The following is a 72,089-nucleotide window of genomic DNA, read 5'->3' on the forward strand; positions in this document are numbered from 1 at the left end:
CGGCAGTCATTGCACACTTAAGTATGTTTACCAAGGAAAGACCAAGTAGATAAAAAGGCGGGGAGTCCAGGGAATTTGATTCTAAGTGCAGCACTGCCATGGACTAACCTGACTAACCATGGAATCCTTGCTTCCCGTAAATCTCCAGGACCCTATTTTCTATAAGCTGTGACCAGGGACATTCTTTTAGTAGTTTATACGATCACAAAACATTATCAAGAAGGCCACAGATGTCTTCATTTTCTAGATGACGACACTGAGGGCTGGAAACAGTAAGTGACTTGCTCATGACAGTTCAGATAGTTGGTGGCAGAATCAGACCTAGGAAACATGTCTCCTGGCAACTCTACTCCTGGCTGTCACCGTCTGACAGATCAGGGGGAAGCAGAGAGTCACTTTTTAATGCCATTGAAGATAGATAACAATTGATGATCACATATCCCCTCAGGATTTAATCGCAATTCCATAAAAGCTGTATAAACCCTATTGTAATTAGCTTAGCACCATGAGGTAGATTCGCTCCTGGAGCACACATTCCATTAGCTGTGCAGTGTGGCTTCCACATTGTAAACAAATGGGACTGGATGAGTCAGTCTCCAAGGCCCCATTCACCTCTGAATGTCTATAGCTGTATCACTCCTGCACTGAATTTTTTAAAAACTGCAATTAAGTGGCTCAGTTATTTATGGCAGTAGTTGCTACAAACAATTGAAGAGTAAAGATGCATACACGTGCAAACCACATTACCCCTCCTGAAGATGCTGTTGTTCATGCTCCTTATGGGTCTATCCATAGTTGCTATTGGTCTGGGATTTCTAAATAGTATTGCCTGGGTAGGATGACCTTCTCTCTGGACATTAAGACGGAATCTGGTGATGGTATATATTTAGGGTTGTTTAACACATTTCTTCCTTTTTTATCCATCAATTTCTTTTTCTTAACTGCACATTTTAAAATCTCTACTACATGTACAATACCATATTCCGAGGACAAAAGGATGCATAATGGGGAGATACTGGTCCCAGGTATCAATGTTAGAATCACCAAGCTATTTTGCAAGGACCGATGGGTTTGGTGGGGTTATTGAACATTTGTTGACAAACTTGGGAAAAATCAGAGCAAGATGGTCGCCCCACCAGGGTTCCTAATGAAGCTAAGTCTCGGTGCCCTTAGCAGCCATGGCTGAAATGAATTCCAGTGAGGACTGAGAAACACATTTTGACATGTTTCTCCGTTTTATATTTCAAACAAATAAAACTTACCATTGTGAAGATGAGCACAGCAAAACCTGTGAATTTTATATTCTCTCAGGCTTAGAAGAAAAAAAAAAACAGGTGCTGAGGAATGACTGAGTTAGTCAAGGGGAAGAGAATCAGTGTAGCAACCTCCATTTTGAAACCAGTGAGCTGTGAGGCATGGGGAAGACTGTAGTCACAAGAAAAATGAATTATCCCTTGATGGAATCAGCTTACCAGAGAAAAATTACTTGGTCCATTTAAAACTCGTTTGTAGAGAGGCGAATAAATGATATCCAGTTGCCTTAGCTTCTGGTCACAGTGCAGAGGGGGGTGAATGGAAGGATCCTGAGTGAAGTTGACAGAGCCCAAACCAAGATGGCTCACGAGTTGCCTCCCCTCTTTAATTTCTATAATTTTATGTTTGGAGATAATGGTGCTGCTCTTTATTTCTGAAGGGTGAGAAGCTCATTTCTCCATCAAGTAAATTATATACATTCATTAAGATTTTCCACTTAAAACGAGTGATTCTATTTCCCTTTGAATTCTGTTTGTGAGTGTTCCTGCTATTGTGAAGCGGAATGACTTGCAAACCATCCTCTCTTTTATTGAAATGACACAACATTGCGGTTTCCCTTTGTAACGTCTTATTCAGAGCAGCATAGATTTATAAAGTAGCGATTACATTTAAGTCACTCTTCAGAGCATTGTAGGAAATACCCCAAATAAGTAGGCCAGTCTGTGTCCTCAAGAAGCTTAAATTTAAGTGTACTAAGTGTCAGACAGCTGTAGAAACAGACAACATAAAATAGAGGCCACCAGACAGTTAAAACAGAAGGGATAATACAAATATCTGATGGACAGAAGTGATTATTAAGATGAAAATGATATTTGGAATGGGTCTTAATAAGGAGTATATATGCTCATAAGCTGGGTGATGGTGGCGCACGCCTTTAATCCCAGCACTCGGGAGGCAGAGGCAGGCGGATCTCTGTGAGTTCGAGACCAGCCTGGTCTACAAGAGCTAGTTGCAGGACAGGCTCCAAAGCCACAGAGAAACCCTGTCTTGAAAAACCAAAAAAAAAAAAAAAAAGAATGTTAGATTTAAAAGACTGATGCTGAACTCTTCTAAGCAGTTCACAGTGAGACACTAACATAAGTGGGAGTGATTTGGGGCAAATGCAGCAGGAAAGCCGTAATGAAGAAGTAGTGGTTTAATTTCTCAGTCAACGGAGATTAGCAGGAGACTCCAGAGCAGAGACACTTTATGTTCACACCTGTATTGTAAAGTTACCTTGCTACTGGATTCCACTTTGAATTGAAATAAGATTGGAAAAGAGATGATGGTAGGGAGGGTAGAGGAGAAGGGAGGAGAACCTCAACGAAAGCAGTCAGAACCAGAGCTGGAGAGACATCCCAGTCTGAGATAGCTCAGAAAAAGTGCTTGGGACCTGGGCTCCCTGTAAAAAGCTGAGCGGTGTAGCTCATGCTCGTGATTCTAATGTTGAAGGTGGTGGATTCAAGAGGATCCATCCTAATAGGTAAGGCCCAGGTTCTAGAAAGAGACCTTTCTCAAAAAGTAAAGGGACTAGCTCCCAAAGAACCATAGGTAAGAAGTCTGGTCGCCACATAAATGCACACATGCATACTCAGCTGTACTCACGTGTGCCACCAAATGCTCAACCCCGCCCACGGCACACATGGACACACACAAAGCAAATAATAAAAACAAGAGGACATACTATGAGATGAGTGGCTAAATCTTCACAGGATGAAGGGCTTGTGGGAAGGGAGGCCAGGATTGATTATGAAGTTGAAGCTTGATGAGGGGGATAAAGTAGGTGGCAGAAAGCCAAGGAGGTCGTGGGAAGAAAAAAAAAAAAACACAGTTGGATCCTCTCAAAAATGCATTTCTGCTGTGTAATTTGATATTACTATTTTCCTGTGCACTTTTCTACCTGATGTGATTTCATCTCTAGTTAAAATTAAAGAAAAAAGAAATCAACACCTGGAGAAAAGGTGGGGAATGATGATTTGGGGAAAGTACGATCAGGTACTTTAGATACCTGTGTGACACTCCTGGGAGAAGAGTTATGTGGTGCAATATATACTAACAGAAGTTCACAAAAATGAAATCCCTAGCAGTTTCTCAGCCCCTTGAGAGGAGATTTCACCTATAGCGCCTTCTCCAATGCCGTGGCAACTCTCAGGGAAACAAGGCAAGCGGAGCTAATACTTGATTAACACCGTACTTTCTGTACTCATATATATTAATAGAGTCAGTCAGTTTTAATTTTACATTGAGCAAAATGTCAAATAGCCTTGCGGAATGCCGGTCAGGACAGCTCGCACAGATTCTAATACTTTGTCCGTGGGTATTATATTCTCGGTATAGTGTGGATGGGGAGAAAGGCTATCTGAGGGTGCTTTGGGTGAATGAGCATCAGGCTCGTGATGACAGGGCCATCCCAAGCTAATGGTGCTGGAATAAAACAAACAAACAAACAGACAAAATTCTTCTAGTTCAGATCAAATGTGAAGGAGTCTAAGAATCTAAGCCTACAAACACGAAAGCATCGCCCTGCACAAACAGGGACCATTCCCTGCCTAGTGCTGTTATTAAGGTTGAAATCTTATCAGTTACTGCACTGGCAGGAGATCCAACAGCTCCCAATCCAACCTAATCAAATTAGAAGGTGTTTGTCATTCTTCCCCAGCTAGCAGGAAATTAAGTTTCACTGAAGTACTCAGGGCAGGCCCTGACCATCTAAGAAGAACCTCCTTGGGAGATAGGCTTGCAGGAACCGGTTCCTCTGGCTCTTCACATTCGAATTACTTTTCACAGGGAGTAGACATGTTTCAGGTGACTTTAATATTTTACCCACCTGATTCAATCTCGGTGCCACCATCCTTGAGAGTCATGTGGTGACAACAGAGGACTCTCAGCCCATATTGGTGGAAAACCTGAACAAAAATGATATGAACCCTTTTCGTAGTAACCAAAGGTTTTCCGTGTCGTTCTAACTGAAAAGCTCTCTGTCTGTGACAGACTGCAGTCTGATGCTGAGAGACAGGACGACTCTGATTGGCCTCTCAAGCAATGGCTTGTGTTTTCACAATTTCTCTTTGGTTTGCACTCACCGATTCCTTGCCAGCTGTTATCCAGGCCTGGCACAGCTCTGGCCTGCTTTCTCTCTCTCTCTCTCTCTCTCTCTCTCTCTCTCTCTCTCTCTCTCTCTCTCTCTCTCTCTCTCTTTCTCTCTCTCTCTCTCTACTGTTAAGACACCAGGGCTGTGGTGCATTCCTCCAAGTCAGTTTCAACAGGGTAAGTAAAGTGTGCTGCAGTTCCCTCCCTGCAGAAAATGACCAGGTTTCCTTCCAGAGCTTGACTGTCTCTTGTTGGTCAGGAGATGTGATGCTGGAATTTAAACAGGCCAAAATGAGGACGCCATCACCAATAGCTATTCTTCCAGAGGACCCAGGTTTGATTCTCAGAACCCACATGGCAGGTAGCAACTGCCACTAATGCTAGTTCCAGGGGCTCCAGTTCCCTCTTCTGGTCTCTTATTCAGACACCAGGCATAGATGTGGAAACAGACAACACATGCAGAGCCACATACATAAAAAATAAATCTTGAAAAAAACTTAAAAAATGGACATTTTTTCCTAATCCCTCCCCCCAAAGTCCCAAAATAACAGAAAAGAAAACTCAGTAGTTCTCTTCACCATTCAGACATTCTCCGGTTCCCTTTTTGTTTGTTCTATAAGATGTCACATGAGCATTAGCTTTAGTCTTAGAATTAATGTTGAGTCTAATGAAGCCATGTGCCATATTAATATCACATTTTCTATTTGGCAATTGTGATTGATTCCAGAAACCTTAGTACTGAGCATTTCTTTGCTTCTTTCTATACATCCAAGTTCCCCAAAGAGAAGCAATTATTATTATACAGTCCATAGACAAAAAGCTCCTAAGTAGTTACTACCAACCTGAGAAGGACTAGGAAGTCCGAATTTTTTATTTTAACTTTTTTTTTTTTTCACTCTGAGCTCTTCAGTACATACAAAGTTGCCTAGTCAAATGCAATCTTTGTACTTTCAAATACCTTCCAACAGCTTGTTGCTGTGTGTCCCCATTTTCTCCGGGCCCCTTAGAATCTTGCTTTCTTTTTGTAGGAGACACATTTTGCATTCATAAACCATTGCATGTTGCTCATTTAACCCTGTTCCCATACTCCTCTCCAAATGCATTTCTGAGTGACCCCGCATGTCAGCACTAGGGCATTGTACAGTAAATAGACTGTTTTGCTTCGTAAATCAAGCATACAAACTTATAGCCAACTTCAGCATAAAAAAAGTCCCTGAAATAATATGACCCAGCTGCAGGAGATAGGCATTGTATTCATAAAGCTAGCCTTAAATTACTGACATTTAAATCATGACTTGACAAAGCTGAGACCATTTTGGAGGACTCTGAGTAATCCTCATGAAATTCCAAGTTCCTCTTTTGATGTTTTTGAAGGAGATTCACTTTTAAAAGGAAAGAGGCTAAGATTTTGTCTTTGATGGTATCAGAAAGGTGCACAGGGCAGGCAGGTCACTTAATAATGCAAGTCCCTTTGCAAGTCATTTCTGGTTTTCATTGGGAACGTGCTCTCTCGGGCGTAGCTCTCCTATTTTAATGCACCAATCAGCAGTAAAATGAGAAGGGAAGCTGGAAAATTCAGGTTTGGATTTCGTCCCCATCTAAATCAAATTGACCACTATCGCCTTGCTGAGCGTGTCCAAAGTTAGAACCTAATTTCACTTTAAGCAGCAATTTGTATTTCTCTTTCAAAATATTAAAGAAAGAAACCGGAAGTCTTTAGAGCTCACCCATTGGTCAGACTTCTGGCATCTGTCTGCTGTTTTTGCTTCCTCTTCCTTTTTAAGTAGCAATTTTAGCATTCAGACCTTAAAAACACCCCAGAAAAACACATGCTTCCAGGGTTCCCCCCCAAATCACACTTCTAAAGTCACCTTTAAAGATGACCCCTAGCCATGCGACAACTCTCTTTACAAATCTGCTGAGTTCAGAATCTCCCTAGCCCACAGTTTTCTGAAATAAATTTTACCTTTCCATTAAATTAAGAAATCTGTTTTATTTTTTGTGTTGTTGTTTTAGAGCACAAAACTAAGTGTTTAAAAAATGTAATTGCAAACATATAAGAATGAGTATGTGATAGGAAACGCTGGTGTCTTTATTTCATCTTCCATCTAAGTGAACGGAAATATATTGCTATTTTATTAGAAGCATTTACCTGAGAAGTATAACATGAACTCAACTAGATAAAATGCTTTTCTTCTTACTTTTTAAAATTTTAGTGTCCTTACTTGCAGGTAATTTCTTTGTTCACTCAAGATAGAAGAGCCCACGGACATAAATCGCCTTCTGGAGTTCAACTACTTTGAGGGGGGATGTAACTGGATCTTCAAATTAACCTCAGTTAACACGAGTGAACTAAAAAAAAATGTTCAAAAATTTATGTAGTTCAAAATTTGTCAGATTTGTTGAAATGAATAATGTGTTTGGATTTTTGGAAGACCTTTACAAATTTTGAGCCTCCTGCAGCTCCATTTGGTGTAAAGAATTCCACTATAAACAAGGGGCTCCATCTGGGCTTTTGAAATAACTCTCCAGTTTTCCAGTTCAGCGCTCAGACAAAGTGACACGAGAAACTGAAAAGCAAAAGTCAGTGTTCGGAGAAGCTCAAGTGTAAACATTTAGCCAATTCATCTGCTCAGAGTGAGACGGACAGGGTGCACAGGAGCCCACAACTCTAAATGAAGGATTGGGATCTGCAGTAGCTAGCTAAGGGTGAGGGGAGGAGAGGTAGAAGGGGCGCTTTCTGATCACCTCCAAAATCTCATCCGGGACGTCAGTCCTCTCAGAATTCCAGGCGACGTGGAGCACTTTGCTACACATCCTAGCGAGGCAAATATCTGTATTCAGTATTTCATTTACTAGTATTAGATTTTTCTGCCGAACCTTCCTTTCTCCCCCTGCCCCTCAGAACTTCCGGTCACTTACTGAGTTCCATATTTGGCAAAGAGGATAAGAAAACACATTTCCAGACAGCTGTTGGAAACCCCTTTGATAAGACTCAGCAAGGCACGCTATAGAATGCGGGTTGAGTCATATTATTTTCCAATTCAGCTCGACAGGAAATTACAGATCACCAATGCACGCGGTTTTACGATCAGGGTTCTGTGATCGGCATGGAGCAGAAGCTGTCACTGTAAGGTGAAATTTAGGTATAAATGAATGGGGACGACAGGGAGCTAATAAATCCAAGCTCCCCCATAGCATTTGGTCCATGTTTTTCTCTTAGTGTCCAAATGGGTTTTTACTAATACTTTCTAGTTGGGACCTGCGGGAGGGCTGTGGCCCGATCCCTGTCCCCTTCATACTGCCCAGGGTATAAAGCATGCCCCAGTTAGGGGTGCAGTCGCATCTTTTCTGCATGATGTCTTACAATCCTTATGCAAGACACTATCCCAGGCTGTAACCTTTGCAACCATGCGTTGTTTCTTTTTCATTCTTTCCACACTCTCTCACTTCCATCACAATACAAAAGTCTTCCCGAGGCATCTGTGCCTTCCAGTGGGTCTGTGCTCTCCCTGACTTTCTGTAGTACATGTGACCTTTGCCATGAATGTGGATCACACCACACACATAGCCCAGCATCCTTGACTAGCCTGATGGTTGTGTTTTTTTCTCTTCAATAAGGACATGTGTTCTCAGAAACTTTAAAGCCTTTTTTGTCCCCTTTAGCCTGTCTGAAGGCATAGTAGGCGGTCAAGGATATCTGACTTAGTGATTTATTGAACAGATATCTATGAAAATGGGTGAGCTGACACACTATATTCTCATGGCATCAACCTTAGGGAAGATCATTTCAATGGCTGTCTGATAACTGTTTTTATTTTATTTAAAGATGAAAACACAGTTATCATCAAGCCTCTAAGATGTGGATTGCAATAAAAACCCTTAAATTTAATAAAGTTTATTTGTTACAGATATGCTATTAACATCCTCTCAGATTGTGCTTCTCATGGGGACATTAAAGTTCTGACGGCAGTGTGTCTTTTTCTGGCTATTTTCAGAAACTCATAATTTTAATAAACCCTTCAGTAAACTCATAATTTTAATAAACCCTTTAGCAGTTGGATTATCTTTATTCAATGGAGAGAGAGAGAGAGAGCGAGAGAGAGAGAGAGATCGAGAAAAACTCAGGTTGACGGCAAAGGAACAGAAGCCAGACTCTTTAATGCTTGCATTTCTGTGACAGGCCGAAAGTATAGACACAATTGCCTTCACTGTATGCAAGAGAAGCCAGGAATTCAGGGGTGCTATATTAATTGTTCAAGGTCCCTCAGAGAGCGCTTAAGCCTTGCTGTTTCTTCTTTCTACTTTCTTGTCTGTAGTCTTCCACCATCCTTGTAGTGAGAGAGCATCAACTTTTCTGGTAGCTGGGTCAACATTTTGCAAATTCCTGTTACAGTAGGAAGACGACCAGCCTTTCTTTGCTGTGTAATGGGTTGCTATTACAGCAGACCTTGGGAGACTGGAGTGGTTCTAATGCTGGACACCTGGTTGTAGTTGTCTGATGGACAAGCACTTAGGCCAGTAGCCCTAGCAAACTTTTCCAGGTATGTTTTCTTCTTGGCTGGATTTGTAGCTCATGTTGAAGAAGTCACTAGGTCCCTTGAATCAGTTTCAGGGATTTTTAAGTGTAAAAGCATGGCTAATTAGTATCCGAAGCCTCATGACATTTATTGATGAAAAGCATGCCTGCAAAGAGTGAGCAGTTAGACCAGAGGTCCAGCTTGGTCTCTGTCTAATGTTGACTTTTCAGTATTCCTCCATGAGACCTCTGTGGACAACGGACTCAGCTTTGGTGGGTGGTCATTTCTGATTTCTTGTATGTTTGATGGTTTTTTTTTCATGGGTGCTAGTTTTGACTCAACTTCTCCTTCCCCGTCTTTTCTCCTTCATTCTGATGTTTACAAAGCCAGCCTAGTATTTTGAGTTACCTACTGGTCATTTACCATCTCTTTCGACAGACTCTCAGCTCTGCTGGAGCTCCTGGAGTCTAAGATGCTCATCAAAGGTTTTTCTCCTTTTTTGTGCCACTCTGACCTTAATGGAATGAGGCCTAATCTCCTGTCCAGAATACGGCCTGGTCTTCTGATTTTAGTTAGTTCTATATGAAAGAAGTGATACGGTATTAGCCTCGAGCCTGGAAGTCTGGAGCTCTAAGAGGCTTGGAAGCTTTCCGCTCCTCTATTTGAAGCCATCTCTATGTAAAAGCCCAACCATATCTGTGTAAGGAAACCCAAGCAGGCTACTTGAAGAGAATTTGTAGGAAGAGACACTCAGCCAGCCTACAACTACTTTAGCCATCACAGCTGAGGTAACAGATGGGTGAATGAAGGAGCCATCTTGGATCTCTCAACAGAAAACGCCTCGTTGAGCAAAATAAACATTTAGCATAGCTTCACCTAGTAAAAAAAATTAATAAAAAGTAATTTCTTCTTTCTGACTTAAACCGCTGACTTACCAAGTATTTTGTTATGTAGGTAACCGAAAGAGCTGCTTAAAACTTAAATTCTAGTGTGATCCATTGTGGTACTAGATAAATGTCATTCTTTAGATGCAATTAAAATTTAAAAATATGGACACAGTGCCTCCGTGCCACTGGCAATAAATATATGAGGTGCTCCATATCTATTGTGTGGGACAGATCGGAACAGGAAGTCTGAGTGTTGGATCTTAGTCATCTTCCCATTTTCTGGAGCCATATGTTAGTTATTTGTCAAAAATGTCAGTTCTAGCAAATAGATCCAGGAGTGTAAAAGGTTCCTGTAGGAATGGTAGAGAGAGCTGTCCCTAGGACGAACTGGGGCCAATCTGCTTGGTCAGATGCCAGGTCATGATGATTGCCATCATCTTACAGGCACTGAAGAGTCTTGGAGACCTTTTAAAAATAAGGGAAATGGGCAAATGGGCTCTTTGGGGACGTCACTCCCCTGCAACATGAGTACAGCCAGACGCTACACTAAAGCCCTCTCTCAACCTTGCCAGTCACTTATGATGCCGAGAATCATGGATTCTCAAATGTTTTCTGCTTCTTCCATTGGAGTTTTGACTCAACTTTCCGGAGGTGAAGCAAATTAGAACCAAGTCCATGCATTTCATGCTAAGGAGTGATTTAGCCTTGACTGTGGTAATTTATTGTATCTTAATTTAAAAAGAATTGGCATCCATCATAACCCAAAGCATAGTTCCATTTAAAAGATATGTTCGGAAGATCACTGTCAAGGGGGCAGTATTTACATGTTTACTCCCTAGGCCACGAATAATACAATTTTACACATTTTAATAAATAAATTTTTGTGATTTTGACTACTGAACAAAAGTTCTTGTGACTCAAAACATTATCAAACCACCCAAACACATTGCCACTCTTTTATCCCTCCTGTTAGTAACCGACTTCTTGATCCTCAATTTAAAAAGAAACCTTTAAGAACTACTTTATGCTAATATATGTCCCATATGGCTAGTTTGGGGGTTCTTAAAAGGAAGGAAAAATAGAAAATATTTGACTTGAAAAATATCACCCATCTTTGGCAACTTGCTCTGACAGCAAAAAATATTGCTATCATTCTCTCTCTCTCTCTCTCTCTCTCTCTCTCTCTCTCTCTCTCTCTCTCTCTGTCTTCATTTATGGTTATATGTATTTTTATCTGCAGTGAATTATCTTCTCAACAGTTAGGAACAAGGCCTGTTTCCAGAACACCCTAGAAGTTTCCATGTGGGCACTTCTCTGCCTGTCACCCTGGTCTTGGTGCTTTGTCTTCTGTGCAGTATCCTCAATGCCTTCATTCCTTCCACCTACCCATCCATTAGTCTATAAGAAACGCATAAACTTATTATACACTTATTATTCCAGGACACTGTCAAATCAAAGCGAAATGAGAAGATGACCCAGGCTTGACCTCATCTGAAGAGCCTTGTTAGATGAACAGAGATGATCTTACTGCAGGAAAAGATGGTCCCGAGAGCAGTACCCTGGGAGTTTCCCCAGTTCAGTGGACTGCTGCTAGATGAACATGACCATGATGAGGGCAGAAAGCCTCTTATTTGATCCTTGGCTCACTGAACCTTATCCTTATTTCTTTATCAATGCCTTCTACTTTTCCTCCATATGGTTTTCTACATCTCTGCTCTCAGATATCTGCCATCTTTTTGTTTATTCACCTAGCACCTATATCTAAATCTCTTAGGGGCATCGCATAGTATGAAAAAGAAAGTCTGTGTTGAAAGTGGGCTGCATATAGATTTACAGACAAAATACTCCTTTTTCAGTACTGCTTTACATTATTAGAACAAAGATTCAGAGCTAGGCTACTGGCAGAGATTTAATTTGGCTCACATTTCTGAAGGATCAGGTTTGAAAATCAGGCAGAGCCATTGCTTAGAAGAGCTGATGAGGGAGACGCCTCCTGGTAAGAGTGTGTATAAAAGTAAGTGCTTATATTTTGAAGCCGTTAAAGGAGAAAAGAAATACAGAGCAGCTTCCTGCTCTCCCATTCAAAGGCACACACCCAACGGTCTGGCGAGGTCCTATATGGCTGCATTTCTTAAATGTTTCACCCCTTCCCAGAAGTGTCAACCTGAGGACCAAGCCTTTCGTATCACATCACTGGGGACGCTCTTTCAAATGATAGTAACCACATTGCAACTCACATTGACCTTGAATAGTCTGCAGGAAATCAATAAATGTGAGCCATTTGAATGTGGAAATAAAGCTGTCTTATAGGCAAAAGATGCTTGATGAGCTAGCTGCATGCCAGCTACCATGCTAAGAGCATCATAAGTCCTACCATCTCATTTAATCCTCTTATCAAACGCATAGGGTGGAAGTCATTGTCATCTATATGGTTCAAACATGGAAATTGCTATTTGCTAATAAAATTAAATTTATTTGACTAAAAGAGGACTCAATTGAAACTCAACCCTGTGCTGTGTGGTTCAGGGTTTCTCTTTTAGATAGTCTGTCTCCTAGATACAAACATACACACACACACCCCAAGAAATTCCAACACAGTTCTGTTGGTTTCTGTCCTTTACAATACTTACTAAGATTCGGGTGTATCAGAAATAAATACAGTAACTACCCCTGGATTTTATGATCTTTTTGTCCCCTCTTCTGAGATGAACTATGATCTTGGGGGACGGGGTGTGTAATATAAGTGTCCTACATAGTCCTAAGTATTTCAGGATCTCCTATTATTTGCACATCATGCAATTGTGGGTCTCGTAATAGGTATCATCTACTGTATAAAGCAGTTTTTTTGATGAGGGCTGAAAGACACTGATCTATGGACATGAAGATAAAAAACCACAGGGAACAATTTAATATTTGTCCATTTAGCAGAATAGTAGTATTAGGGCCTATAACCTAAGTCAGTCATGGAAACTTTGACCTAGTTAACACTAGCAGGCATGAGTTCTGTAGATTTCTGCTTCCCGTGACTAAGTTTCTTTGTGCAGGAACTTCATACTGATTGATCTGTAAAATTACTTAGTATTTAGGTGGCTAGATTGGAACTAAATTACCTTAAGATAGGTATTGTCTCTTATTTTAGTCCACAATGCTTCTTGGGAGCACATCTCCCTTTTAAATAAAGAAAAAAAATGAATAAGATAATGAAGCAAAATTAATCAAGTTAGTGAAGCAAATCTAAAAGTTAAATCAAAGTGCCAGGAAAGACAGCCCAGGACCTATAGCCAAAGGAGACCCATGAGGCTGGACAGATCCGCACAGCTCAGAGAGATGGGGTACATGAATAGGGGAGGGTGAAATGTTACCCTAGAAATAGATACACAGAGATGGGTATGCATACGTTTACTTAAAATTTATTTTCAAATTACGTGTGTCAAATACTGTGTTATAAAAGTAAGTTAAACCTTACTTGCTAAGGGCTTATTCTGCACGGAGCTCGGGGAGGATATTTGAACAGAAGGCAGCAACGTAAGTACAGGTTTGTGTTTTACCCTGGAGACTCAAGGGAGTGGCTAGATGTTTGGAGAGAGCCAGGAAATCATCCGTGAGCCATCGGGGGCAATCATCTGGCTATGGAAAGGGACAGCAGATAGATAGCAAGCAGACAGGCTTGTCCACTCAGGTTCCCTAGTATGATGTTCTGTGGACACGGAGATCCCAGAGGATAAGTCTTTAGGGGCAGAGCTATTTGTGAAAGGTGCAGGAAGCACGGAGGGGAGTTCTGAGAGTTCACACCCTGATCCACAGACCAAGAAGAATAAGCAGAGCTCATTCTACCCAAATGATACACATTGATTTTTCTTGCATCAGAAACGTATGAATTTTTTTCTTTCTTAATTTTGACAAACATATATAGGACATTAACTGTACATTGGGCATTGTACTCAGCAGTTCACCTGAAGGAAGGAATGTGCCTGGAAGCCAAGGAAAATTTTTTAAAAAAATGGCATGACTTGGAAATCTCCATTGGAAGATTAGCTCACATACAAGACACAACTAAACAGGGATGTGAGAAAGATAGCTACTTCTCCGTTTCTGTAGAATTCACAGCCATGGAGAAGACCCACCATGGATAAGAGCGTTTGCAAAAAGGCCATCGCTACTGCGTATGTTCCTGCTTTTCCTCATTGTCATTAATTACTTCAAGAATTCTGTTTGATAACCCTTCACATAGAGCACACGGCATGCGAGAGGACCAGACCTACAGGCAGCCTTAGAGAAATCTGGATGGGGCTGGAGTTGCGGCTCAGCTCCTAGCAGTGAGCAAAAACGCTTACAAAGGCCTGGAGTTCAGTTCCCAGCCTCCGTGTCAGGTGGCTCAGAACCACCTGCAACATCAGTTCCCACGGATCCGTCACCTTCTCCTAACTCTACGGGTTTCTGCCACTGCCACACGTGCACATAACCGTTCACACTCCCACACACTGAATTAAACTAAATGAAATGAATCTTCTAAGCGTGCAGGAGGTTGTTCATAGGAAACGCACAGCTGCCTGGTGTTTTGTATACGGGACTCGAGGAGCCACAGGTTTTTGTATTTTCCAGGGTTCCGGAGACAAATGGACACCACCGAGTGAATGTATCGAGTTAATTGATGTACTATCCTAAAAGTACCAAGGTGGGCAGAAGTTCTTTTTTCGCCTGTGAGAAGAAGTTTTTGCGACATAAACTAGAGTTACTCATTAACACGGGCCTGCTGGATGGGGCCTGGAGCAGCATGGAGATCTATTTAATGAACATACTGCAGACACGGGCGGGGAGCGGGGGTAAAGTCTTTACATTTAGTCATGTCTCCTGTATAAGTCATCACACTCTAACGCTGGAGGGTTTGAGCGTGGCGGGTGAGTCTAGAGACGTAAAGGTCATAAATAGTTAACAGTCAGAGCTTGGACCCTCTTTGAGCCGTTCGAGGCAGTCAGTAAATTGAACAGAGCCCCCTCTGCGCACCCATGGAAGCAGTCAAGCTGCCGCAATTTGCGCAGAGTGCAAGTAACAGATCAGCCTTTCAGAGGACCCTGCACACGCTGCACATTGCGGCGCTCTCACCTCGGTCACACAGCCTCTGCCTCACAGCTGGGCTGGAGGAATTAGCTCGCACACCAGAATATTAATGTCAGCATCTTTTATCACACGGGTTGGAGATTTGCAACCATTTGGGGGAAAAAATACCACGGCACCAACTCTGTTTGTGATTATCTGTGATTTAGAGGAAAGGGGCAAAGTTCTCGTTGAAAAGCAAGTCTGTTGTCGAATGTGTTGATGATGACAGTCTCCGTGTAAGGATGCAAGCTAAGATGTCGTAGGGTGGGGGTGGGGGCTTTCTTATTCCCAAGCCATCGTGGCCATGCGAAAATCAAAACAACAATGGAACCAAGAACTTTTAGGAACAGTTTTGAAAAGAGACTTAAATAATGCAAAGGGTTTAGGGAGAGGGTTCAGGGGATAAAGCCTTTGCCGTGCAAGCATTTAGATCTAAGTTCAGATCACCTGCTCCTGTTTAAAATCCTTGTGAGGCAGCCTGCATCTGTAAACCCTGTGGTGTGTGTGTGTGGGGGGGTGCAGGGAGCTGAAGACACGAGAATTCTCAGAGCTTGCTGATCAATAGGTGAGCCAGTTATCTGATAGGTGAGCTTTGGCGTAAGGGAGAGACCTTGTCTCAAAAAATAAGGCGGAGAGCAATAGAGGAAGATTCCTGAAGGAAATGCTGACATCTTCTCACACATATGAACATGCACTCTCTACAGACATGTATGCAAACATATATAACACACACATACACACACAAATAAGAGATAGAGAGAGAGAGAGAGAGAGAGAGAGAGAGAGAGAAAGAGAATAAATATGAAAAGAATGCTTCCCTCTTGAACCCATCCCTCACCTCTACTTTTCTGTATCAATACACACCAAGAAGCTCTGGATTATATGTTGTTAATTTGGGGACACTCAGCGGAAAGATGAGTATACAGGAAAAGGAATAAACTGAGGTAAGTTAGGACCACAGTTCAACCTGGAATAAAATTTTGTTTCAAGCCAAAGTCAAGACTCATAGCAAGAGAAGCCAATAGAATACAACAGAAAAAGGCTGACCTAACATTGAGAACAAGGTCTTCAGTCAGAAATGTCACATACATGTAGGTCAGAGACTACCAAGAACCCAGTCGCAAGACATGTAGATTCTTACTGTCCCCAGGTCCCAGAGTCAAAGCAATTTCTCCCCATGTGTGACAGATTCTGTCAGAAGCACCATCAGAATTATCTAGAAGCGTGCTGTCTGTCAAAGAAGTTGGTTTATACTAAATGTTACTGAGCACTCAATTGTGGTGATAAAACACAAATTTCATGTATTTTTTTTCCAAAGTGGAAGACCTGAAAATGAAATCCGGTTATGAGTTGTCTTACATGAATAATTTCTTTCTCAAGATCTTAACCTCATCAGTTATTCCTTGAACATTTCTTCAAGTGCAGTGCTTAGAGTTTTTATAAGTTAGGTCATGATTGCTCCATTCTCCAGTACCCACCAACTGTGCCTTTGTCTCTTTAGAAATTCCTTTCTCTTTTCCTACATTGTTGCCTTTGTGTCAACCAATTGGTGAGTATGCTAACCTTTGCTGGACTCCTCACTGGCGTGTGAAAACCCTGGCATCAGTAAATCTCAAACTGCTTTCATCCATGAAAAATTGTCACAAAAGACAACAATCACATCTGTGATTCCCCTGATGTACCCAGACTAGGAAATGGGATGTTTTAGGGGATGGAGTTTCTCCAGGCTCGTATTGACACATCACTGTGTGATGACGTTGTAGATGAGACCTTTCTTTTTCAAGATCTTCCCCAATTCCAGGGAAGGTTCATTAGCGAGACATCCACTGAGTGTCTACTACTTACTGGGTACTGAAGATGCTGAATTGAGCATCTGCTAGTGTCTCAGTGCAAAGAGTGTTAGGCAAAGACACGTGCAGACCAGATGTCCATATCCTGTCCTGGTAGTGATGAGCCCAGAGAGGTGACTGTGATCAGGGTGGATTTCTGTCTGTGGCAAAGATTGGCTTTGCATGACTAATAGGGTTCTGATGGTCTGACCGCTAAGATGCCGCTGAGACTTCATTCCTGTTCTTCATCCTTCCCTTTCTCCTTCTCCAACCTAATCCAAGAATTTACTGAGCTGAGTGGGCTTCCTCCAGACACTCCAAATTCTACTGATCCCTAGACACTTGACCCAACTATTTCTTTTCCAGACAACCCAGGCTACTCCTACAAAGTCCTCCAATCCATTCACTTCCTTCCACACCCAAGAATGTCTTGAATTTCTGCCATTTTCACATCCTCCAAGTCTCAGAGGTAGGATCAGCCCCTTCCAAGGGTGACTGCCTCTCAATTCTACTGTGTACTGGCTTCCCCTGTAAGAGCTTGCCTGCCAGCTTAACTCCATCTCTCTTAGGTTCTCAATCCATCTCTTTACTGCCATTTTTTTTTTCTGTCTGAAACACAACTCTCTTAACTTAAATCTGTTTACTCACGGGTTCAATCACTTTGCAGTGATTTACCTTCTTCTCATCTCATTGCATCAGGCAAGTAACTCCTAAGAAACCCCAGTGTTGTGTCCAAAGATCCAAATAATGAAAAGTTGAATGGTTCAATTTCCTAGGATACCACGAGTTACACAACCATTGGATAGTTGTTACATAATAAATATGATGTTAATTGTGCAACAGTGATATAAAAAATACAATATAACAAGTGTGGGGTTCAGTGTGAGATTCTGAGAAGAAATAGATCCACTTGGGATGGTTCTCATGATTTCTCTCCTCCAGTTTTCTCATCTGTACAATCAGGGTAACGACATTAGCACTTGGTGAGGACGCACCAAAATGATAGATCGAAATCCCCCATATGGTCACTGCCACAGAATGAGTCACTGGTACACAAAAGCTACTTCCTGCCATTTTGATTTCAAGAAATAATGGGTGGCAAGACTAAGTGAAACATTTGCTGGCTGAAGTTTCACTTCTGCTTATGAAAATGTCTTCAGACAACAGCAATGGCAGAAAGGAACCACTTTTCACACAGATTTGCAATTTGGGTATGTATTTAGATTTAATGTTAGAAATATTTATTACGTTAGGTTACACATGTCATTATCTATATTTATATATGCATACATGTATCCTTAGTCTAATTAGATATATACATATATATACTTAAATCTGTATCAGATGTATTTTACAATAAAGAGACTATTTTATATTAAATTGTTGAAGTATATTTTATAGGAGATTCTCTTGTCTCTGGGAGGCTTTTTTACAGACTAAGGTCCATTATTCTCTGCTTGAAAACACTGCTTTCCCTTCACACAGCACTGTGGCTTGTCCAATCAACAGGTTCAAAACCTCTAACTCCCAGGTTTCTGTCATTCAGGGACAACAGTGGCCGTGTTAGTCGGGATGAAAAAGACATGTCTCCTCCTACCTCCAGGGATCATAGCCATATTTCTAAAGGACTACCTTATGCTATCAATTGCAAAGTCTCACACCTCTGAGACTTCAATATTGCCATGGAAGTGGAGCCTTGTCTCCTTTGTCCATACACTAAGTAAGAGAACAGCAGGTCCACAGGAAGAGGTAGCATAAGAACATCTTTAAAAAGCACCCAGGCTGCAGGGATAGCTCAGCAATTGAAAGCACTGCCTGCTCTTCTAAGTGACCGGTTCAATTCCCAGCACCCATGTGGCAGCTTACATCTCTCCTTTAACTTCAGTTCTAGGGGCTTCGGGCTTCTGCGGGCACTAGGCACAAAAGTGGTGGATATCAAAACACCAAAACACATTTAAAAACATTTTTTAAAAGTGCCCCATTATTTTAAGAGAGGCGAGTTGTCCATATTTGTATAAAACACACTTGTAGTGCCAGTTCAACCTGCATTCGCCAGTTGGATCTCAATTTCCTTTCATGGCATCCTTGAGCCCCTTAGGGCGGTTTACGCTCATTCAAGTTGCTGAAGGACTGTGAAACTTCAGAATGAAACTGAAGACAAGGGGGAAAGTGTAGAAATGCAACAGGCAAGTCAGGATCCTTTTTATTTTAAAGCATCTTTCCAAACCAGCCACCTAAAATATAGGGAATTCATTCAACCTTGGAGATTAACGTTTAGTGACTTCTCTTTTTACATTGAGAAGTATCTTGTAATGTAACTGTACTGAGAGTCAGGGCAACTTTCATTCTCTAGTTAGATTCATAGGTAGTTAGAATCATGGAAACCATCTCTGGGCTCATTTCTGGAAAGCCCACTTCTTTACTGCATAGGACATGCTATTAGTACAACTACCAAATATTTCCAGTGATGTAAAGGCAACAAGTTGTTCATTCATAGCTGTGGAAATATTCATTAAAAAAGTAAAGAGTTGGGGTTCGGTGTTAGAATGTTAGCCTAAAATGCAGGAGCTATTGAGCTTAATCTCCAGTACTGAGAGCAAACATCTTACAGTTTCCTATGGATTTCACAGAAGGATGCTCACAACCAGTGAGGCTAAGGAGCTATCCACCTAAGACCTTGCTCATAATAACATCTGTGAAGGTCAAAGGAGTCAGATGTATAACACAGGAATTTTGAGACAGACAACTAATTCCTTTGAAAAAACTTTGGGCCAATCCAAAGCACCATTAATAATTTTTGAAAGCATCTTTTCCTTCTAGTTCCTATCAATGGGCAACCTTTGAAAATATGAATCCAAAAGGCCTGACAATAAAACAAACAACATATAGTTTAAAAAGGGAGACGTCTTTTGTAGGGATATCGATGACTGCTTGTAGAGTCTTGTAGACTGCTTGTAGTTGAGAATGGCAGACATGGAAGGTTTCTGTGATGCCCGCCTCCCAAAAGAAACAGTCTAGAAGGCAGCCATCGAAGAGAGAGCCCTTAAAAGTTGTGATAGGGATGCTAAGATGTAACTCTTCATAGCTGACGGCTCTTGACAGGGGCACGGGGTGGAGAAGGGTTCAGTTGTCATTAAGCACTGGGAGTTTGACTGAGGTCTGAAGACTATAATATGGGCAACACAAATTGGACTTGGTGCTCTTTTTTTTCCTTCTTATTTTTGGGAGGATGGCACAAGGGTGAGGGGGTGGACCTGGGAGGACTGGGAAGCAAGTGTGATTGGGGTGCATTGTGTGAAATTCCCGAACAATCAATAAAAAATTATGTTGAGAGTCACTTTTATTTCTAGTGAGAAGGGATCTATTGAGACAGGGTCACATGTAGCTCAGAGGAACCTCAAACTTGATGTGTCACTAAGGATGACCTGGAGCTCTTGGTGCTCCACCTCCCAAATGCTGGAGTTATAGGTGTGATGATGGGTGGTTCCTCAATCCCTTCCAAAAAGTAGTGCCAGTATGGTGTCTAATGCCTTGCTCATGCTAAATGTGCCTTAGACCACTAAGTTCCTCATTCTTTACATTTTTCTATTCTCTGCAAATTCTCATTGACCTATTAACTATGCATGCTAAGAATTCAAAATTATTGGCTTCCAATTTTTAAATAACCCAAAACACATAATTGTCTTTATATTCTTATACTTTTTTTAAAAGAAGACCTTGCCTCTAACATTGTCCCTAGTCTCAGCTTAGCTTAATTCATGCTACTATCCTTCTTGTGAAGACAGTGCTGATTTCCTGCCGTGTTTTTGGGAAGCTTAACTTGGTTCTTGCTTTTGCTTTAGTGATGTGTTCTTATGTAGTGATTATGGCTTTTGACATTGTTCTCCAGGAACCTGACCTCCAACAGACTCTCTGTAATTCCCATCCCTGGGACTGGGCCTGCTCTAGTCTAAACTTCCTTTTAATTTAGTGAGCCCCGCCAATCTAGAAGGATCTGTCATCTTGGTTACTAACCCCGGACATTAATGGAAAGGCCTGTAATGCTCCAGCGAATGAAAGAATCTTTTCGTGTGGCAGATTTTCTCTTCATCGCCTAGCACACCGCACTGACAGGAAGAGCACAATGATGGCGGTTGTGATTTTGTTTTCTTTGCCACAGACTTTTCATTCCCCAGGTACAGCACTCATGCCTGTTAGCTACGCCAGGGAAAGAAATAATAAGAAACAGGTGACGGCCTTGAAAACATCATGGAGTCGGTTCCCAGAGCAATTGAGAGCTCTCCAACACCATGCCCTGAGCATGCGCAAGGGAAATTTGGAGGCTCATAAATGTAGCAAGTGGATGCAAGTCATGTCTGGAGAGATGGGAGCATTATTGTGAGCTTGAGAATAGCCATTGTGGGGCAGAGGAGAGGGTCCACAGCCTGAAGCTTCAAGATATGCTACATTGACACAAGAGCAAGCCACTTCCTTTGGCCCTCTTAGTAAACTCTTCCTGTTTTCTCCTATTCATAGTAAATGTACAAAAAGCAATAGAGTTGAAGGCAGAGAACAGACTTTGTGAGCAAGCGGCTCTTGCTGTGTCTTTAAGAGCAAATGATTTAATCTCTTCAAGCTCATCAGCTATAAAATAGAAACAGCAGACATCTACCTAAACAGGTTGTGAATAAGAAAGGAAGGGTTTAAACATCTGGCTTAGATCTTGCCAAGGAGTGGCCTTCAGCAAATGGGATCCAGGTTGCTAGGGCTGTGTTACTGAAGCACATGGCTAACCCTTGAGCGACAGGCTTCTGATGCAACAGGAATTACCGTTTAGAGAACAGATCCTGGATTCAAGCATGCCGACATTGAGAATTCATTGGAGGAGGGGGAAATGATGTTCCATACTGGCTTCTGTTCATCACAGAAAAAGGACTTTCTGTTAATTTATAGTCTTGTTGTTTTGTATTTCTCTAGAATAATCTATGCTGTTTATATTAGAAAGGAGAAGGAGAAATGGCTGTTTGAAGTCTAAAAAGACACAGTGATGGTGTCAATGGGCTCTTGAAACCAAGGCAAAAAAAAAAAAGTCCAAAAAGTGATGCAGAGTCATTTAGCTAAGCGCCCATGGACTTAGCTGCGACCCTTTATGCCTTAGCAATCAGAGCTGTAGTCGGGGGGAGGATAGGCTTAAAGCAGCACATCAATCCATTATCAAGTTGCTCCCTCTATTACTTGGCTAATTTTTAAAACAGACAGAATGCACCCTAGGAAGAAAGAAAAGACAGATCTGTTTAGGGTGACACTATAGATTCTACCAAAACTGTGTGTTGAAAAGTCACTCATGGTTGCCGTTCAAAATCAAGAGCAGACAAGAAATTCTAGCTGACAACGAAAGAAAACAAGTTCAAAATCATAAATTAAAATTAAGGAACTTAAATATGATATAAAATCATTTAATCTTGCTGATTTATACTGGCTTTCAGAGGCAATTCTTTACTAACGCTTATGTTTATTGCTCTTTTGACTTTTTTAATTACAGTAAACCCCAAATTCAATTATCCACTCTACTATATATTTCAGGCAGTAGTATTGTAAATAAAAGTAGAACCGATTAATAATGTGCTTAGCCTAGCAAAGCTAAATCAAGTAGAATACGGAAAAGGGGGGGTGTGTAATTTGATCAAGGTTTAAAAGGTCTGGGAAAAAATTCCACCTGGTTAAGCTGGAAAATTTGGAGGCTGAAAATGACATTCTTCTGTTGTTGTTCAAAAAAAATCTTTAATAAATTACTCCTCGCATGTAAGCTGCAATTTCCTAAGTTTAGGGATGATTTAAAAATATATGTATATTTGAAAACTGCAGCTTTCCTATCAGCAATCAGATTCATGGTTTTTTGTTTGTTTTGTTTTGTTACCAAAAAAAAAAAAAAATCCTTGTGTTTTGAGGGCTTATCTCCTTTACTCCTTTATCGTCCTCCACTGGCATGTGCTTTCGGAATGATATAGGCCGCTCCAGCTGTGTTTTGGGTTCCTTAAACATCTCACACTATTCCTCAAATGTTTGGGGTTTGACAAAACCCCAAGTGCATTTGACCATGCACGTTTTCCCTTGATTTTTAAACACATGTGGGTTTTATGGGAAATTTCATCCATGTGTTTTTGATTCCTTTACACTTAACTCATCAAAATGTTGTTGTGTAAGGTCTCTTTGATGTCCAAGTAACTTTGGGAGATCCCCCTCCTCCTTCTTTTTTATGGGACACTTTAATCCTTTTTTCTTAGAAACAGGATGTTGCACAATGCCAAGAAGAAATGAAGTTCTACTTCAGCACGGTGGTGTTTGATGGAACACTTAAAACACTGTGGTTCAATCTGGCTCAGGATTTGACTGAAATAATTCACTTGGTCATTAATTTCTTGTTAAATTTGTTGCTTTTGGGGGGGGGATTTTGAGGTAATAAAAGGCTATCTTTTTCTTCAGGAGGAAATACAAAGAGGTAGAAAATGATGAAGTGTTTGAAAATTAATAATGCTGTCTGATAAATGAGCTTGCCAATTTAACCTGTTTACACATGCTAAATGGAGTTCTGTAAATTGGGGCTAATTATGTCCTTATCCGTTTGTCACCAAGAGGCCTGGGAAAGGGTCAGAGTGAAAAAACCTATTTGAGAGATACAGTTGAGTTTAGTTTTACCAAAAAGTCGGAGATAAGTGTGTAGAGGTTCCATTTCAATGCTTTAGACAGAGATAAGGAAATGTCATGTATGTCCATACTTACGTACACCTACAAATGTTGTGTAATGAAGAGTGTGTTGCTAGGGAAACACATAGTGGAGTTTAATTCTTTTGTTTTTTTTTGTTTTTGTTTTTGTTTTTGTTTTTTGAGACAGGGTTTCTCTGTGGTTTTGGAGCCTGTCCTGCAACTAGCTCTTGTAGACCAGGCTGGTCTCGAACTCACAGAGATCCGCCTGCCTCTGCCTCCCAAGTGCTGGGATTAAAGGCGTGCACCATGGAGTTTAATTCTTGTGGAATAGGGACAATAGTTGTGCCCGCCTCTTGGAAGGGGGCGTACCACTGTGAAGTTGAAATCGGCTAATACAGTGACAGTCCCCAAGATGTTGACTGGCCCATTGGAGGTTCTCAGCAAGTGCAGCCAAATGTGGGTTGGAAATCAACTCCAGCTATTACCATGACCTTGCCCAAGGGCTCTTCCATGTTCACCCTCAGTTCCTTCCATACACTCCCATTATAATCACTGTACACCGTGTACACGGTAATGTCATGCAAGTGTCTAATCCGCATTAATGTGAGAAATGCCACCTGTATTACAGATGAAGCAGTGACTTGCCTAAAGTCACCAAAGCATGAAGAGGAGTTGAAAGAGGTGAGCTGAGCTATCTCAACTGCACAGTCTGTGCCCTCTCTACTACATTTCAAGATGACACTCAGTGTCCATTACAAGTGCGCAATCCACATGCCACTTTCTACCACTTTTCAAGACAATAGTCAGTGAATGTTAATAATAAAGTCCCAAAACCAGAATACAGCTTTGCCAACAGCTGTGTGACGATTGTCAGGGGCCAATGCTTTAATACAAAACAACCATTCCTTTGAGAGTCATTCATATGCAGCATGACAATCTTTTCACAATTATAAAGTTATAGCAAACAATGAAGAGTTACTGTTACAGATGACAATTTTCTGGAGTCATCTCGTTTATCAGTCTGAACCTAGCCTATTCAGTACCACCAGCCCTTCAGAGTTTCTTCTTCTTCCTTGTCTCCTCCTCCTCCTCCTCCTCCTCCTCCTCCTCCTCCTCCTCCTCCTTCTTCTTCTTCTTCTTCTTCTCAATCTTCTTCCTTCCTCTTCCTCCTTTCTCATCATCTTCTTTTTCCTCCTTCCTCTTCTTCACATTCTTATTCTTTTATTTTTATTCTTATTCTTTTTTCTTTTTCCCCATGCCTGCATTCCTCGTTGTGGCCTATATTTGAGATTAGGTGTTAAAATGTAAGGTCAGGGCCTGAGGAATTGGAGAGATACTATCACTGGAGAGATTTGGCTATCTTTCTATTTGTATTGTGAAGTTGAAGAATTCCATCTTATAAAATCTTTTGCTGTACACCATTCTGTCATCAACATCATTAGATTTAGCCCACTAATCTTCAGTAGCAATGGCTTGTCTTCTACTAGAGATGATCACACATTGCTAGAGCCTTTGTTTCAGTAGCTCATGAAGTAGGAAAGGAGCGAGAGTTGGGGGGCACATCACGTAGAATCATGTATTCCATTAGCTACTTGAAAGAGAAATGAAACAGAACAGGAAATAAAGAAATTTCATATTTCAAGAGCCACAGCTGAACTGAGATCAATCAGATATGAAGTTACTCATCTAAGCCACTGCAAATGATTTTCTTCAGCCATAAAGTGATTATTTTTGTTTTGTGCTTGGAGAAACAGCCTTTGGGCAAAGGTGGGGGGACCTGTAACCTGTATTGTGTTCTATTGAGAAAGAGCATGTTCTTATATTGCTTTGGGGGATATTCTTTGCACAAATCACTACACGAATGATAGTCTTATCTTAATTGTAGATTTCATGGACTAAAATGGAGAAGAATAATTTACCATAAATTATTGATGACTAATATAGTAGATGGTAGGTTTTCAACCTAATTTTCACCCTGGCAACATTATTTGCTATTTATATACTTATTTAAATGACAATGATAAATAACATTTTCTGAGCCTTCATGTACAGTATCAGATACTATTCTTGGTGATTTACAGATATCAAATTGTTAACCCTGTACATGTATGTGTAGCACTATTATTGTGACTTTACAAATGGACAACCATAATACAGAGGTTAGCAATTTGCCCAAGTACTTAGCTGGTGAGTGACAAAGGACATTCTTGCTTGGGGGTCATGCTTTTGGATTTCTACAGGATAAAACCAGTTTTTCCCTTTCAGACAGGCTAACCTCCACTGAAAAATCATGATCTCTGATGTAAACCCTTTAGAGGTGACTTATTGTCACACAGTTTTTTACCTTCCAGTAGTTTTAGAACTTCTGGAAAACTTCGAAGGTAGAACGGATAGTTTCTTTGTACATTTTACTTACATTTGACCCATTCGTCAAAAATAAGACTTCATATTAGTACAACTCTGTGAACTATATCCTTCAGACTTTGGATTCTACCAATGTCTCCATATCATGAAACTCTTTTTGCTGTTCCATGAGATTTTGTAGAAGACCAGATTACATACTGTCTGGAGAGAGAGAGAGAGAGAGAGAGAGAGAGAGAGAGAGAGAATTATATCTACACATGAAGAAACCATTTTGTGCGTGTGGGAAAGAAAAAAAAGAGAAAAAGGAAAAAGTTCCCTATGCATGGAACTCAATGGTCTGAACAAGGTCTCTGGAGGTGATACTGAAGCGGAAACCTAGACTGAAATAATAAGAAGCATCGAGGGACAGAAAACTATCAGCCGAAAGAGCTGCAGGCAGAGGGAATCGCCAGCACTGAGGACCCGAGGCAAAGAGGCCAAAAATAGTGTGATATGGTCAAGGAGCCACGGAGAGCCAATACGTCTACAGTAGACAGGGAGAAGGCACGTGGTCCTGGGGGCACTGAAGAAGAGCCACAGGCAGACAAGGAGCAGACCGCGCATGGTTTGGAGAATGCTCGTCAATGTGACCGATCTTTCTTACAAGATTTCCTCTAGGGTTTTTAGAACTCAAAATACAATTTTCCAAAAAGGAATTCCTAGGCAAAGTCAAACTGGGAATACTCATATTCAGACAGACAGACAGACACACACACACACACACATACACACACACACGTTTATCTATCTATCTATCTATCTATCTATCTATCTATCTATCTATCTATCTATCATCATCTTTTTATCTATCTATCTATATATATATTAGTGATCACTGGTATCTTTTCACATTTGCTCTTGAGAGTGTGAACAAATACCAGTCTAGGAATTACATGGCCACTTTCTGAGACAACTCCAAACCTGCTTTTCCAGCTGAGATCCCTTCTGAATAATATTTTATTTTATGGTTGTCTCATTACTGATGGTCTCTTAGCTTATCCTTTATAAACCTCACCTCCTTACCTTCATCTACCCTTTCATCCGCTGCTCTGTCAATCCCCTCTATCAAGGTCACTCAACACACTAGCATGAGGGATGCAACTTTCTTGTGGTCTAAGGGAATTTGTAACTTTGGGGTGAGAAGGACTCCAAAACAGATATCCTCAGACCGTTTGCCCTGTATGCTCCTCCCTTAAAGGGGCATGTGTGATGCTGGGTGTCTGCAAGCTGCGCAGCTCATGATCGGCAGTGGCTGGATTGCTGTGTCGTATATAATAGCTAGCAGCAAAGGGAGTGGGATGTGAGCTACTCATGTTGCTGCCTCTGTAGGAGCTGTCAACCATATCAAGTCAGAGAATTGGGAAAGCAATAAACAGAACCCTGGCTACTTTCCTCAACAGAGATTTTCAAATCTTCCACCATCCACAAAACTAAAGCAGATGAATTGTAATTGATTTTTATAAAGGCTTCATAAAATATATCTAAACATTTGGAAACATCTGTGAGATGGCCCAGGAATCTTATTTTCATTAGTTTTGAATGAGTCCAACTTGGGAGATTTGTGATGAATTCAATCTGGCAGTGAACAGAGTCAATGCAAGGTGTAGCTGGATACACTAAGAAAGGACTACCCTGGGGGAGTTTTCCTCTTGGGCCTATGTACCCATCTCCAACCTCCAGTGGTACAGCCCCATTGGTTGACCATGGTCAGTAGGTGGACAGTGCTGGATTTGAGTTCTGGGTCTTCCATTTATTAGCTCTATAACTTTGGATGGGTCACCAAAACATTTTCAACTTTCCATTTGTAGATCTTTAAAGTGGAGGTGATATTGTTACTATTTAGGATAACTGTGAGTATTAAAAGAGCATTTGATCAAGGCTTAGCAAAATGAGTCTTCTATTTTAAGTGATCAATTAAAAGTTAATGATTAATAAAATTATTTTTGTTAATAAGATCAAATATTTATTGCTCTTGTTATGTGTAATGCAATGTTTCAAGTGTAGAACTGGGGACTGTTCATGTGAAGCTTAGTTATCAGCAGAATATCTAAGAACAAAAGTGAAAATAATTTAAATAGAAAGTAAATGATTGTCAAAGAGCCAAACAGTCAAAACAGAATCCAAGAAAGTAAAAATCTGTATGGTTTGAAAAGGCTTGCAGAGGCCTGGAGAGAGAGTGAGCTCACAATGAAGAGGAGGAGCTGCTTTTCCAGAGGATTCAGTTTCTGGCCCAGCAACAATGCTGAGAGACGCACAACCTCCAGATCTCTAATTCCAGATTGGAACACATCTGGATCTTCTGGCTTCCCACCACCTGAACATACATATATACATACACACACACACACACACAGACATACACACATTCATATACATGCACACACACTTGCACATACAAGAACATACATGTACAAGTGCATATGTACACATGTCTTAAAATAAAATATTTTTTAAAATGCTGGGGGAAATAGGGCAGATTCTATCATAGTGCTTTAAGACTACATAGGTTTAAAGACAATATTAATAGAAAATTTAGTGAATTGTTAAAGAATAGGTACAGTTAAGAAGTGTGGGGTTTTACTAAGAAATAGTTTGGGGCTAGCTCACAATAGCTAACTAGATTAATTAGTGTCAATTAAACGCACTGGTTTCACTGAAGCCTTTCTATAAATCAGAATATTTCCCCCCTCAGGAAGAGGCTTGTAGTGGGTAGGAATATTTTTGCTAGCCTTTGATTGCAACTTTCATTCAACTGCTCAGATCTTGCAAAGTGGTTGTGATAAGGCTTGCTCATCGGAAATGAGCATGTATCAGGATTGTAACACCTTTAGGCCCGGCACCCCTACAAAAACCCTTGTCACTTTAGTTTAATTGCAAATTCCCTAGAGAACCTCCTCTAATGACCCATTTACATTAAAGCTTTTAAATTAGATTTCAATCTTAATTTCACTTGAAATGCTACCCTGGAGTAATCATTCCATTATAAATCATTTTATTTGATTTTATGGAATTGCTCAATTACAAGAGAAGTATTGAAATAAAGTGGAGCGATATTGAGAGACGTGGAGAGACAAAAGCAGGGTCTGTTTGACTTTGGGAAAATGTTATCAGTCAGAGCAAATCTCAGTCATTTGTAAGCTGCACGGTGTCTTACAGTACTGAGCTGCGGGATATTCTGTATGAGAGATAATTGGAGCGCTGTGACACTTTGAATGAATATTGAGGCTTTCGACTTGGGCAGGAAGCACAGCAGAACACCAAGATCATTCTAGATTGAGGTAGGATGCTCTTTTCTACTGGGCAAATTGCTGATCGTATGAGGCCATCATTAATGGCAGAGAATGCATTTCAGGGACTGCCTTGCCCTGCACACCTTTGTCGCATGTATACATGTGTGCTATGAGTCTCCTTATGGCCCTCCTCACCCTCGCATAAATTTTATTTGTATGTCACTCTGAACACTGTGACTTTCCTATACACCCAGTGTGAGAACTTCCTCATAAAAGTCTTTTGAACTCATTTTATATGGGACACAGTGTTTTTGTATTATTTACAATATGCCACCTGAGAGCTGTGTGCTCAGATCTCACTTACACTTTGAATTTCAGCATTTGAGTCTTAATGGAGTTAGAGGCCAGCCTGACTTTCACAAATGAGTTCCAAACTAGTGGGAAACTAAACAGTTTTTGTAATTGTTAGTACACTGCTTGAAACCCGGGACCACAAAACCATAGTCTAAGACCCAAATGTTACGATAGGGACCTGTGAAACATGCAAGCAAGTGACTTGCTTCCTTGGGTAGGAATTCTAGCTCTGTGCAGAGTAATTATATTAATCATCGTTTGTTACTATAATAAAATACCATGACCAAGAGCTGGGCAGTGGTGGTGCACAACTTTAATCCCAGCTCTCAGAAGGCAGAGGCAGGCTGATCTCTGTGAGTTCGAGGCCAGCCTGGTCTACAAGAGCTAGCTCCAGGACAGCTCCCAAAGCTAGAGAAACCCTGTCTCGAAACAAAAACACAAAAACAAACAAACAAAAATACCATGACCAAAAGTAAGTGAGGGAAGATGTTATTTTCTGTGTGGTTTCAGAGGGATAGAATCCATCATGAGGCAGGTAGAGAAAGCAAGAGCAACAGGCAAGTAAGGTGGTGTTATAAGAGTTCAAGGCTACCCCCAGAAAGACTGCATTTCCTCCTCAAAGTGCCACCAACCCTGGAGCAACTGTTCATACACATGAGCCTATGTGGGAAATTTATCTTTCAAACCCCAACATTTGGCATCTGGCCACTATAGTTTTATGGCCATCTCAAAATGTAAAATCCATTTCATCTAACTTCAAAAGTCCTCACAGTCTTTAAAAGTCTCTGTACTGTCTAAAAGTCTTCTGTTTATGTCTCTTCTAAGACTGAGGCCATCTCTTATCTGTGCCCTATGTAAAATAAATACATAAAAGAAAACCAAACAGATTACATACTCTAACGTACATACAATGGCACAGAATTCCCACTCCAAAAGGAACGCATAGGGGGATGGTGAAGAAGTACTGGCCCAAAGCAAGATCAGAACTAGTCAGGGAGACACGAACTCCTCTAGCTCTGTGCCCTGCATCTAGAGCTTCAGTTTCAAAGGTTTTAGGTCACCTTGTCCCTCCAGCTTTGCAACATACATTAGTTTTTCACTTGGCATGATTCCATGCCCCATGGGCAGCTCTCCTTGGTAGATGTCTTATGATTCTGGCATCTCCAACATCTCCATGGCAACCCAGATTCAGCATCGCAGCCCCATCTAGCAGCATCTCAGATCTTCCTTGCAGGAATCTCTGTCCTCAGAGGCTCTCAAAAACTATGGAGAAAGAATCCATAGTACCTTTACTCTTATATTGTTCTCAGCAGCTCCAAAGCCAGTACCATGTGGATGACAGTGCCAACTTCAGCTGATAGTGAGGGACGGAACTTCAGCCCCTTGGGCCACAGTTGCATCAGAATTTTCACACTGTTGCTTTCTAGAAGAGAAAACACTCTAGGCCAGTTGTTCTTAGCCTTTCTAATGCTGTGACCCTTTAATATAGTTCCTCGTGCTGTGGTCAACTCCAACCGCAAAATTAGTTTCCTTGCTGTTTCATAACTGTAATTTTGCTACTGGTATGAGTTGTAATGTAAATATCTGATATGCAGGGTATCTGATATGTGACCCCGGCGAAAGGGCTGTTGGATCCCCGATGGGATCTCAACCCACAAGCTGAGAACTGCTGCTCTAGGCTTTTCTTTCCCTTCAAAGATTGGCGCTTTGGCCGGGCAGAGTCTTACCCCGAGGAGCCGCCTATCAATTCTAATGCACCTCAAGAGGCTTCTCATAGGGAAACAGTCTCCTAAAAAAGACTGCCTCACTTTCAGCGCATGATTTGGCTATGACATCCTGCTTCCTAGAGTTCTGTCCTTCTCTAAGCTACTCGTTTGATTTTCTCTGCCCCGTGTGCTGCTATTTTCTTTCAGACTCATTCAGAAGAGTATTAAGTAATACGTATATCTCTATGGCAGTTGTTTATAAAGTCCCTGTTCTACTTTGAAAGGAACCCCAGGAGCCGGGCCTCCCCTCTCTGCAGTACTCTCAGCAGCAAAGCCTTCCCAGGCTTTTTTCTGTTGGACTGTCCTGTCAGCTCTGCTTACAATGTTCACAAGCCTTTCCAAATTCTTTCACATTTCTCTAGAACGCTCTGCAGAGCAATAACCCCACTTTTATGTGAATAGCATTCTATATCCATTACTTCTCTATTGCTATGATAAAATGCCACAACCAAAACCAATTCATGGAAGAGTTTATTTTGGTTTATGGTATCAGAGCGATAGAGCTTATCATGACAAGGGATACAAGGCATGGCGGCAAATCACATTTTTATCACACACAAAAAGTAGAGATGAGATAGAGATAGAGGCGGGAGGGATCAGGGATTGAGGCAAGGCTATAAGTTCTCAAACTAACCATCAGTGATACATTTTTCCACCTCCTAAAAACAAGCCACCATCTGAGGACTAAGATTTCAGATACATAAGCCTGTGAAAGATGTTTCTCATCCAAACCACCACAGCAAAAATAACTAACTAGAAACTTCTATTTCCTCTCTACAATGCCATTATTTCACTTTCAAAAGTTAGACTTCCTTAAAATATCTACCAAGGAGTTGTTTAAATTCAATATAAAGAAATGAGACCATGATTTTATGAATATATTATTGTCAACCTTGTCAAGAGATGAAGACATTTTATTTTGTAATTATTTTACTCAAGGTCTGGAACCTGGTCAATTTTCTTATGCATATTGCATACACTTAAAATGTATATTTTCTATTTATCAGGTGTGGTCCTCTTTCCTCTCCCTTCTGTAAATGTTTATACTGCATTTCCAGCATTCCAGGTAATGAGGCTATGGCAGTAAGAAAGAAAACAAACAAAGCAAAGCAAAAATTCACCATTTCTACCACTGTCAACTGTTATTAAAATATTCTCTAGTCAAATTCATTCTTCTCACTGAAAACGCCAATCCAACCATCTGTACCCAGCAAAACTCCCTACTGGGGAAGTAGAATGGCCACACCGGCTGCGAGTCAGCCAGGAATGAGAAACAGCTTAGATGCCCATCAACAGATGAATGGATCACGAAAATATGGCATATTTACACAATGGAATATTACTCAACTATTAAAAATAAATGAAATCCTGAAATTCACGTAAAAAGGATGGAGGTAGAAAAAAAATCATCCTGATAGATAACCCAGACACAGAAAGACGAATATGATAAATATCTCAGACATCATCAGAGAGGCTTCCATTTAAGGGAGATGGGAACCAAAACAGAGACCCCAAACTGGACAATGTGCACAGAGTGAGAGACATTGGAACACTCTCCTAAGTGGGATGTTTTCATCAAATCCACCCCGTTGAGGCTTAGGAGCTCAGGGAACTAATGTGGAAGAGGAGGTGGGGAGACTGGACAAAGCACCGGAGATGGAAGAAAGAAATGCCTTCCAGTCCCAGCAGTTCCGACATGGGTATGGATGCACAGAGATGTGGAAGCATGAACAGGTCCAAACCAGATGGGGTCCTAGCACAGAGATGGGAATGGGGCACACACTCCCATCCTAACCCCCAAGCTACCTCCAAGTGACAGCCACCTGGAAAGAAAACTTACTTATATCTCGTGGAGTCTCTCTGGGTAAAGAGTTAAGGGTGGGTGCCAGGCCCAGCAGTAAATGTCCAAGACAAAAGAAATTCAATAATATTTTTGAATTTTTGTCTCATAATAGTTTATTTATGCATGCTTTACCTTACTTGTCTCCTGCTTATCTATTATGGTTTCTGATTTTGTGTTTTTATGGATTGCATGTGTGTATGAGCATATGTGTGACTCTCTGTGTATATTCTTCTTGTGTTATTTCTTTTTTCCTTTGGATGTCTATTTGCTTTGTGTTATTTTGGTTGGTTTGTTTTATTAGCCTATTTGTTTTCTAAATACCGAAAGAAAAAAAGGGTAGAGTTGGATGGATAAGGAGGTAGGAAGTACCTTTTAGTAGACAAGGGGAAACATGATCAGAATATATTGTATGAAAAAATTATATTCAGCTAAAAAGAGTGTCTTTTATTTGAATGACCTTTCAAGATTACTTTGAAGTAATTAGAAAATAAAACTTTATTCCATATAAATGTTTGAAAATTGATATTTTCTCCTTTTTTCCTTCATAATAAATACTATTCCACTTCTTTTTTTTAAAAAAAAAGTCCAGTTCTGAGAGGAATTTATTAAAATGGCCTAGTAAGATTATGGTATAATTTTTCAAACATTTCTGGATACTTTTTGTTTAATTATTTGCTCTAAGTTTTGTGAGGACAATAGAGTTCCTGCAACTCATGAATGAGCCACACCTTTTATTTTTAAAGTTGTCCCTATCTTGATGGCTTGTCATACTTCTATTTGTGTGATATAATTATAAAATGAATAACTAGGGTTTTTTGTTTGCTTGTTTTTTAAAGGCAGAGCTTCTCTGTGTAGCCCTGGCTACCCTGGATCTCACACTGCAGACCAGGCTGGCCTCAGACTCACAGAGATCCACTTGCCTCTACTTCCTGAATGCTGAGATTCAAGGCATGTGCCACCACCACCCAGCAAAACATCTATCTTTTGACTTGTACAAAATCTTTTAATGATCCTTGATTTTTCAAAATTTGCATTTATATAAAAGTATTTCTTTTGAACAACAAACTGGAATTTCTACTTTCTTGTTTCTGTGGCTTTAATTCAGACTCTTGAACATAGCTATTCAACAATTTAATACTCAGCTCCATAATCTACTTACATTATGAATCCATTTTCTTTTCTAATCTGTATTGTGTTTCTTTAAGTTCAATGTATAAACTTCACCCCCCAGATTTTTTTATCCTGCTACTTACTATTGGGTATTATATTTACATTTAAATGTATTCCCTTGTTCTGTGGATTTATATCTTCTGACAGGTTTGGTTTTTTTTGTTGTTGTTGTTGTTTTTGTTTTGTTTTTTTTTTGAGACAGGTTCTCACTGTGTGACTCTGACTGGTCTGAAACTTTTTATGTAGCCATGGAACTCAGAGATTCAACTTGTTCTGCCTTCCAAGAGCTAGGATTAAAAGTATGGTCCTGGAGGGATGGCTCAGCTATTAAAGGCTAGACTCACAACCAAAAATATAAAAGTGTGAGCCACTATACCTTCCTTTTCTAATAGTTTCTTACATGCACATAGGTGGTAAGTATCTGACCCTTTATACATTTGGTTTCACAGCAGATTGATAGTTTGGTTGAGTCTAGAAATCTTTTATTTCTCCTCTTTCGGTTTTGAATTCTTTCCCCCTTGTCTTCCAGCTCTCAATGCTGCACTGAAAATTGATTGTCTCTTAGTTTCTTGTGTTCAATTTTCTCTTTGTGTCTTAGCAGAAGTTAGCATGTAAAATTCCATATGAAAACATGAACTGTGTATGGAATGTAGAAGATTTTCTGAGTATACAAATAATCCCTCTGTTTTTAATTTTTTCTTGTTCCCTTTCTACCACATTACAAAAAAAAATCAAATATTTACATTTCCTCTTCCTGCTGCGTTTCCCCACAGCAAATTAGACTGTGGTATATGATACCACACTCCTAACTATACTGTAATTTCTTCTGTTCTGAGTCCATTGTTGTGGCTGTGTTTGCTTCCCATCTTTTCAACTTTTTTTTAGTACTATTTACTCCCTTTGAGTCTTCTTTTGCTCAAATTGGCTTTAACCATTTATGTCATTTTGTTCCTTCATTTTGTTGGGATGTGGGAAACAAGGATACTAAATGTGTGTGCTTATTATACATTTAACTAGAAGTTTTTTGGCTGTATTTTAATGTTTTGTTTTGATTGTTGCTAAAGTATTGGGAAGCATTGTTATGTGTGATGCAAGGCAGTGTATATGAGTATGTGTGCAGAATGGAGTTCTTAGGGTCAATTCTTCCACATCAGCCCAGTTTAGTATTCTTCTATCTTTATTATTGTGAAGTCTTCCACATTACATACCATATACTCTATTTTACAGATCAGTGAATTTAATTGCAGGGTTATTAGGTCACTAAACTAAAACAATATCACGACAAATTGCAGAGCTAACATTGATGCCAAAGCAAATGTAAGCCCTACTTACAAATAGTGATTAATTACATTGAAAGATAACAAGTATGGCTCTCAATAATCAATCAGTTTTACCCACCAACAATCTGATTTGTGAAGTGTTGCTCTTTATGAGTAAACATGCATGCACACATGGTATAACACTACACGAGTACACATCCATGTACCTCCCCAAGAAAGAATAAAAACAGCAAGTAACTGAAGGATTACATACTTACAATAAAATTTTCATCATCTCGTGTTCAGATCATATTTTACACTTTGGGATCATTATAACAGTAAGTTCTGCCTTTTTGAATTTAGACATAAACACACATATAAAGATTTATATAAAGTCAGTAAAATGTAATCTAACAAGCTGACTGTGACATGGTTTTACAACTAATTCACATAGTTAAGAACTAGATATGTCTGATGGGGTGACATGGTAGTATAATAGAGAAGCATTGTCACATCCAGTTCATACTTCTTCACAGATGCAAATAGCCTTCATTTGTTTGCTTTTTTAAATTCTTGCTTTTGGGGGGTACATGTATGTGTACATATGTGATGTTATAGCATTTGTGAATACATGTTTGCGTGTCCATGGACACACATGTACAGGTGTGTGTGTGTATGTATGTGTGTGTGCTCACTTGTGCATACAATCATTTGAACACTGACGTTTCTGATTGCTCTCTGCTTTATGATGAGACAGGGTTCTTTCTGAACTCCTAGCTCACCAATTTTGATAATCTAGGTAGCCAGCTCTTCTCACAGATCCTCTCTCTCTAACTTCCTGTACTGAAGACATAAGCAGTCATTGAGTCTACTGACATTGTGTATGTGGGTTCTGGGGATCTGAACTCTGGTCTCAAGGGTTGTCATGTGTTACCCTCTTAATGTGCTGAGCCATCTTGCCAGTCCATAGAAACCACTGCAACAGGAGTTGAATTAGTTCTTTTAGTTTCAAATGTTGAAAAATGTATTGGTTGGATTGATTGCTTAGCTGTAAACAATAGACACTCCTCTAGAAAAAAAAAATAAAACCTATTATGCTGTATCAGTAGACTCAGCATCCCAGAGAGTCAGTCACAGATATTATGTTGCCAATAACCCAAAATGTATTTCAGAACCAGCTTACTGCACCTGTACCCCACTACTGCTACCAATACAGTAGAGACTCACACCACCCATGTTGGGTATTAAGCCGGAACTTCTGCCACTGCTATTGTCACCTGAATCAGACAGGATGCCCCACAGTACCTATTTCTGAACAGACTTTTCACTCCAGTATTAATGATATGGTAGGCCATGTTCTTGCATAGAGGCATCACAGAACAATGTATAGGCTTTGTGTCTTTGAGAGTTAAGTTACTAGAACCTGTGCCTAGCTTAGAGGATCAGAGGATGGGATTTTCACCTGTTGGCCATTGACTGCAGTGTATTTAAGCCTACATGGTGCTAATAAAGAGGGACTTTGGTATCAGTGTTTAAAGGTCTGTGTGTCAGTCAGTCTCTGCGTGTGTATTCTCAACCGCTAGCCCCTTGCCCGAAGCTCGCCGCGAACTGGGGTCTAGTACATAGAGTGCAGACTGGGGCCGCAGTGCGCAGCAATGGTCCACACACAGAAGAAAAACAATGCTATTAACTAATAAAAATAATTGAGACAGCTAGTCCTTCAAAACAAAGAGAAGTTGGAATCCTGCAGTCACCCCAATAATACAAGTAATTTCCCATCTACTCAATCTTCCAGTAACAGAACAGCCACAATGAACTGCCATATTTTCTGCTTTATGTGTATATAATAGAGATAAACTGGGAGAAGTATAAAATAAGAACTCTCTGCTTGCCATATTCCTAAAAGATGTTGCTGTCAGCTTACAAAAGTTTTATATGAGCAGAAAGTAAATATGGAATTCATAAACTCCAATAATAGATTCAAAGTACCCTCTCACCCCCCACAACATAGCCCAGCCTTCTTCCATCTTGCCTAGACTTTCCAGCAGTTGAAGTCAGAGCCACACCCTTGTGGCATGGCAATCCTGAAAGCATTTCTAGAAATCAAGTCTTTTTTAGATCTCCTCTTTTGAAGTTGTTGCCCAGCTAATATAAGTCATCTTCCACACTATAAAATTAGTACCAGGGAGTCCATGTGTAGTCATCTTGTAAGTATTTACTGTACAGTATGTTACAGAGACATCCTTAGACTATGATTTCATTATTTTGGCATCAGAAGTTGAACTTTACCATCTTGTGGCTGAGCTACTCCTGGCATCCTAGGGGAGACGTAGGCCTTTATGTTGCTCAAAATTCAGGGTTTCATTTTGTCTTAGTTAGGGGTTGTATTTCTATAAAGAGACACCATGACCACTGCAACTCTCCTAAAGGAAAATATTTAATTGAAGTGGCAGTTTACAGTTTCAGAGGTTTAGTTCATTACTGTCGTGGTGATCATGGTGGTGTGTAAGCAGATGTGGTGCTGGAGTGGAGAGTTCTACATCTTAATTGATAGGCAACAGGACATGAACTGAGATACTGGGTGTGGCTTGAGCATATATGAGACATCAAAGCCCACCTCCACAGTGACACATTTCCTCCAACAAGGCCATGCTTATTCCTACAAAACTACATCCCCTGATAGTGTCACTCCATTGGGGGCCATTTTCTTTCAAACCACCACCTTGCATTCGTTGGTCCCCAAGGGTTTGTGGCCATATCATAATGCACAAATGCATTCAGCACAATTTCAGAAGTCCCCACTTAAAAGTCTAGAGTTCAAAGTCTCTTCTGAGGTTCATACAATCTCTTAACTGTAATCCCCTGTAAAGTCAAAATAAAAAAGCAGATCGTATACTTTCAACATATAATTGCACAGGATATGCATAACCATTCCAAAATGCAGGGAAGGGGCATAGTGAGGAAATGCTGGACCAAAGCAGGACCGAAAACCAGCTGGGCCAACTCCAAACTCTGCATCTTCATGTCTGAGGTGAAAGCATTTTTCAGATCTCCAACTCCTTTCCTCTTTGCTGCTGACAACACACTTCTCTCTCTTGGATTGATTCCACTCGCTGTTAGCAGCTCTCCTTGGCAGGTATCCCACAGCTCTGACATCTCTAACATCTTAGGGTCTCGATGGCAATCCAGGTTTCCATTCCACCTCTTCACGCAGTGGCCTTTCTACTAGGCCTCCATTCAGGGACACTGCTGACATATGCCTGGCCTCAGAAGCTTTCCTTAGTTGTGGAGGCAAATTCTATAAGCCTTGTGGGCCACAGAACACAACTGCCACATGGGTCCTAGGCTACCTATATCGTTATATACATGAAGTATACTTTATCATTTTTATATAATCTATTATGACTTTAGTTTGTGTCCAAGACACTAATGCTTCCACCAAAGTCACACAGATTTCTATGTTTTTCTTTTAAGTTTTGTACTTTTGGATTTTGTCAGATTTGATTTGCTAACGTTTCAAAGGAAGTATTTTATATATGTTTATGAGGGACATTTTGTGGATGTTTTTATTGTAACATTTTCAGTTAACTTGATACTGATCTCAGGATGGGATGACAAGAATGTCTTCCTGTAAGCCTTTCTGAGACTGGGGTTTCAGTTCAGTGGGTAGAATGTTTGCCTGACACACACAAGGAACTCATCTGTTTCATTGAGGCTGTTACACTTGTTGATATCAAGAGCATCATGTTCTTCTCTTGTCCTCTCCAGTTCTATAAATGAGGGACGGATGCCACCTCTTTCCAGAACCTGGGTTTTGGTTACAGTATGTCCCCTAAGAACTTTGAATATCCTGTGTATGGAACAGGCCAAGTGTTGCTCTCAGACGGAGAGTTTGTTCTGAGCTGGGACCCAAAACACAGTGGAATCTGGTCCTCCTGGTTGTCTGGGAACAATACCCACAAAGTCAGAAGGAAATGGAGGAGAAAGTATCTGGAGATGTGTAAGCAAAACTCTATGCTCCCTGGAGAGAAAAACCCTCCTGAAAGGAAAAATTACATCTATACTGAGCACACACATTATTTTGTCATTCTCCCTGAGAAATAGAATATGACAACTCTTTATGTGGTGCCCAGTTGTCTCCCTGTCATCACTGTGGTGGTCAGAATTTCAGCACATGAATTGGGGGACACAGCACTCATAGCATGAACTTATAAGCATGGATCTAGTTGATTTCAAATACAAAAGTTCCCGTAATTTTCTCATCCGGGGTTCTTTTGGGTGATTCAACATGCTAGAAGTATAGTTTGGGAAGTAAGCTTCCAAATACTACTGATCAATTACATATATGTTATATATTTACATTTTAGTGTCATTGGAACTTAAGGAAAAGTAGAGTTTGAAATGAATAATAATTCACTGAATTCTTTTCCCTAAGATCTTTCGGTACCTTCATAGTAATCTAGCCAGTGTTGAACTATGAATGACACATGACTGGCTATTTTCCCAGGATTCTACAGCTTGTCAAAGGACAGCCTGGGATGGAACCACAGGCAGGGCCTTTGCTGTATAGCTTACATTCTTTACATAACAATTCCTCTTTGCAATGTTGAAAGAAGAGAACTCCCAGTCCATGGGCTTGTTTAGAAGCTGCCCTGCAGCATGGAGTTGTTGAGTATAATCCCTTGGCACCTGTTGAAGAGAATTCAAAACTATCCTGCGGTCAGTCAGAACACTCCTCAGGCTTGTCTCCTGCAATAGTGCACTATAGAGTTTCATTCTTAGCACACCCAGAGGAATAGCATAGGATTTGTGCAATAAGAGATTTTTGTTGACAGAGGTTTCTGCCTGCCTGGTCCTGCAGCTGTTTGTCCCAAAGAAATACACAGAGGTCTACTACATTAATTATAAACTGGTTGGCCTATTAGCTCAGGCTTCTTATTAACTCTTACATCTTAAACTAGCTCATAATTCTTGTCTGTGTTAGTCATGTGGCTTGATAACTTTTATCAGTGAGGCATTCTCATCTTGTATCCTCTGCCTCTGGGTGATGACTGCAGACTGAGTCTTTCTTCTTCCCAGAATTCTCCTGTTCTGGTCACCCTGCTTATACTTCCTTCCTGGCTACTGGCCAATCAGTGTTTTATCAAAATACAAGTGACAGGATACATACCATTGTCCCACAGCACCCCCCCCCTTTCAACACAAGAACTCTGAACCGAATCTCTTTTGGTTAGCTTTTCTCCTGACCATTATCCATAACAACTTGTAATCAACACCCTGAACAACAACAACAACAAAAACATTATCCATAATCCATCTTTTTGGAAGTGCGGGCATAATTTTCTAGGCTACTTCCTGTTGATTGAGGGCATTGATAATCTTATTGAAACCTAAAGAAAATTTTGAATTATGGTCAAGTCCTGACTGGAATATTCTGAGAGGCTTGATAATCTCATCCAGCAGTCTTGAAATTTTCTGGATGTAGAACTCAGAAGAAACTCCAACAGAGGTCCTCTGAAATGTTGGATCATCTTGGCCATCTGTTCCTATTGGAGATTCTTCAGGGGAATCTCCTTTGATCAAACCAGATTTTTCTTAGCCAGAATGAATACACGGCCTCTCATTTCCTGTGTAAACAAAAGCAAAATCTCTTCTCCAAAGTAACATATCTTTTGACTTATATTTTAAAGTCAAGGCATTTTTAAATTATATATGTTAGATTAATCTGGCAGCATTTATAATCAAATGTCTTTTAGCAGCTGTTGCCCCTTCTTCAGCATTCAAACAATACAAAGACAACACAGTAACATACAGTATCCAGACTCTGTGTATTTCTCATCTTTACATGGCTTTACCTTAAACTCTATTTTTAAAAAACTTTTTGAGGCTAGGTTTCTTTTGTATATCTTTGGCTGTCTTGGCACTCACTCTGTAGACCAAGTTGTCCTTGAACGCACAGAGATCTGCCTGCTTCTGCCTCCCAGGTGTTGGGATTAAAGGTGTGTTCCACCACATCTAACTACTCTTTTTCTTTCTTCTTTATTTTAAGGACTTTATCCTTTTTCTTTTCTCTCTCAAGCCTACATGTATTTTTAAACACACTGTAAACCATTTAAAGGTTTTTTTTTCATCTTTGAATCTATCTTTTTTGTATATCTCTCTTTTTGTGATCTCATGGGTCTTTAATATGTACGCTAAGCAATATGGCTAGGATTAAAGCTGTGACTTTGACAGCTGGATCTACTTCATTCCTTAGCTTTCTGAGAGTCTAGCCTCATGGCTGAGGTACTGGCTGGAGCCATGTGTATTGCCACAACTCTATGAAATTTCAAGGTCCCTGCCATCACCAAGAAGCATGCTGTCAGCTACTCATAAACATCATTTAAGTGCTTAGTGGCAGAATCTCTTAAAAGAGCTGCAAGGTTTATTGCAGCTAAAGCTGGTAGGAAGCCGCTCTTAAATGAGATGCACTTGCCTCTAGCAAACAGAGTGCACCTGAGGAACTGCTGCTATCAAGAAGCAGTGCTTAACTCTGCTCTTTTTTTTCTTTTATCTAGAATTACTTCCCAAGCTCTCTCAGGTTTCATGTAGATGCAGTTGTCCACATTGCTGTCATTTGTTGACAAAGGCTTCTGTCCTGCCCAATCCCTCTATGTATTCCAAACAAATACATAGATGTCTATTATGTTAATTATAAACTGGTTGGCCTACTAGCTCAGGCTTCTTATTAATTAATTCTTACATCTTAAATTAGTCCATTATTCTTGTTTGTGTTAGCCACGTGGCTTGGTACCTTTATCAGTGAAGCATTCTCATCTTATTTCCTTTTGGTCTGGGTGATGACTGCAGACTGACCTTTCCTCTTCCCAGAATTCTCTTCTTCTGGTCGCCCAGTCTCTACTTCCTGCCTGGTGGTCCTGCCTATACTTTCTGCCTATACTTCCTGCCTGACTACTGGCCAATTGGCATTTTATTAAAATATAAATGACAGAATAAAAGACCATTGTCCCACAGATTTTTACTAGAGTGCTTAATACATTGGTACATTCATGGGAGGAAGCACAATTTCACTCCTTTCATTGGGGAAACAAAGCTCAAATTGACTTTCACAAAGCAAATTTTTCCCTTTTAACTTTTAAACCCATGTGTACTTTAAAGGAAATTCAAACCACATGCCTCTAAGTTATTTGCACTTAATTTATCAAATATTGTTTGGTAAAAGCTATTTAGTTTCCCAGAAGCCCTAAAATACTTGTTTATAGGATTTTAAGACCCGTCTTTCCTTGAAATAGAAAGTCTCATTCTGTTAGGTCCTCCCTTTAGTATAAGCCATAAATGACTCAGATGCAGGACCCTGGGGTTTTCAGGGAACTACACATCTCAATAATAGTCTTTTCCATTACCTTGCCTGTCATTAACTTCATTTTGGCTGTGGATACAGGAAAACTCAGACTCGTTCAACCATACAGATTTACCCACAGAATACCGGCTCCTTGAAATCGTTCTCTGTTTCTACGGCATTCTTTCCTGTTCTGTTAGCTAAGTTTCCTGGAAAGGGTTAATCATTCCAACAGTCAACTTGACTGACTACTGCAGCATAAGTTCCTTCTAAGATTCTCATTCTTGCTTTAGATCCTAAAATGGAATGAAATAAAAAGGGTACTGGGGAATGTTGCTCTCAGGTGTGTTACTTTTGTTTATGCTGCATTGGAGATTAACTGTGAAACTGTGATTCGTTGCCTGTCTAAAACACCTGATGGTCCAAATAAAGAGCTGAATGGTCAATAGTGAGGCAGCAGCAAGGATAGGAAGGGGCTGGCAGGTAGAGAGGATAAATAGAAAAAGAACTAAGAATGAGGAGCAAGGGAGACCAAGGAGAGGAGGACATCAGGGGCCACCCAGCTACACAGCAAACCGCAGAGAAAGAAGTAAAGAAAGGTATAGAGAGCAGAGAAAGATAAAAGCCCAGAGGCAAAAGGTAGTTGGGATAATCTCAGAAAAGCTGGCAAGAAACAAGCCAAGCTAAGGCTGGGCATTTATAACTAAGAATAAGCCTCTGTGTGTGATTTATTTGGCAGCTGGGTGATGGGTCCCTCAAGTCAAAAGAGTAAACATCACACTACAAAAGGAGGAAAAGAAAGCCATGTGATTTTACTACTTATCAAAAGAAGGCTATTGAATTCCTCATTGAAAAATAGAGAGATCAGTGGATTTCATCATCAAACGTGTTCAGAACGTCTGAGGAAAGATGCACCAGCATTGTAATTAGACTGAAATGGCTATGAATTGAAGTTGAATAGCTTCTGTGCTATGCTAATCATTAATAAAAATCCATTCTATGGTTCTTCATGAAGTCATTTACCAACATTCTTTAGACAAACCTTCAAGATTATCGGTCTTAGAATTGATTGATCATTTTATACTTAATTAGTATTATCATTAGACAGCTATATTTATCAGTTGTTTGCCATGTTCTAAAAGCTGCAGCATCTCACTTTGTCCTCATAGTTACTTTAGGATTGTGTTGTTGGAAGCCAGCCACACAGACTCCCAAAAATAATCATAGAGGAACTATATTATTTAAATCACTGCTTGGCCAATCACGTAAGTGTATTACTAGCTAGCTCTTATATCTTCGGTTAACTCATTTCTATTATTTTATATTATACCACAAGGCTCATGGCCTACCATCAAGGTTCCAGCTGGTAGCTTGTGTCTTTCTCCTCTGGCGGCTACATGGCATCTCACTGACTCTGCCTACTCTCTTTCTATATATATATCTTCCAGCCTGGCTATATTTTGCTAAGCCATTGGCCAAAAACAGCTTCTTTATTAACCAATAAAAGCAAAACATATACAGAAAAACTTCCCACACCAGAACTGGGTGGTTTTGTGTAGGTATTCATTATTTACTGTATCTATATCCAGACTTTCACAGGCCACGCCCACTGGAGGTCTCTTACAGAAAGGTGTGCTAAGGTTGGGGATGGAGATTAGTGGCAGAGCACTTGTGGAACACGCACAAGGTTCAAGTTTCTCTCCTCAGTACCAAGAAAAGAGCATCTTCTTGTATTTACTAAATACAAAAGGCCTTTTCATTAATTCAACTTGGTTACTGATAATGTCATTGCACTCACACACAAACACAAACTGCATTCTGCTTATTCTCACTGCAGTCCAGTCATATCTTTCTTCTCTCCAACTGCTTTAGAACAAAAGATTTTTGATAAGAATTCATCACCCAAAGCGTAGGAGAGATGGCATAGCCAGTCAAGTGACTGCTTTGTAAGCATGAGAGCCTGTGTTCAAACCCTTGAACTCCTATTAAAGAGCCAGCACAGGAGTATGTGCCTGTAATCCTAGCACTGAAAGGAATATATTCAATTTAAAATGCATACTTGTATAAAGTATTCTTATACAACACAGGATCATATACAATGAACGCTCACAAGAAACATTTTAAGACAACGAGAAAAAAAAAAGGAGTCAAAGAAGTAGACTTTTCGGGGTTGGCTATTTTAGGACAGAAGTCTAACCCTAAAAAAATAATTTGTTTTCCCCATTTTTTCCCAGAAGGGACTGAGGGGATTTTTGGTTACTATATACCCAACTTGAAGAAGAGCCCTGGGCCAGCCCTGCAATCCCAGGTACTCAGGAGGATGAGGCCGGAGAATTACAAGTAGAAAAACTGGACTATACTGTAAGGAAAGGTATTTTAGAATGCTTCTGGAGACCCTGCTACAGAGGGTGGCTAGAGCTGGGGGTGTCATTAAATGCCTAGAATAGGCAAGGTCCCAGGAGTTCAATCCTTAGTAGCAAACAGGAAACAACTCTTGACGCCATTCACCACCATTCAACCCTTCTCAGGTCTGTATCCCAACACAAGCGCAATGTAACGTGACTGAACACTGACTGGGGGCATGTAGCTCCTCATGGTCCCGCCAAGGATTTCTATCCCTCCTTGACCTTGATGTTGCTTATGAATGAGGTCACCATAGGGAGCTGACATGAAGCATTTGGCAAGTGTGTGCTTTCAAGCCAGAAGCGTAACTGTTTTATTTCTGTATTTGAAAATGTTCATATTCTTTCTCTTGTGATTGCTGTTAGATGCTTTGTACGAAATCAATCACTGTACAACACCTTAAATGAGTCCCCAGAGGGCCTGCGAATCAGCGGCCATCAGCACAGAGTTGTCTCCAAGTCCCCAAAGTCTGAAAATGACAAAACACCATGCAAATGGAGTTTGCTTTGAATTCATCTGATTTTATTTTTTATTCAATTTTTTTCAAGCAATTTATTAATTACACTTTCCATTCCCCCAATTCTCTCCACCTCTCCCACCCTCCCAACACCGTGCCCTTTCTGTCCTCTTTTTAAAACAAACTAAGACAAGCAAAAAGAAGCAGATAGACCCCCCCCCCAAAAAAAAACCAAGAAAGCAGAAACAAAAATATACAAGCAAAAGAAAAATTTTTAATTAAGTAGTAATGGGCCATGAGGTTCCATAGCATATGGTGATTATGGACAGTTAATGCTGCGATCTTTGTGATCTAAATTGTACATCCATTAAGAAGCACAGAAGCACTAACAACAATTTTTACTGCCAAGTTTTTCCCCTTCTCTAACCCTTGCCCCAGTTTGCCTTATGACACATAAAAGCTCTTCAATCACGTCCATATTATGTCACAGATTTAGACAGATTCATTTGCTTTTATGATTTAGGGGCATGCAACCAGATATCCTGGTAAGTTAGATTTTAAAACCCTTTTCAAGTGTGGTGCACTTTCTTTTTATTGCCATCATAAAAATCAATAAAAATAATCATCCGGATGGCTTTATCCCAAATATGTCAGCCATGTGTGCAGTATAAGAGCCTATCACCCCTGAATAAACCAGGTACAGATATCCTCAGGCTCTTCTGTGGAAACTTCGGAGCAGTGTCTACAAAGGGGGCTGAACTTGAGAGACACAAAATGCGGAGTGAGAAGCTGCAAAGTATAAAACTCCTGACTTCAAACTCTACTTTGGTGTTTTCCCCATTATATTAAGAGAAGCTCAGGGAAAAAAGTTGTTTTAAAGACATTCTCAAAACCAGTTTTTCTATTGGCTTCTATTCAACTCCTGTGCTCAGGGACAGAAGTGTGTCCAGTTTACCTTAGTGAAAGCCTTGCAATCTTCCAGGCTTAAGCCATTATGATACCCTCTCCAAAAAGGATTCCCTGGGTAACCCAAGAGACAGACTGCTAAATTTCCAAGCCTCCTGAAAGCCGTGTGGCTTTTTTATCTCTAGTTTTCCTGCCGTCATGGAGGGGATGAAACAGTTGGTACACTTTCTTCTATCCCCACACTATCAAGAGTGTTATTTTGAGCCCAGAAGGCATGGGTTAACACTGGTTAAATCAGTCAAGGACTGACAAAATTGATATTATAAATTAATTATGGGGTTTATCAGATTCTGTATAGTCTCTGTTCTTTTGTTTTCATGAACTAATCTAACTCTGACCCTTCCTTTGAGACTTAAAGTTGGTGCTCTGATAGATCACAATTGCTCACACGAGTGTGAGAGGACACACTCTGTAGGATTTGGGGCAGAAACAAGGACTCTACAGCTTCAGCCACACTAAGTAGGAATTGGTATTTGGAAGAATCTACCTAAAACATTTTGGTAATATTTAAAATCTTATCTTCATGGATCAAAGACTATAAGTAGGAACATCTTAAGTATATTTTGTGTGTAATAGAAAATGAAATATTCTGGGCAGTAGTGTGTATTTGGTAGGATATTCATTCTAGGGTGGATTTGTGGCTATGGACATTCCAGAGAACATTTGTTGACTTGAATGATGGGGTAAATCTTCAATCAGTAGGAATGCGGGTACGTGCTACTCCCCAGAAAAGTTGCCTAGCCAGAAGTCAGATTTAGCCAACTTTCTGTTTAAGACCAGGGAAACCCTTAAACTGAAAGAAAGATTTAAAGAGTAAATGCACCAAGAAAATAAAAACCGTGAGTCTGCCTACAGTCAAACCCAGAGAGTTTATATGCTGAAAATAAGATTTAATGGATTCTAAAGCAGTTTCATGCAAGTTCTTCTATGCTCCAGCCAACTGCTTTGAAGGGCGACTCCTACCTGAGTGTGCGCTGTTGGACATGTGCAAGCCGTCTTCCTTTCCCAGCACCATTGCTAGGCTTTGCTTTAGATTGACTATTTCTCTCTGGTCATGAACCCTCTGAGAAACCCAGGCATGAAAGGCTGCCTTCCACAGTGCGTGGCCGGTTGGCACCTGGTTACTGATGAGGCCTGGCACTAGATTGCCATTCCTTGAGATTCCTCGGTGGTCAGGCAGAGCGGGCGCCGCCATAGCAAGGCACCTTGGATCACCCACTCCTATGTGACGGTGTATTTGGATGCGATCCCCTAGGCTCAGGGTCGGTGGCTCTGCTCCTCAAGACTTGAAAGTTCAGGTTCAAACAGGTGAAGCAGATTTCTTTAACTCATGCCAGACTTCGCAAGAGTGCCAGGAAAGAGGGCTTTATCGCCGCACAGGGCACTAGAAGTTAATGCTGTAGCTCTCGATGGCACTGAATTCCATTAATTAGGTGTTAATATTTCCAGTGTGAATCAGTCCAATGAAGTGTTTATTCAATGAGAGGAGGAGCAGGGCGGAGCCGCAATGCTTTAGCAGTAACTCCAACAGGCAAAGAATTTCTTCTGCCTAATTACTGGGAGGGGTGTCCTGTGTGCCTCCTGTAGACAGATGTTCCTATACAAGAGGAGGTAGTTCCAGGAGGTAAACATGTCCACTCTAGAAGTCATTATTTGAAAAGGATTCTTTAACTGACTTGCTTTCTATAGCCTTTCACTAACGAATGCGTTGCTAACTTTCCTCAGTGCGCTGACCTGACAAGAAGCTAAGTCAGGGAGGAGAGGTCTGTCTGGGATCAGAATGTGAGAAGATACTGCCCACTGTGGAAGGCAAGGCATGGCTACAAGTACCTGTGGCTCCAAGATAATTGAAGTGTCCAGTAGCTTGGTCAGTGACCCAGGAACCATAGTGGAGACAGGAAGCTGGGCGGGGCTTCTAACCTAAAGGCCTATTCAGCCAGTGATGCACTTCCTCCAGCTAGTCCAACCTCCAAAGGCCCCACACCTTTCCAAGATAGCTCTGCCAGCTGGAAGCTATGTGTTCAAACATGTTTGAGGGACATTTTATATCTAAGCAGTAACAATGAACTATATAAATGTTTATGATGTAATTTATGTACAAAAATTTGATTGCTACAATTTCCAAGTTGACCGGTTACAGACTGTTACGATAAGACATGCACATGTGTAGACAATACATAGTTGTCTTTATACACGGAAGGTTAAACAGAAGCAAAATGAAAGACTAAGTACTAAAAAGAAAATTTTCAGATTTTGAGACTTCTTTAGAGTTAGTTCCCTCTCTTGCATGGGCCCCAACTTAGAGACCAGCTCTGTTGGACAAATCACATCATGGGAGAATTTCGTGTCTCCGATTTTCAAATACACCCACTTGACTGACAAAATGTGACATTCTGATCCCCTCTCTTCCTCGCTCTACTCTACCTGCACTGCTGTAGCCTGTGGCGAGAAATCTCAGTCTTCCACCTGCTCCTTGCAGATTGGAACTAAGCTCACAATGCCCAGCTCTCACCTGCCAGTGCTGATTTCAGTGAGCAACTGTTATGAAACATTTCATTTTAAAGCATATATATTTTTACATTTGATATTAGTTCAAAGGAAAACAAGCAACCCAGCAAATCAGTTCTGTTAATGTTCACGTGTATATCACAATGAAGCCATACGTGTTTCACATATATGGCCCCTTAATTCATTGAGGAGAACAAGTTTGAGGACACTTGCCCAAGGAAAGACCTTCAGCTAAAACAGACTCCTCTGGATGTTTCAACACTGACACCTAACGTGGAAACTCTGCTGATGAGAGACTTTTGTTCATGGTGAGCTTGACCTGTATAAAACATGATTTCAAGATGGCTTTTTGGTGGAAACCACTGCTTCCAGGTACTAACTTATTAATCTTATTTGAAAACACACTGCCGGCTAGTGCAAGATGGAAGTGTGTCTAATCACATGGATCTGAGAACCATTATGCTCGCTTTTTTCTTTAAAATGCTTCAGTAACCAGTTAGAAGTACACAAAATTTAAGAGATGAAAACAAAAAAAAAATCTGGATAATAATGTGTTCAAAATTCCAGTTTGTACCAAAAAACTTTTTGTTCAAGTCAATAAGAAGATGCTGACTCTGCGTGAAGGGACCAACAAGGAAGTGGTTGGAGTCAGCCAGTATATGTGCAGCTTCTGAAAGTCACAGGGAGTCACAGCACCAGCTCTTGATCGGCATTTATTACAGAGAAGAGTTTTCACACTAACCCCTTCTTACAAGTCATCTACAAGGAAGAACTTTAAGAAAAATAGGTTTCTACCACGCCACTTCTCATACTTCATTTACTATTTCTGCCCTCGTACATTGGTCTGCTTTATAATTCAAGATGGGCTACTCAGTTAGATCTGAGGATGACATAAACATGCAATTTTTATAATTGGGATAACATTAGCTCCTAACAACCCATCTACACTAGACCTTATTTCACCCGAGTAAAGATAAAAGCTAACACTCTTAACACAACCCATGGGAAACAGAAATGATCAGTGGTTTGCTCCTCTCTATCAGTCCATTTCAAAGACTCTGTCTTCCTGCTCAATCATAATAGTCTTTGGGCAGATAATTCCAGAGTATCTGAATTTATCCTAGACTATGACATTTGGGTCAACTCTCATCCACAGTCATGAAGACCAGAAAAACTAGAGTAAAGAGTGAAACGCAAAGAAATAATGACAAGCCTGGGAGTGGAGCAGGCACGAAGAGGCCTTCAGTAGTCTCTTTTATAGCATTTTATGTCTCAATAACAAAGGGTTTTATTATTGTGGAGTTTGCTCAAGAAAGCAAACAGAACAGGAAGCCCTATTCACTTTGATTGAAAGACTGTTTTGTGCCTTGGTGGACTGAAAAACACTAACGCCTGGGTTCCTCGCAGAAATTTAACCATCAAGTGTCAGTCTCAAAGATGCTGTGGGACTTGCTTGAGAAAGAAAGGATGCCAGCTGGTCTTCTTCTTTCTATTCCTTTTCATGGGACATCATCTTTGAAGTTCCGTCATTTTTGCAATCCTTCCTTCTTTCCTTTCTTTTTTCTTTTCTTCATTTCTTTCTTTTCCAGTTTACTTCAGAGTTTTCTTCCACTTGTGAACATCTGGGAAAAGTTAAATCAATTCGGAGTTGGCACTTCATTAAAACTTTACCTAGTAAAACAAAAGGATGTCCCATCCCTTTTAAGGTTGTCTGAATTAGAACTCAACAGACAAACCCAGGTGGGAGGTGCCATTCATTCAGTAGAACTTGCTACACTCTAATGCGTATCTCAATGCATCTCAGTCATTGTTTTCTACACTGATGAAAGTCCTGGGCCCAGCTTAATTGCTGTTTAAATTACCATCATCCTAATAGTGACTGACAGGCCCATGATGCACAGTGCATCACTTAATCACCAGGAAACCATGAGGCAGAAGCTTATCAAATGCCTATTGCAGTGACAGAGACACTGTGGTTAGGAATTTTATTGCAGGGTAATAAGTGGTATAAAAAACAAGTGTTCTGATTCAGGACTTATGTTCCTCTGTTAATGCACTTTTAGCGGCTCCTTAGAGATTGTATTAGAAAGACTTTCTCTTATCCATCTATCATAAGCAAGTTTTCACTCACAAGGTTCTGAGTGCTACCTTTAAGAAATGAAGTACATAATGTCATGCGTAAGTTAGCTCAACTACACTCATTTGAATCTAAATTGAAAAGTGCAAAATATCTTTGATAAACTTGCAGCTAACCACCCACATTTCCTGGGAAATTTGAAGCAAGTTACAACCTATCTTAAATCTCTGGTATGTGGGATGATAATTTCCCAATAAACTAAATCCAGCTACTTTGGAACATTCAAAAAATTCTAACGATTATTACTAGCGCCTCCAAACAAGACGGGCTGAAGACAGCCAATCAGAAGCCTCAGCTGGGTTATGCTTGGGTTTTATTTCAGAAAGGTAACTTAGCAGAAATGGAGTAACTATTCATTATTTCCTGTCATTTTTATATCAGTCTTTTTGCCATGCATATTGTGCTGTCATTGCAGGAAATTAAATTTGAGTTTTGTGGCACAAGCATGTTGTGAATACCATAAAACACACATATGTTCATAAATAGCAGGAAAGAAAAAGGTGATAAAAATTACATTTAGAAAACTCTTAGAAGCTTTTAGGAGAATGGAGAGGGAGCATTTCTAAGGTTCTTTGTTCAGACTAAACTTTGAGCACACCCATGTTCTCACATGGCAGTATTTTGGTTCGGTTGAGAGGTTTTACAGTTTCTCTTCTCTGAGGGCATTTTCAGTGGTTTCCCATGAGCAAAAGTAAATTTTAAATCACACAGGAAGTGACTTGAGAGTAGTTCTTACCTGTGGCCAATGATGACGAAGCCAACTGATGAAACCATTATTCATGAGTACTTGGGAGTGACTCAACAGGATGTCAACCTGCCACCTTCTTCTTCTGCTGCTGCATTCTCCCTTTTTCTTGTGACACTTGCTGTCCCCCTTCCCCCGTTTGCTGGTGGTCTTTTTTAGCAGTGTTGAATGTATCCACAAAGCCGAAAGCTTGCACTCTGCAGAATGGGCGGATTCGTCCGTTGGCATGGTGGAAAACCACACTGTGAACTGAATGTGGGCTTGGTATCACGATCACCATCCCAAGCCCAGCTTTCAGTGTCTGAGTTTTGCACGTTAACCATGTTCTCTTCAGACTGGGGAAAATTCCCCTTCCATATTCTTAGGTGAATCGCAGGAAGTAAGTTCACCCAAACACATCTGGAAAATAATAGACCACCGTCTTTTACCAAGTGGATGCCACCCAGAACTGACACCATTTAGAAGTGCAAAACTCTCTCATATATCAACAATTCTTCACAATCATCCAAGTGGCGTGACCAGCTCTGTTCAGAGAGTTCCTCTTTTTGAAAGACTTCCTGGTGCAGTCACTGATTTCAGCCTCACTGTTGAAAACTGTAATTTCTGGAAAGGCTTATGAAAGTCTTAACTCTTTGTAAGTAAAACTACACCGCAATCACCCTCCACATCTCTCAGGATGCTTAAAAAGTCTCATTATCTTTATTCCAAGCCAAGCTTGTCATGTGGGCCTTCTCGAAACAAGTCCTTGACTGTGCTTGATCTGCTATTGTACCCAAGCTCAGAGTTTTAGAGGTTAATCTCGATTCTCCTCTATCATTATCTAAAGTTAATTGCCAACTTGTGGGCTGATTGTTTTATTTTATTTTTTATTTGACTTGTTTACCCATGGAAAGTTTATGTTACAGAAAACCTTACACTGGCCCTGTTAACTGGGCTAAAACTCATGGCTGGCCAGGGAGAATCTAATATGATCGTTCTGCTAATCGGACATAGTGGTAAACTGTCCCATGAGTTCTTATCTCTATACCCATAAAAGAGTGCACTTTTCATCTCTCATCAGAGCAATCTCTTTTTATAGGAGATGATAATGAATATAGAGACCCACAATTGCTTATAGTGTAGAGCCTACGGGACTGCAGAGTGTCAGGTTCTAAATGGGGGCAGTTATATCACACACACCCAGAGCTCAAAGATCATTTCAGAAGAGTAAAGAGAAAGATTATAAGAGCTAGAGATTATAGACACGTGCACAGAAGAAACAGCCTTTGCCAGGCATGAGGACACTGTTGCACATAGACGCACAGCAGCTGTGATTGCTTGCATAAGACCTGTACAGTTCAAACCAGCCCAGTCTCTGCATGGACAATCATGATGTCCCACCCGTATCTGAGGAACAGTTGGCAACCGATGGCTACTATAGGAGGGAGGGTCAATTTTCCTCACGCCTGTGGGCTCTCAGAGGCCACAAATGCTTGGTAGATGATCCTTTAGAGGAGGCAGTGTTTTGTTTTTTTGAGAGCATATGGAGTGGAGAAGGAAAAGAGGTGGGGGATAGAGTTGAAGGGGAGGGAGACAGAATGGATCTGATAAAAATGCATTATAAGCATATAGGAAATTCTCAAACAATAAAAAGAGAACACAGGCTGAATAAGAGAATTTTTTTTTTTAACAGAAAACAGAAACTTCCTTTCAAGTACAAATGAGAAAGGGGCAATCTCCCTTATAGCAGAGCTTATCTGTGTTTAATGTGGTGGCTAAAGGAATCTGCAGAAAATTCACCATGAGGCAGAATCACCCAGGTAGGCTTTGAAAATCCCCATTCATTACATTCTTTGCCGAGACATTAAACAACCTGTTTCAATAAGAAGATAATGGTGGTTTTCAATGATCAAAGCTCTCTGGGAATAATTACCTGCCTATGTTAAAAGCAGTTTTTCTTTCAAGTGTCTTCTACTCTTTCTTGCTGATGTCTCTTATACTCTATACGTATCTTTTTATGAGGCTAGAATCACGTGAATAAAAATTAATTTAGTGTACCATCAGTGGAATGGTTTCTCGCCATTTATCGACTTTTTGGTCAGTAATGTTATATTGGAGTATGTCTTAGAAATATGATATTGCAAGGATACTCCCCTGAAACTTTATATTTTATATGTATGTGTGTATGTATGGAGAGAGAGAGAGAGAGAGAGAGAGAGAGAGAGAGAGAGAGAGAGAGAGAGAATGATCATTTACACAGGTAAGTTAGAATATCCAACCTATTATCATGGTGATGGGCTAGGCAGAAGAACCTGTTACATCACAGAAAACTCATTTCAAATGTTTGGAGAAAAAAGGCATACTCAGGCATAAAGGGCACAATTATTCTTGGCTAAAATGGAACAATAGGAACAATAAGGTTTAGATTTAACCCTGGAATGGACTGACAAGTGTAACAACTTCCCAGAGCACATGCAGACAGCAGGCAATTGAAAACAGTTTGAGAGGAATCACTGTGCTCCCAACTTTCCCTTAGGCATCTGCCTTGGGAGGTGTTCAAGGTTACAGCACTGGTAGGGACAAACCTGAAAATTCTAGGAGATTCTCTACGCTGAAGAGGCAGAGCTGACAGAATTATGAGAGCAAGAGCGTTATAAAAGTTGGAGTGTGTGGAAAAAAAAAAAGACCTATCTGTTATAGGATATTTGATCCCACTGTGGAACTCCAAGACTGTGTTAATACAAATTAACCTTAGATCAGGAGCAGAGCCAGCAACTACTTGACAGGAATTAGCCATAAAGAGGAGAGAGGATCCAGGAATATGATAGAGATGCACAGGAAGGAGTAGGGAGGGACCCAGAGACTCGGTCTTTTTCTGGTTTAGGAGGAGTGGAGAGACACCTCTCTTGCCTGATCTCCTACCAAAAAGGCAGGCCAGCTGGTTGATTCTCTGCTTCTCTGATCTAGCAGGTTTTCACCCCAACAACTGACTCCTGAGTCATTATTGGTAAACACAACTATAGAGACTTGGTTAAAACCTACATATGGAGGTTGCAACAAAGTCAGTGCCATGGGACAGAAATCCCACCAGGCTCAGGTCTGTGGGGTGCTGACTGACTGGCTCTGGGGCACAGACGGTAGCTAAAATATCAGTAGAAACAAGTATGGCTACTAAGCCGACAGAAAAATAATGCCTACCTAGCAGTGAACATAGAGAAGGAATGCCGAAGGCTTGTACAGGGTCCCCTTGGAATAGTAGATGAATGCTGATCACACTTGACTGTCAGGAAGTTATTGAAGGCCTCGCAGAGCCACCTGACAGAATTTCAGATAAAAAACATCCCAATCAAGTATTGTGTGTCTGTCATCTAGGCTTCTATGCAGTCATCTGGTTATGTTATAAACATTTTTTTCTTTTAAGTGCTTTAAACATCTGAGTGTTACAACTTATAAGGTAGTGGTAGGAATTACTCAAGAGGAGCTTGCAGTTCTAGTGAAGAATAATGAACCCCAGAAATAGAACAGCTATGTCCTGCCCAACAAATCCTAAAAATAGGACTGGAATGGATGAACTTTTCCCCAAGTAACTTAATTACACTGAAGAACAAAACATAAGAATATTTATAGAAATAAAAAACAGCAGTGTACCCAAAAGGATTCAACCATGAGGGAAAGTCAGGAAATAGAAGCAATCAGGAGCAAGGATTCCAACAGGCTGGCAATGTCGGAACAATAGCTACAACTGTATGTTCATTAGTTAAGTAGATTTTTAAATGTTTGTGATATGGACATTCAAACACATGCACTACAATGTCTGAAATTAAAAGTGCATTACATTAGACATTACCAAAATTAAAAGATCAGTGGACTTGACGATACAGTAGAAGACAAAGTGTTAGACCTACTTAACTGGGACATAGAGAGAAAAAGCAGTTTTATGAAATGAACAGAGCATCATTGAACTATAGAACAAACTCAGTGATCTAATACAAGCATAAATGGAGTCCCCTAATGTGAATGAGCAACAAGGTGGAAATATTTCCAAATATGATGAACGGCATTATCCTGCTAATCCAGGAAACTTTGAAGCTCAAGTACAAGAATTATAAAGAAAATTACATGTCACATTATAATCAGATGATTCAAAAACACTGATAATGCGAAGACCCTAAATGCAACCAGAGGTGGAGGAAGATGCACACATCCATGCTAAGTTATGAATAATAAGAATATTGGTAGATTGTTAGGGATCGAAAACAACGAAGTTTTAAATGAAACAAATGTCAGTCTAGACTTTGATATCAAACACATGTATTTTAGAATCAATGACAATTTGTATACTGTTTAAACATGAACGCTGGAAGAATTAATCACTGTCAGACTTAAATTAGTGAAAGAGCTTCAGGAGGGTGGGAAATGATGCCGTGTAGGAGGGATGGATCGGGAAATGAATGAAATGTATTGGAAATGACGTCTTCACTGGTAAATGCACAAGAGTTTACATCAGTATTTAAATCGCTTTACAAAGTAAATGACTAAAGAAAGATAATAACACGATGTGAAGACTCGATCGAAAAGTAAAATATAGTACGAGAGTAACAGAAAGTGTGAGAATTGAGTGGCATCTTGTATTTCTCTATGTGAAATGGTATATGAGTTTGTATGCTAAGGCTAGATGAATTATTGCTGTACGCTCTCAGCACCAAGGCAGCCACTAAAACAACAAAGACTAGTACGAAAAGGCCAATAAAGAATATAATGATAATAATCATTAAAAACAAAGTTGCTTGGAATCTAAAGGAACAAACATGATAACAGTAAAGGATAAAGAACAAAATAGCCTACTAAGAATTAACAAAAGAACCTGGGAGTCTGTGTGTTCTACCTATTGAAAGACAAAGTAAGTTCCAGGCCTGACTATATTATAAGAAATATGGTAGTTTGATAATCATGAAAGGGTCAATCACTCTGTAGAACATAACAGTCCAAAAATACTGTGTGGCAGATTAATGGTATATGCGGGCATGATGCAGGCACAGGTGACATATGGTTAGGTCTATTTTCTTTATGCCATGTATGATCACTACATTTTAACCAAGACATTCAGACCATGTATGTGGTAGGCCTAGGGTATGGTTGCTTTTAAATCTCTTGTCTGTTTGGAAATGAACAGCTTGTTTTATTTTGGGGAGTGTTTACAGGGCACAGTGCTGGGCTTTCCTTCTCTGGGCCTGCCCCTGAGGATTACTCTCATGATAGTCACAATAAGATAGAAAATTTGGGGGAAGTCACGTGATGTAAGCTTCCTAGGAATGAGGCTCTGAAGTGGTGTCTTCACTTTCCGAGACACCAGAAAAGGGTGCCTTCATTAGGGTAGAAATTTAAAGATGGAGAGCAGAAATTCAAGGCATCTTCTTTGTGTGCTTTGAGCCAGGCACTACAAGGGCTTCCTACCTTCTGATGATGGAGTCTTCCTTTCTGTCTGCTCTACTGATGGGAGCCTGAGCATGTACACACTGCAAATTCTTTTGTGTTTAATGATGCTATTAGAAGTAAATAGCAGCTGATTGTGCTTGCCAAATAGTGCCTCTCCCTGTATTTTGACACAACCTTCTTTTATTCCAGTTTTCTCTGGAAATTGGCAAGGATAATGACATAATATAGAGGTTAGAATTGCCAATAATTATTAGCACAGTCACGATATTTACATAAATGCCAAGCTTGATGTAACACCAAACTTGCATTTGACATCCATGCTATTGAAGCTTGGAACACCAAGGCTCCATTGCTGTGCCAATGCTGATAGAAAGGCTTTCAATCTTACCCCCAGAAGTATCAGCACTGTTGTAAACCAAGGAATGTATCATCCACAAATGCTATATACACGGCATTTGAAAGAAACAAATGTATGAATATAAGAGGAATATACACATAATATAAATGTTATGAAATTATAGTGATTAGATTTCTCCATTTAAAAACCATAATGTTGAAAATATTGACTACAACAATTGAGATCTGTCTTTGAGCCATTAGGAAAAGTAGTGACTGTTGCCTCCTTTACTCGCTATTCAGCGGGGCCTCTGAGTGCACCTTTCATTTGTACGGCGATTACTTATGACTAGAATTTTCAAGACACCCAAAGGCCCATTTGCATTACTATATACATATATGCATGCATGCATACACACATGCATGTGTGCTTGCCATATGGAAAATTGGTGAAGAACCTACTAGAGAAATGAGATTAATACTTAGAGTGGAGTAGAGGATGAGCAATCAATGTAGACAGTAACTTCACTCTGTCCTCAAGCATCCTGGGGCACTCTCCATTCCATATCTCATCACCATTCAGAGGGGTGGAAGGGAAGACCTATCTTTCAGATACCTGGGAATCCCTTCTCCTGGTCTCTTCCACTCCACATGACTGATGTTTTCTGTATACCAACTGCCTGCTCCCTGACCAACTCCATGAGCTACTCTGAGCTTTGGGTATTTCTCTCTATCTCTCCCATCTTTCCTTTTTTGTTCATGTCAGACCCACTCTTTACCTAAACAGAAGCTCCCTTCCCTTGGTATCCATGGGTCCTCCCTGGGAAGCCATCCACAACTCAGCTTCTGACACACTGCCATTAATTTGCACTCCGTCTTCAATTCTTGGTTTAGATTCTCTCTCACCTCATCCTTTCCAGTCTGTTCCTTCTGAAGCTCCTAAACTCTTGTATTCCAGAACGCCAGCTGAGGCTGGACATAGGAAGGACAATTCTGATATTTCATTTCCTCAGGCAGAATGGTTGTCTGCATTGTGAAAGTCATCTCAGTTACTTCTGTTCCACACAAAATCCCGAGTCCCAGATTAGTCTAACTAAAATGTTTATTTCAGTATTTTCTAAACAGAGCTACACCCCTAAGAGGAATTTGCTGCTTTCCTACAGCACAGAAATGAATTATTTTAATGTTATGCAATAGTCCTGCCTGTCTGTAATTTTTCCTTCCTTCAGTTTCAACTACATACAGCCAACTATGCTTCCAAAATATTCACTGCAAGATTATACAAATAAGCCGTTCATGTTTGAATATGCCAACTGCTCTGACAAGTGTGGAAAATCATGGATCTTCATGTCCTGTCATGTCCAGAATGTGAATCATGCCTTTTCTTTTCATATCCATGCTATATATGCTACCTGCCATTCATTAATTAGTAGTCACCTTAAAGATAGGTTTGATGCTCCCATTCTCTCAGGGCTTGTATTCAAAGACCTCTGTTTTACTCAGTGATGATCGTAACACATAAAAGCAGTGGTATCAAACTGAATAAGACAGACTTCCTTTCCATGGAAAGGTGAAAGTTATAGATAAATAAAGAAGAAAAAAAAGAAAAAATATTTTTATTGTGGTACTGAGGTTGCCAATCAATACCATGACAAGGCATTTTAAAATAACTTTGATTTTATATATTATATTTCATAGGTAACATTATATATTGTTATAATTTCATTTTATTGTTGTTGTTACTAATTTCTTACTATGCCAGATTATAAATTAAACTTTACTATAAGTATTACATAAAGAAAACTGTATTTTGTGTGTGTGTGTGTGTGTGTGTGTGTGTGCGTGTGTGTGCGTGTGTGGGTTTGGCTTTATCTCTGTCTTCAGGAATCTATTAAGGATCTTGGAAAGTATCTCTATTAATAATGATAGACTCCTGAAACAGTATTGCAGTAAAATGTGGTAGCAATACAGCATAATGTATACTGTGTTGCTTGTAAAAATGTAATGTCCAAACCTAATTGCGACAAGGTAAAAAATAAGTTGGTTAAGTAGAGTACACAGACTTTGGAAGCCAGAATAGGAACCACTGCAATGTATGGAAGGATTGATTATTCTAAATTAACTTCCCCGGGGAAAGACATTAGAATGCAGATCTGACTGTACTATGTATAGTCACTTTTTTTTTTTAGCTGACATGAGATCAGGAGTATTTTTACTATATCTTGAATATTCTTTAAGTACAGGATCGCTGTCCTGTGTAGGTTACAGTATACCGATCTGGGAAAGTGTGCTCGTATTTCCCCAAACCACAGGGTTGATTTTTCACTGACCTGAAATTGGTTACCATCACTTTTGGCACCATGGAAATTAGCAAGCATTATGAAGCAGATTCCATTTTATATTTTGGAAAGGTAACTTTCATTTAACAATTAAAAATACGCTGTATTGAAGTTTGAACCATAATGTATATACATCAGCATTAATTTAACCTTTTAAAAGCTGAATGTTATTTTTCGTTTTATTAATTAAAAATTGATTCCTTAAGGATTCCTAAAAACTGACTATAAAAGCAGTAATATTGCTATAGTTATAGACTTTTACCACAAGGGAAAGGAGTCCTCTGCTTGGGTAAAAAACAGCAATACATATCTGGGGGACATTGTGTTATGTTACAAATTTGTCTCGAATAGAGATCACAATTTCACGAGGTGTGTTCTGGTGCCTTTCCAAACTCACTACCCACTATAGTATGTGAGCTCACTGAAGTGTGCTGAATTATCAAGTGAGTATATTAATGATTGCTACGACTCTACCAGTCCTGAGTCAATAGAGTAAGAGGAACTAAAATGTCACTGATCTAGCTCCACTGCAGATTTCAGTCACATGCGGAAGTAGGGTATTTCTCATGGTCACTGTCTTAACGTTCTATGGCTGTGAAGAGACCCCATGGCCCCAGCAATCTTATAAAAGAAAGCATTTAATTGGGTCTTGTTCAAAAGTTCCGAGGTTTAGTCCATTGCCATCACGACAGGAAGCATAGCAGCTTAAAGGTAGACATGGTGCTGGAGAGGTAGCTGAGAGTTCTACATCCAGATTTACAGACAGAAGGAAGAGAGAGAAAGGACACTGGGCCCGGCTTGAGCATTTGAAACTCCAAAGCCCATTCCCAGTGACACACTTCCTCCAACAAGAACCCACCTACTCCAGTAAGGCCTCACCTCCTAATCTTTCTCAAGAGTCATCATTTTCTGATGACTAAGAATTCAAATCTATGAGCTTATGGGGCCTTTTTTTTTTTTTTTCTCAAACCACCAAAGCCACCTTCCTGAGAGTTGTTTTTTATGCACCTTCAAATTTTGCTTAAATAACTAGATGAGGGCCAATGTCTTTAATTTTAAAAATCCAGCTGTAGTAATTTAACTAGGGAAAAATAAAGAGAAGTATTTGAATTCTCTGGATACTGTGCTTAGGCATACAATAAGTGAAGAAATACACAAGAAAATTTGCCACCTCTCAATGAAGTTTTTAAGAGTCTTGCACATTTGTGTCTCTGCACTTAGTAATGTGAAGATATGCCCTGGGCATAAGGAGCCAAGATGATGCAAGCTCCGCCCTCCCATCTCCAAGGCTTGGGATTCTTGGTTAGTTTAGGGAAAAAGAAGCTGATGGCCTTCTTCACCCCCACCTCTCCATTCTCATGAAACAGAAGCAGAGCTATCTTCCAAGTAGTTTGACGTGAGGGAAGGATTTGTTTTTATTTCCAAACTATAAGGCTCTAGTAATCCACACGGTGTTGGTACTAGCATAAGAGCAGACTTAACTTTGCATATTCTTCATATTGCATCAGCTAAAAAGAGTCCAGAAACCCTTATGTTTCTGGTGAATTGATTTTTGAATGGGATGCAAAAAATAATTTATAAGAACAATTATTTTTTGTTAGGTAGTAAAGAAGTGACCAAACACACACACATGTACAAATGGATGAAACTTGTTTCTTAAGCATACCATATGCAGTAATTAGTTGAAAATAGACTATCAAGTTCAATGTAAGAGTTCAAATCACTAAAGACTCTTAGAATAAAGGCTAGGCACACACATTTATGACATCAGTAGCTGTGACTCAAATGTATTAACATGGATTTTACCAATTGAAAAGATTTGAACTTCAAGAAAGTAAAAAGTAAAAAGACGCCTTCCAGAAAATATCTGTACAATCATCTACCATGACGGAGGACTTGAATGCAAAATATTTGAAGGAATCCTTCCCATTCAATTATAAAAAATAAAAATGAGCAAAAGTAAGATGGGAATAAGTTTCCAGTTAGCATATGCCTAGGGTATTCAGTATTTGAGATGTGAATAGAGAGGCAGCGTGAGTTTTCCCTTCTCACCCACAGAACTGGCTCCGATAAACAGTTTCAGGATGCCGGAAACCCAAAGTGAGTGTCCTACCATCAGGGCTGATTTTGAGGGCCTCTTGATGAGGTTATTTCATAGGAAGGGAGAGATTTGAAATGGCACAACAAAAAGCAACCCGAGCTCTCCTCTCTTACTGCCCCACATGCCTGACCCAAAGGGGCGCCATGGCAACTTCAATAACATTGGATTCTAAAAGTGACCCTGACACCAGGAGTGGGAAGCTGCCCAGTTTTGCTTGGCCCACGGCACGAGAGCAGTACACTTCTGATTGTCAGTGAAAATGGGTATGGTGATCTCTAACAAATTAGGAAGTAGCTTGTCAGAAGGGAGGGGAACGTACAATATACCATGAAGAATTAGACAGACTTCACCATGATTCAGCAAAAGGGGATCTTCATGAAGCAGTATCTAGATAGAATTCTACAGAAGAATGGTGTCCTCTGTCCCCGCTGGCTGTTACAGGCAAAGTCATCCTGGTTTGTTTCTGCTCTCCTAAGGGTGGTCTATCACTGAGGCCAAGGATGTGGGTGAGGGAGTACTCAGAACTAACTGAATCCATCCAAGAAAAGACTCAACCTTTGACCCTCAAATTTAACTTAAAAAATGAAAATGCAAAGACAAATATAAGTAAAAATTTGTCTTTCAGATTAAAAGCTCAGATATGTAAGAGGAATTTATCGCCCCCGAATTCAAAATCTCTGTTACACGAATAGCATATTTTAGGAGTTGTTAGGCCTGAGAGCTTATACCATGTTGGGTTTCATTAAAGGTGCTTTGCTGTGTGTGATAACATGGTCATGCCATTTTCCTCTGTATCTCAGTTGCTACAGCAAATTTTATTGATTGATACTTTTATAGCATTTAACTTTATTGCTGTGATACACTCAATATAGTCATAGTATATTATTATATACCTTAAATTTTGTATTGAATTGACTACTTACTATTTTTCTTAGTTAAAATGTCTGTTGAGTTTTCATGGAAATGTTACATACACTTACTTGTCTGAAGAAAGGAATTGAAAGCATGTTTCTTTTTCCATGTTGCAGAAAAACTACTGTGTGGTTGGTAGTTGGTATTGTAGCTCTATGAATGCTTCAAAAATTCACCAGCCCATCTGGTAGGGTTTCCTTTGCAAGGAGATGTTAAAACACAAATGATTTTTGAAGTTAAAGCTTTGTGTTTCTTCATATTAGTCTTTGTCAGCATAATTTTGAAGAAATGCATTAAGCATCTAAAATTTTAAAGTATTTTTTCTTATATCATTTTCTGATCATCTGTGTCATCAATGTCTTTTTTAAAATTTCTCAGTTAGCTACTAAGGAAGGCCTCTCCTTTTTCTTTGTCCTGGACAGTTGTATCAGTGAATTACTAATAATTTTATATTTTTTATTGAATTGACTTTTGGCTTTCCTTATCTGTCTGTAGAACATTTGCTATCTATTTTGTTAATTTAAACTCTTTTAAAATTACTATATTCATTTACTTAACATTTAATTTAAAATTATTTTCTTACTTTTCTTTTTGAGTTAGAGTTTCTCTGTGTGGCCCTGGCAGTCATGGAACTCACTCTGTAAACGAGGCTGGTTTTGAACACAGAAATCTGTATGTCTCTGCCTTCTGAGTGCTGGAACTAAAGGCAGGCGCCACAACACTTAAGAATTTTTTGAAATTCTTAAGAAAGATACTAACCTCTTTGTTTTATGAGTTCTCCTTTTAAAATATACAGACTTTAAAAAAAATATCCTTCATTCACGATTTTTTAGTTAACTTTTCATTCTGATTTCTTCTTTGATATACGCATTTTCACACTTCTTGTTTACTTTATAAAATTTGTCTAGCTGATGCTTCCGCTATTTTCACAGTAATTCCAGAGCAGTAAGAGAGCAGACTCCAATGTCAGCATCATGGTGTCTTTGGAAGCTCACGCAAAGCCTTTGGTGCACTTTAAGGACCATGACAAGGAGCTTGAAAGGGACCAGACTCTCCCATCATTTGATTTGCTGCTTTTATCTCCTATTAGATTAAACTTGCTAAAGTTTTTGCTTCATACTGTCTACATATTTATTTGTATCCTGACTGCTTTCATGGTGCAGAAAACAGATTAAAATCTCCTGCTGTGTTGGTGGATTAGCTTATTTCTATTTTTTTTTTTCAGGTTCATTCCAATTCCAGGGATGTAAAGATGTGAAGACATATGTCTTAGAATCAATGCAGTTTGGAAAAAAATATGCTTATCTGGTGTCTTAGCTAGGGTTTCTAGTGCTGTGAAGAGACAGGATGAGCACAGCCACTCTTATAAAGGGAAACATTTATGTGGGTTGACTTACAGTTTGAAAAGTTTTGTCCATTATCATGGTGGGAAATGGCGGCACGCAGACAAACATTGGTGCTGGAGCAGAGTCCCACATACTGAACTGCAGGCAACAGGAAGTGGCATAAGATACTGGTTGTGACTTGGGCATATATGAGACCTCAAAGCTGCCTCCACAGTGACACACTTTTTTCAACAAGGCCATACTTACTCAATCAAAGCCACATGTTCTAATAATGCCCCTCCCTATGAGTTTATGGGGGCCAATTCCATTCATACTTCCACATTCCACTCCCTGATCCCCATAAGCTAGTAACAATATCACAGTACAAAATGCGTTTAGTTCAAATTCAAATTTTCATTTATCATAGTCTCAAAAATGTTTAAAAGTCTAAATGTTCCTATTAGTACCACCCATTAATAAATGCTTAAAGATTCCCACCACTTTGCTAACACAAAGTACCAAAGTCCATATTGCTCCAAATAAAAACATACTTAGGCCTATTCCTGCCCTACTCTGGTCCCTGGTACCAACTTCTGTCTTAGTAATGCTTTCTATTGCTGTGAAGAGATACCATGGCTATGACAACTCTTATAAAGAAAACATTTAATGGAGTAGCTTATAATTTTAGTGGTTTAGTCCATTATTATCATGATGAAACAGGGCAGCATGCAGGCAGATGTGGTTCTGGAGAAGGAACTGAGAATCCTATATCTTGATTGACAGGCAACAGGAAGTGAACTGAGATATTAGACATGGCTTGAGCATATATGAGATCTCAAAGCCTGCCTCCCCAGTGACACACTTTCTCCAACAAGGTCATACCTACTTCAACAAAGTCACATCTCCTAATAATGCCACTCCTTATAAGCTTATGGGGGCCAAATACGTTCAAACTACCACATCTAAACATACAAAAATGTGTAGACTTAGGCTTAATATAGTAATAAGACCATGTATGCATATTCTAGTAAATGGAAGCAACAGGTAGATATGGGAATGCCTAGCACTGAATAGTTTTTGTTTGGGAAGTGAGTATATAGAATGGAAAGTAACCTATAGCTTGCTTAAGTATCTGCTGAACTTAAAGGCAGATCTAACCTGAGTGTTCAACACTTGCCTCATCTTTGGTACATTGGATAAAGAATTTCTGCTTGGTGTTCCATGGATTCTTTTCAGATTTCTGGGCATGTATCAAAGACCTCAAAAATATATACATAGCATTGTGCTCACATACACATGTATGTATATACATAAGTATAAATATATAAATATCTATATGTAAGTATGTGGTGTATATGTATGTATATAGCCTTATATCTGAAGATGGATTCCATCTTCTTATCGGATTCACGCACAGAGGAGAGCAAGTACCCCTGCTCTGTAGCCATGTCTGGTTAGCAGACCCAAAGGAAAGAAGACAAGGGCATGGCAGCTGGGCGCAGGATTCCCACATTTCCTGGTATCCTGCATATTGATGTCAGCCAGTTCTTCCAGGTGGTTCTAGGCAGGCTTGAGGAGTAGGTGTCAAAACAGGAAGGAATTCATCCAACTTCACCTTGTCCTATACCAAGGTTACTATGAGTAACATAGCTTTCCATTTTTGGTGTCTCATTGGCTGTTTATACTTAAGCCTATCTCCCTCTGTGTTCCCAGTTCTATCACGAGGACCAATTGAGTGACATATAATGTGGGGCCACAATCCCCTTTTAAGGGCCAGTGTCTCCTTTTTCAGACACGGGGGACTAAGCAATATCTTTCTGGGATTCACTGAATGTATTCCACATACTAGGTGCTCTGTAGCTGCAAACAGTCTGAGAGGCCTGCTATCCAAGAGTGTTGTTTGATCCTGGATACATTTCTGCTATGGCAACAAGCCTAAAGGCATGGCTTAAGTCTGATCCTGGGCTGTGATCTCACTCCTTTTTCCATGTTTTATTTATAAACATGTCATGATGACAGTTGATGACAGGGTCACACCAGGAGGAAGACAGTTGTGAAAGGAGTCGCAGAAACAGGAAAGGTCAAGTCAAGTTCAGAGGCCTTTCCCAGGTGTCTACTTTCTGGATCTCTATCAGGAAAACTGGACTAGTGGCCTGCTGTCCCCAGAGAAATAAACAAACAAACGTACGGAAGACTTTACAGCAAGATTCACTGAAAATACAAAAGAGACAAACTTTCTCTGATAGGATCATGTACAAACACATATATGCACATACATGTACACACATGTGTGTATGTATATGCATTTTAATCAATTATTGTGGAAAAGTAAATTTTTTCTGCATTATATGAGTTTGCGATGTAGAAAGTAATGTAATCATTTTCTTTTTTTTATCCCTGAAGCTGTGGCTTCCACATCTTTTCAAGGGCTCTTACTGAAAAGGAGAAACCACAGTCTCGCTGCCTTCGAGAGCAGTGACTGTGTAGCCATAGTTTAGATTTCTTTTGCTGGTAGTAACCATATTCTAGAGAATAATTTAGGGTGATAAGGCAAATACATCTTCACAAACTTCCAATTGTTTGTGCTGAATTTTATTCTATAAAGTTTAAATTTTAAGATGGTAATAACTAGAAGTAGAAAATAAATGTTATCTGAAGGCAAATGGGATAGACCTTAGAATGTTATTACTCTGTGAAAAAAAATCAGGAAATACAAATGAGTAAAATCTTATTCAGTATTTTATGACTTTTATTTTCTTACTAAACCAAACACTTTCATTGATATTTCTAGTATGCAAATACCATTTGAACTAAAGACATCTTCAAGCTATAGAATACAATAAAGGGTATTTGATGGACAGAATTGAGGATTATAGATTCATGACCTTTCAGGGGGCCCCTTGCATTAAGAAAAAGGGAGTTCTCCTATCTGGTTATCCAATAGCAGATCTGAACTTCCCTTCGATAGCCAGGCTTCAGCGCTGTGGCATTTCCTGCCTTTCTCCTGCTACAATCCCGCTAACCTGGCGTGAGGCTGCATAGTCCAGATGGAGAGGATGAATTATCTCTGAGCCAGGAACACAGGGGGCTTAGATGGTACCCAGCAATGCTCATTGGCCTTCTGCTTTCGATCAGGAAGGAGTATAGTGCCAGGCAGTGGCCATTTTCCCGAGTCAGCACTGATGGTCTATGCTGAAGAGATGCTACAGTTTCCCAATTTTACAGATGGAATGACTTGGTATCTCAAGAAGGATGACTACTGGGATGCCCCCTTTTCTGTTGCCCCACCCCCAGTTTGACTCAAGAAAGACTGAATCTTCCTAGAACATACTTTGGTTGTTTAGACGGACATTTTCCTGAGAAGCCCAGTGAATCTGTAGTTACCGCTACTATCCAATGTCTTCCTTTGTATTCTCTATGTATGACATGATCAGTTCACTTCCTGTTTTAAAAATAGTGGCTTGAATACCTCTGATACAAAAAGACAGAGAACTGTTTACTAGCTCTGAAGGACAAGTTTCCAGATCTCAAAGTTTCAAAAGGACCGTCCAGTCCCATGCAAGTAGGGGACTCCATTGCTAGGACGCGATGGTAAGCTCACAGGGTCTTGGCTGAGCTCTCAGTGCCTGTGGGCAGCAGCAAGAGTGACTGGCTTTTCTCTACCTCCTTTTTGCTTGAGGGGAAGATCTGAGCTATTTGCAAATATTTGCATATTCATTATCTTTAGGCTTTGCTACCAACCTGCATACTAGATTATTCTAAAACAGAGGAGTGAAAAGAAGACGGTGATTTTTGGACACGCGTTTTCTCTAGTTCTTAGCCTGCATCCTTTTTATTACCCCTATGAAGGCGAGTCGCCTATTCCTAGAACACCTATTGACTTAACTGGTCTACTGTTTGTAGTTTCTTATTAACTTTAAGGCCAACAGTGGTATGATTTTGACCTTAAGTCACTGTAAAGGTGGTGGTGGTGGTGGGCACAGCACATCAGCCTTGCTGCTTACCTCCAACAGAACAGCATACTCTGCTTATTGCCCTTGGTTATCTCCCGTGGAATCATAAGGACCAGGCATCCTTGTAAACGTAGAATGCTCGTTTGCTTCCCGGTGGCCCAGACCCAAAATAATTACACAGAAACTATATTAATTACAACACTGCTTGACCAGTAGTTTAGGCTTCTTATTAAGTAACTTTTACATCTTAAATTAACCCATTTCTATTAAAGTTTCGCCATGTGGGTGTGGCCTACTGGGAAGGTGCCATCTGGTGTCTGTCTCCTTTGGCAGCTACATGGTGTCTTCCTGACTTCACCTATTCTCTTTCTACATCTCTGTTCAGATTTTCTGCCTCTTAAGTCATTGGCCAAAAGCAGTTTCTTTATTAACCAATGGCAATGAATTCACAGCATACAGAGGGGAATCCCACATCACATTCTGTCTTCACTCTGTATAATAATACAGTCTACTACTGCTGAGCCAGACAAAATACCCATGATCTCCTATAAGACATGTCCATTTCTAGACTAGAGCTAAGTAGTTGATTTTCAGAACTGGGTCCCTGAGTGGTGTATCCACTATAATGTGCATTTTGAAGATACTTTACACTAGAAAATTTGTAACACCAGCTGGTTCTTTGGCAATTACACCTTTTACTGACTTCCAAATTTTGCTTTCTACTATGGGCCGGTTACTCAGAGACTTGCTGATGCACTGTCTGGGTGTGGACACAAGCAGGTGTCTTTAATGACTGAGGTTGCAATTTTTCACAGAGTTGCTTTCATCTGGATAGTCGTACTTCAGAGTAAGATGTGGAGCGTGTAGGGTGTGTACTTCGCATCCTGAAAGGGAGAAGTTAAGGAAGAAGACAGCCTTAGTGTGAGCTAGAAGAATTATCCCTACAGAATGTAAACTCTGACTGCCATATCCCAATCCTGGCTGATAATTTGGAGATTACTTTTAGGGAGACTCCCCCACCACATACACTTTTCGTGAGGCCAGAAACTGTGGTAGTTGAATGGCTTCTGTGGATTTGTGCAGGCCTGCTAATAGCAAACCCATAGTGAAGGACAGGACTAAGGAGATAAAGCTGGTCAAATTGAAAAGTGCCTTTTGCACAACTTCTCTCAAGCTTGGGGTGAAAACCCAGCTTCCATCCTCCCCCACATCAGGTTCTAAGTTCATTTTTCACAGTGTTGGACCTGCAATGGTTCCTTCTGCTAAGAGCAGGTGAATTGTCCTGAAGAAATGACTTCTTTCACTGACTCAGTCCTCTGAACTCAGGACCTGAGGGAGTGGAGAAACTGTCGCTCCTGGCTGACTTGAGCTGACTGGGTAAGAGGAATGGCAGCTGCCTGGTGATCCCGAGTGTGTTCACCAAGGAGACAAACTGGAGAGAATGTCTGTTCACACCTGTCCTGTGGTCTTTTGATTTGAGCGGAGGCATAGCCTAAGTCACCGAGCTGTCCCTTTCCTGGAAATCTCTGACAAGAAAATTTATCTGGAAATCTTCCCCTTTGTCCTCTTACATAAAATACATGAGCTGCCCACCAGTCCGATTCTAAATGCCACCTTCACCTCTGAGGAAAGGGCCCGCAAGTCCTTGCAAGAGCTTCCTGGCCTTGGCAGATGTTGTGGCTTCTCTCGGATTCCAACAAAGAGGAACTGGCGGGGCATGAATAAGAGCAGAAGGTAATTGAGGAGTTGGGGCTGGTTTTAAGGCAGGACAGAGCCCAGCTCCACGAGCCGAGCTGGAAGCAAGTTACAGTGTGTGCCAGATGTCATAAAGAGCTGCTGAGCTAGTAGGGCTTTCTGGTGCTCCGGAGTAAATCAATCACTGAACAGCAATCGCTGCTCCGCCACAGACCCGGAGCTAATGTGAGCCCCCCCACCCCACCCCACCAGCACACCAGTGCCACCACCAGAGCCAGTAGTGGGAGGCGAGGAGTCCACAGAGCTGATGCCTGATGCCAGAGGCGAGAGACAAAGGGGACTCTTTTTTCAACATGGAGAAAAAAAAAAAAACCGGGAGTGAATGCAGCCCACAACAGCTGTGCTCTCTTTCCCATGGTGGCTGGACGTGTTGGGGGTGCTAACTGTGAAACTGGAGAGCTGTTCAGATCCGAGCAGCCATGTGCAAGGGAGCAGGGCTGAAACTTACCAACAGTAGCGAAAGAACCAAAAACAAAACACAAAAAACATCCCCTCCCCGAAAAACAAAACCTCTTTGATTGAGTTTGACTGAGGAAAAAACAGTGAAACCAAAGTGAGCAGAGGCTGGAGGCAAGTGAAGGAAGTAGTGTGGCTGAGCCCTCGTGTGTGTTAGCTCAGCAACTTGATCATATTGTATTTGGAACCATATTATAGTGATAAGACCTTTAAAAGAACAGCTCCCGTTTACTGAACTCTTACTGTGTTCCCGGCACCTTCTAGGAGCTTGACCTATGCCAGTTCATTGCCTCCAGACTCGAGGGCTTCAGTGAATTCTACTAAGGACGGATGTAGGACGCTGGAGAGCTAGCATAGTTGGTAAAGCACATGCCAAGTGAATGTAAGGACCCAAGTTTAAGGCCGTAATCTACAGAAAAAGCTGGGCATAATGACACTGGTGGTCTCTGAGCTGGGCAGGTAGAGACCATTGACTCCCGTTCCCTGGCCAGCTGGCAGAGCCAATTTAGTGAGTTCTAGGCCAGTGAGGGTCCTTGCCTCAAAACGAGGCAAACGGTGTCTTCGGGAATGATATCCGAGGCTGACTCCTTACGCAACACACATATCCATCAACATGCACACCTGTACAAACACGCACACACATGTACAGATACAAAAATGTTGAAAGCCTGTGTGTGCCGCTGTTGAGTGGGAAGACACTTTCTAAATCCAGGCCTTCCTGGCTTCAAAGCGCAACACTTGTCCACTAGACTGTGGAACTTCTCAGTTCTGAAACAGGTTCTGTACAAGACTTTATAGATTCATAAAGAGTTGGCGTTTCTGGTTTAGAAAATAGGATGGATCAAAGTCACGCAACTTGGGAGTTAAAATGAGAATATTCCCTGGGAGCCGGAGAGAGAAACATACATTGGACATATGGTCACAGACTGAAGTTTCCCGTTTTCTCTCTGTGCAGCCGTCCTGGCAGACAGCTAATAAGGAAAACCTACTGCAGAGAGGAGTCTTCTCCTCTCTCTGAGCACGTGACACAAAGTTATGGTAGCATCTGGTGACAACAAACAATGGCCTAATGATGGACAACCTCAGTCCTGCTCATCTTGGTGGTATGACCATGCCAGGATTCCTGAGCTTCATCCTGGGGGTTTGTCAGAGACCCCTTCCTTCTCACCAGGCACAGGTCATTCAGTTTGTAGAGTAAGTTGGGATGTTGCTCTGTAGGTCTGCAGAGGGATAGAGGGAGCATTGTGATAGAGGGAGCGCTGTTACAGCCCAGTGGGATGCCTTCAGCATGGGAATAATCCTGCTGAAGACAGGAAATCACTTCTGAATGCAAACTATGGGAAGCCAACAGAAACCACCCCCACCCCAGGTCCCTGTGAATCATTTGGTTTTTATCTTTGTTGTTGTTGTTGTTTGTTGTTGTTGTTGTTGTTTTTCAAGAAAGGGTTTCTCTGCATAGCTTTGGAACCTGTCCTGGAACTCACTCTGTAGACCAGACTGGCCTCAAACTCACAGAA

Source organism: Chionomys nivalis, chromosome 14 (assembly GCF_950005125.1).
Source record: "Chionomys nivalis chromosome 14, mChiNiv1.1, whole genome shotgun sequence".
NCBI lineage: Eukaryota > Metazoa > Chordata > Mammalia > Rodentia > Cricetidae > Chionomys > Chionomys nivalis.